The sequence below is a fragment of the Myotis nattereri genome (genome assembly GCF_964212035.1).
Source record: "Myotis nattereri genome assembly, chromosome: 19".
In the NCBI taxonomy this organism is placed as follows: domain Eukaryota; kingdom Metazoa; phylum Chordata; class Mammalia; order Chiroptera; family Vespertilionidae; genus Myotis; species Myotis nattereri.
Genome location: NC_138095.1, coordinates 4,610,880 through 4,681,124, shown reverse-complemented (window position 1 = coordinate 4,681,124; position 70,245 = coordinate 4,610,880). Strand labels below are relative to the sequence as shown.

Genomic DNA, 70,245 nt, shown 5'->3' with positions numbered 1-70,245 from the left:
CCGCCGTGGTTACATGGTTCTAACTGCATAAGCCCAGCTGTGGACAGGACTTTTGGCCAGGCTCTCCCTCAGTTGCTTTTGCGTTTCTGCTCTGCTATCACGGCTTTAGTAAGTAGGAGTCACAAAGGCAAAGAGGAACATAACACTGGAAAGTTCCCACTGTTTTTCTTTTATGCTGTCATTAATTGCACATCCTCTCTCGCCTCTCCCTCAAACAACAGCCTTACTGAGCACACTCTATCCCAAGCCCGTGAAGCATTTTACGGGAGCTCAGTAAGCTTTAACTTCACAGGAGATGCTGGGGTGTAAACAAAAGTCAGTCTTCAGTGAACACAGCTTTTCCTGAGACGGTCAAAGGAAGGCTGATAAGAAATTCAAGACCCCGAGGTCAGGTGACCTGCTGTCCCAGACTGCCCCCTTATGCGGGACTTTCAGTGCTCTGACCTGGGTGAGCTGTCACCCTGCTGCTGGGACTGGCAGAGGCCGCCCCCAGAGATTAGTTAGTTCCAGACATAGTATCCTTGCCGAGATTCAAGTTGGTGCTCTAAAACCCAGACTTTTTCCATTTCATTTCCCTCCACGAAACAGATTTCTACTTCATGAGGAAAAATTAAACTCATCCAAGAAAGGAGAGTTTTTTCCCTCTCAATTTATTAGGAAAGGAGGACGCAGGATTGGCAGACTTGGATTGCCACCTATCTCTTGCTCTGTACTTACTAGTGAGGTGAACTTGGGCAAGTTGCTTTATCTACCTTCAGACTTATAAGTGGGGAGACCAGGAGCCCCTCATTGGGCTGCTATGAAGCCCAGCAGGGCAATGATGCGTGTGAAGCTCACAGCGGAGCCTGGCACACAGCAGACAGATGTCAGCCACTGTCATTAGAATATGGAGGAGGGTGGGAAGGAAAGCCGTCATACCTGCCAAACCTTAGAGCCCTATTTACTCCTTTAACTAGACTCACAGGAATCTTCCCCAGAGCCACATTTCCCTTTTGTGTACCTGTTTGTTTATTAGAGTGCAAACGTTTTATTATTATTATTTTTAAATATATATATACATACATATATACACACACACACACTAGAGGCCCAGTGCACAAAATTCATGCACTGTGTGTGTGTGTGTGTGTGTGTGTGTGTGTGTGTGTGTCCCTCAGCCCGGCCTGTGCCCTCTCGCAGACCGGGACCCCTCGGGGGATGTAGCAGTGCACCAAGTGGCAGGCGGCCAGGGAAGAGCCCGAATTGGAGCTGGGTGCTGTGCCACCCTGCTGCGCCTGCTGCCACTGGCCGCTCCATAGTGCTGCCACGGAGTCGGGAGAGGCTCCTGCCATGGCAGCCGTGCTTGCCAGCTGTGAGCCCGGCATCTGGCTAAGTGGTGCTCCCCCGTGAGAGTGCACTGACCACCAGGGGGCAGCTCCTGTGTTAAGCATCTGCCCCCTGGTGGTCAGTGCATGTCATAGCAACCTGTCATTCCCCCATTTGGTCAATTTGCATGTTAGCCTTTTATTACATAGGGTTTTATTGATTTTAGAGAGGAAGGGAGAGGGAGAGATAGAAACATCAATGATGAGAGAGAGTCGTTGATTGGCTGCTTCCTGCACACCTCACACTGGGGATTGAGCCGGAACCAGGGCATGTGCCCTTGACTGAATCAAACCCAGGACCCTTCAGTCCACAGGCTGACAAACCAGCTAGGGCTCAAGTACAAAAGTCTTGATGTAATAAAGCCTTTCTAGAGAAAGTGAATATGCTTCCTTCTCCATTCCTTTGGGAAAATCATATTGATTAAACATTTACTACACAACAAACACTGTAGGACGCATTCTACAACGCATTGATTCACCCAGTTTTTACAGCCATCCCTATCTATGATCCGACGCACTATTATTTCTTTTGGAAGACGAAGATCCTGAGCTTATGTAACTTGCCCAAATGTCACCTGGGTGACCCGTCAGGACGTCCAGTTCCGAGCTCACGCTCCCTCTTTAATGCGGCGGAAACCGGACTCTGGGAGGGAGGACGGACAAGGCGCAAGAAACTTCCAGAAGCCCCCAAGCTAGGTCCGCTCTGAATAAGCATTCACCAGGTGGGGGAAAGGGGAGCATCCCAAACGGAGAGAACAAATGCAAAAGCATCTGAAGGTCAAACCTGCAAATCCCTTCACCTTTAAAAAAACAAACGCCTGAAGGTGGGGGTGGGCATTGAACTGTGGACTTGGGACGCCCCCGAGGCCCCTGGCTCCGCCCAAAATGCACTCGCGCCGCCCCCCCCACTCCCCCCCCCGCCATTCTTCCCTCCCGCCCCCTTAGGTTCCCCGCCCCCCACTTTCCAGCCCCCGCTCGCCTTCCCCGGTGAAAGCAATGAGGGGGTTACCAGCGGGAAGCTGGCGGGACGGGGGGAGGAGGGCGAACGCGCAGCGGGTGAGAGACCCAGGAGGCCAGACTCCTTCGCACACTCCACCGCCCCTCCGTCCCGCTGGGGCTCACCTGCCTGGGACGCCACCTAGAGGGCACACAGCCAACCACTGCGCCTGCGCGGGCGCGGGTCCGACACCGAGAGGGGCGGCCGGAAGCGGGGCCTGGTCACCAATAGAAAAGAGGAACGAGAGCCACGTGCCCATAAAATGTCCAATCACATTGAAGTCCCTCCAGCCCCGGGGTGTGGCTGGCGGGTGGACAGGGTTGGGCGCGGAGGATCACGTGGGTGGACAGGTAACTACGGCTGGCCGCGGTTTCATCTGGACCGCAGCAAACCATTGCACCACACCGTCTGCTCATCCACCAGTGATGAGCCGGTGAGGTGTGCGAAGCGCTGTGACTCCCACCCGACGCTATGCTGCAATCCCGACTTTAGGTTACTCTCAGTGCAGTACATTCATTTATTCGTTTAAATCATCCCAGCCACGGTTCTAGTGTTCCCCAGATTCCGTTTCCAGTAATGAGCACTTGTTCTCTCTCTCTCTCTCTCTCCTCTCTCTCTCTCTCTCTCCTCTCTCTCCTCTCTCTCTCTCTCTCTCTCTCTCTCTCTCTCTCTCTCCTGTCCTTGAGATAATGAAAAAATGAAGGTTTCTACGTCAGAGGATATTTTTAGAGCCCAGCTTGAGTGCTCAGGTGACTCTGTTCTCTCTGGTGTTTGTTTTATAAAAAAAAAAAATGTGGGACTAAGTAAGTCTCCTGATAATCTTACCTTTCTTCCATCCTAAGGGGGGGGGCGGCTTGCAGTTTTCCCCATTGAATGGATGAATGAAATGAGGGAGAGATTGGGCCAAAAGACAAACCCACACATACTCCTCCTTCAAACGACAAATACACACACCTCTTTGCTGCCGGCCACACGCCCAGCAGTGGCTGCTGCTCTGTGGTTAGAATTGCTCCGCGGTGGCTTCCCATAGTCTTCATCGCCCTTTCTCATTTTCGCTTTTCGAATTCGGTTCCCTTCTTTCCCCTCCCCCCTCTACCTGGTGAATTCGATGCCAATGTGGTCATAAACCCTAGTGGAGGAAGTTGGCTGAGGGGTTGAGAGCTCAGGCATTGCCACCAGGCAGGTCTGGTCAAATCCTGACTATGCCAGTTGTGTGATCACAGGGGAGTGACTTCTCTGAGTTTATAGCTTCTCATCCATAAAATGGGGGCAATAATATCGCCCTCACAGAGCCGGTTTGGGTATTTAATGAGATGGGATGTGGAAAGCCTTTTGCACAGAGTGATATGCAGTAAATGACCTAGAAGTAGAAGGTGTTATTGTTTATTATGTTTTTTTAAGTATATTTTTTTATTTCAGAGAGGAAAGGATAGGGAGCGAGAGACAGTAACATCAATGATGAGAGGGAATCATCGACCGGCTGCCTCCCGCAGGCCCGCTACTGGGGCTCGAGCCTGCAACCCGGGCATGTGCCCTTGACCAGTCTTTGTCAGGCTTAGAAAGGAAAGAAGTTGCAGGACAAATGGTTTTACATGGTTGGAAATGGAGGCAGAGAAATGAGAGGAGGAGAGACTGGGCTGGGACTGAAACAAGAGCTCCCTGCTCCAGGCGGGTCGAGGTGGTGAAGCCTGTGTGTTCTCCTGGACTCATTGGGTTCACGCCCCATCTTTGCTACTTACTCTGCAGAGCTCTGGGCTAGGGGCCTGTCCTCCTGAGAGCAGCTGAGGGAAGGAGCCTTGACTAACAGTGCCAACGCCTCCCAGGGCGTCCCAGGGAAGGTGAGACACACGTGGGGCTTGGGACGCCCCTCCATCACCCTCCCCTGCATCAACCCAGAGTAACCATCAGGGGTGTCGTCATGACTCAGGTGTCATGGTGCTCACTTCCTGGAAATATCCGAGGGATTCAACTTCCAGGGCTGGAAGAATGACCTCACGGAGGACTAGGCAGAGGCCCAGCCGTGCTCAGCAGATAGAGAAAAAAACAATCTCCAAACGCGAGGCCTTTCAACAAAGTGCTTTACTGGAGGGCGGGCGCCGTGGAAGGCGACAGCCACAGGGACAAGGCGGTACGGAGGCGGGCGGCACTCAGTCCTGGCAGAACTTCTTGGTGTTCAGGTTCTTGTGCTCCTTGTTGTACGGGGCCTTGGAAAAGCAGATGGCAGCATTGCGGTCGCACTCGCAGATGAAGGCCTGGCAGGGCTTGTTTTTGCCTGGAAAAGAGGACGAGGAGAGGCCTGAGCCCAGGTGGACCCTGCTGTCCACCACCCAGGGGCAGGAAAAAATAACCGGAATAATTCAGCGGTCACTGCACTGGTGCACATTTAGGGCTGACAGATTAAGCAATGAAAATGCCAGAGTTTCAGATAAACAATGAATGCAAGGTTTGGGACGTAGACTGAAAAATTGTTGTCTATGTCAGAGCCAAATTTAACTGGGCAACCGGCGTTTATCTGGTGATCCTAGGTGTGAGCGCTGCCTTTGGGAAAGTCTTGTCTATGTTGCCCCCATATAGCTACAGACCCCTGACAACATAGGCAAGCCGTTATAAACCATATGGACAACACTGAAGCATACACTTAACGCAGCAAAGTATTTTAAATTTCAACTTAGTGAAGTTTAGAAAGCCAGTTTCTCTACTTTAAAGCTCATATTTAAAAAATAATAGAATATTATACAGACATTTAAAATAATTATGTCTATATGTGGAAATATTTCCAATATATCTTATTTTATTTTAAATATATTTCAGAGAGGAAGGGAGAGGGAAAGAGAGAGATAGAAACATCAATGATAAGAGAGAATCATTGACCGGTTGCCTCCTGCTCACCCCACACTCGGGATTGAGCCTACAACCCGGGCATGTGCCCTGACTAGGAATCGAACTGTAACCTCCTGGCTCAACCACTGAGCCATGCTGGCTGGGCCTAATATATTTTATTAAAGGAAAAAATAACTAGTAAAGCCTAAAAATTTGAATATATATATATATATATATATATATATATATAACTGGTTATCCATGGGTAGTAGGATTATAGGTGCCTTCCACTTTCCATGACATATATTTCTGAAATTATATTACTTTGGCCTTGTTTACTTTTATAACCAGAAGAAACAGCGCAGATAACATTCAAAATGCATTTGAACTTTACTATCCATAAATTAACTGTGTATCTCTGCTTACCTTACCTTCAATCATTTTATTAAAGTTTTGTTTCTTTCTGCTCCTTTCCTTTAAAAACCACAAATGAGTTGTGGGTAGGCTTAGACCCCTCACCCTTATCCCAAGTCCTTTGAAACACTTCCCACCAGTGGGTCACGCCCTCTCTCCAGGCCATTCTGCAGATGTCATTCAGTGAGGTCTCCCTCACCGCGTTCTTTTAAATCATACACATCCCCTCCGTCTCTCCACCATTCCTGTCTCCTCTCTCTGCTTTATCTCCTCTACAATACTTATCAACATCTAGTGTGTTTAAGTTTTTTCTTTACTTTCTATCTCTGCCATAGGAAGCGGAAGCCAGTTCAGTTGGTTATCGTGTTGTGCCCCAAATGCCACGGTTGTGGGTGTGGTCCCACAATTCAGAGAGGTGAGCTGGAGGCATGACGCTTCACCCCTAACGGTGGTGGGGTTCTGGAGAACGTTTTCCGTGGCACTTTTGGGCTGGGATTATGGTTATTTTGCTGTTGTTTGTACAGTAGCAACAGCACCTTTCATCTGTCTGCCCTTCAGATCTGCCCTCATGCAGGGACACATTTCATCCCGAGGTCATAGTTCGATTTCTTTCCTCAAAACCAGAGACTTTGAGGAAAGAAAGCAGCGGGGAGCGAATGTTAGCTGCCGCGGACAAGCTGTGCGATTTCTGGACAAGTGGCTGTGTTTGAGCTTCTGCTTCCTGACCTGGAAAACGGGGCTAATAAAACCTACCACACACACACACACACACACACACGCACACCCACACGCACACACACTCACACACACACTCACACACACACTCACACACACACTCACACACACACACTCACACACACACACACACACACACTCACACACACACACTCACACACACACACTCACACACACACTCACACACTCACACACACACACACACACACCCACACGCACACACACACACTCACACACACACTCACACACACACACACTCACACACACACACTCACACACACACACTCACACACTCACACACACACACTCACACACACACGCACACACGCACTCACACACACACTCACACACTCACACACACACACTCACACACACACGCACACACACACACTCACACACACACTCACACACTCACACACACACACACTCACACACACACACACTCACACACACACTCACACACTCACACACACACACACGCGCCTCACCTAGTCCCTGGCGGGTAATGAGAACCAAATAAATGCTAGTTCTGGGCTCTTTTATGAAATAATAAAACAGTATAGCATGGCAGTTGAGAGCAGAGGCTTGTGAGTCACTCAGACCTGAGTTCAACAGCCAAACACCACTCTTTACGAGCCTTAGTTTCCTCATCTGTAAAATGGGGGTCACAATGGTACAGTTCCTGGCACCGAGTCATTGACCAGTAAATGGCAGCTATGCCACGATTACGGTCCCTGCTGCCCGCGGAGGGCCCAAAGCCAACGAGGGGCGAACGTACTGCTGCAGACGATCTCCGAGCCCGAGCACTTGTACGAGTAGCTTTTGGTGTAGGGGTTGTCCAGGAGGAATTTGCAGGAGTCCAGCTTCTTGGCTTGGTCGTAGCAGCGGTCGTGTGTCTGGCAGCACCTGGGGGTGCAGGAGGGGGAAGGGCTGAGGCAGGAGCAGGTGCGGGGCAGCCGGTCCGCCCGCGTCTGCTCTCTCAGGAGCAGGTGGGGTGTTTTAGCCGACAGGCGCCGGGGGATTTTGGTTTTGTGGCTTGAAGAAGTTTCAGGCCTTTCTCATGTGTATTGAAGGCGATTTAAAAGGTGTTTGCAGGAATACGGTCGGATCATATATTCTGAAAATGCCCATCGAGTCGTGGCTGTGACGGCGTGTGTGGCAATGTCCCGCCACTAGAGGGCAGCCGCACCCACTGCCTCACGTCCCCGCATCCGCGTCCCACCCCCAACACCGGGCGCTGCATGTAGAGCCCCCTGACCATCTGCTGACATGACAGCAGGTGAGCATGTGTTTCTTTAGCAAGTCTGCAACCCCCTGCCTGTGCTTCCTCGTGGGGGTCCCTGGGTCGTGCCCCCCGCGCCCTCACCGGCCCCCCAGCCCCGGGCCGATCAACCACTCACTTGTCCAGCTCATCCACGGGGGTGCCGGATCCGCCCAGGCCGCAGTAGCAGCCGTAGTTGTTGTAATCTCTCAAGGGGTCGCTCTCAGGCATCGTGCACTTGATCATGTTGCGGAACTGCCACACGGCCCGCGGGCTGACGCCGCCCTCGGCGGCACACACTGCAAGACACGGCCGGGTTCAAGCTCGTCCCGTGGGCCCCCCAGCTCCTGGGGCTCAGGGCCCGCCCGCCTGCGCTCTCAGGCCCCCGCTGCCCCCTCTGACCGCCGGCAGCTGCCTCCTCGGACACAGCTGGACACAGAAACCTGGCAAAGTGACTATGGGCTTTTTAATGAAAACTTTTAAGAAACATACATATTTGTAAATTGAGATCAAATTCACATAACAGGCCCTGGCCGGGTAGCCCAGTTGGTTAGAGTGCCGTCCCAGAGCCAAGGTTGTGGGTTTGATCTCCCGTCAGGGCACATCCAAGAATCAACCAAGGATGCATAAATAAGTGGAACAACATATCGATGTCTCTCTCTCTCTCTCTCTTTCCCTCAAATCAAATCAGTTTAAGTTAAACAATATTTATATAACATAAAATTCACTATTTTAGCCATTTTAAGTGTACAATTCACAGTTGTGCAAATATCACACTAATGACAGGCATTTTTATCACACCCCCCCCCCCAAAGAACTCCCTGTACCAATCAGCAAAAGCTCCCCCTCCCTGCTGGCACCCCCATTCTGCTTTCTGCCCTACGGATTTGCCTGCTCTGAACCCTTCGTATAAACGGAATCATACCACATGTGACCTCTGTGACGGGCTTCTTCCACTCAGCATCACGTTTCTGAGGTCCATTTATGTTACAACATGTATATTAGCACTTCTATCCTTTTCATAGCTGACTGATATTCCACTGCACAGACAGGCCAGTTTTATATATTCATCATTTAGTGGACATTTGGGCTGTTCCCGCTTTTGCACTATTCTCAGTAGTGCTGCCGTTAACATCTGTGTACTAGTTTTTGTGAACATATGTTTTCAATGAGGATGGTTTTAAACCATCTCCATTATTTATTCTGCAAATGTTTATTGAGCACCTAGCCTCGAGATACATCAGGGGACAAGTTAAAGGTCTATAACCTCACTGAGCTTAGATCCTAGTGGGGGAGAAAGCCAATAAGCAATAAACGTAATAAAAAAGGAGATCAGGCCCCAGCCGGTGTGGCGCAGTGGACAGAGCGTTGGCCTGTAGACCGAAGGGTTCTGGGGTTGATTCCCGCCAAAGGCACATGCCTGGGTTGAGGCTCGATCCTCCAGCAGGGGGCTTGCAGGAGGCAGCCTATCAGATCAATGATTCTCTCTCATCATTGATGTTTCTATCTCTCTCTCCCTTCCTCTATGAAATCAATAAAAAAATATATTTTTTTAAAAAAAGCAGATCAGATAATGTGCTAGAGGGTGAAAAAATTTGAACAGGGTAAGAAGAATCTAAAATAGGGGGTTAAGTGGGGGATTGTGGGGCTGAGGTGGGGCGGGAGCGCAAAGAATAGTGAGGAGGCCTTTGTAGCCTCCCATCCTCAGCAGTTCAGCTTCTCCTTCTGCCTCCAGGCCCACACACCCGCTGCTCCCGCTGCCTGGCACACTTGTCATCTCACTTTAAAAAGGCTGGAAGGCCCTGACTGGTGTGGCTCAGTGGATAGAGCGTCGGCCTGAGGACTGAAGGGTCCCAGGTTTGATTCTGGTCAAGGGCATGTACCTTGGTTGCGGGCACATCCCCAGTAGGGAGTGTGCAGGAGGCAGCTGAATCAATGTTTCTCTCTCATGGATGTTTCTAACACTCTATTCCTCTCCTTCTCCCTTCCTCTCTGTAAAAAATCAATAAAATATATGTATTAAAAAAAAAAAAAAAGGCTGGAAGATCTTGGTTTAAAAGCCACCTCCTCAAAAGGCCCGTCCTGGCCACCCGAGCTAAGTGGCTCCCCTGCTATCACTTCTCTTCATGCTCTTTGTTCATAGTACCTCCCACAATCTGTACTCCATCTATTTAATGCCTCCCTCTCCGAGGACTATACCCTCGAGGACAGGCCTCAGGGCTTTTACTCCCCAGGACCTCACATTGGGCCTGACACACAGTAGACACTCAATAAATATATGATGAGTTAAATGAATGGAATCATCAATACATGAATTAAAGTTCTTGGCTCATAGTAGGTGCTCAGTAAATATCGACTGAAGAAGTTAAAAAAGTCTACCTCTGGCTGAGTGTCTGTCTAAACCAAGCGCAAAGCTTGGCCCCCTAGGGAAGCAGGATCCCTTCACCCCATTTGCAGAGCCTGACCCTCTGAGATTTGGTGCCCTAAAGAGAAGACGCAGGAAATGATTTTGGGGTCCTGTTTCAATCAGCCACTACTGCTGTCTCTTTGCCCCCTGCCTTGCCCTCTCTTTCCTTGGTCTGTGACACTGGGCCCACTCATGTGCTTAGATCCCAGGGCAGAGGAGGGTCACCCTCCCCTACAGCAGCCTCCATGCGGCAGCCCAGCCGGCAGAGGCTGTGTCCTGGAGCAGGAGCCTGGAGCCTGCTCAGACCGGAGGAGCCTGGCTGGGATGACCCACCTCCAGACCCACCTCCTGCTTCCCTGTTCTCTCTTGCTCTGATCCCACCAGCTCTGTCTTGGCAGAGGCCAGTCCGCATGCAGCTCCTGCGTGTGTGTTCCTCTGACAGGGAGCGTGGCTCATTCATCTCACTCTTCAGTCTCAACCCAGAGCCTGATCCCTTGGGGCTCTGATACCATCAATGTTGAATGAACGAATGAAAGAAGGATGAATGAGCTGGGAATGTGTCGGATTCCATTTATTCATTCAATAACGGTGCAAATAGAACTATCTCTGCTCTCATAGAGCCCATGCAGATGGGTAAAAACACACACACACACACACACACCCAACAAGATACAAATTGCAAGCAAAGATAGGTGCTGGGAAGATGGGACCTTGTACCAAGGCAACATGGTAGGAAGGAAGAAGAGGGGTCTTTGTTCGCCTGGATGCACAGGGTGGGCCTTTTTGAGGGGGGTTATCTGAGTTCACACCTGAAGGTTGAAGGGTGCCAGCTTGAGGGGGGATTTGAGGGAATCCCAATATGGGAGATCTTAAGCCCCTCAGGGAGCTCTGAATAAAGACTCCAAGTCTGGCCCAGCCGGTGTGGCTCAGTGGTTGAGTATCGACTTAAGAACCAGAAGGTCACAGTTCGATTCCCAATCAGGGCACATGCGCAGGTTGTGGGCTCAATCCCCATTGAGGGCTGTGCAAGAGGCAGCCGATCAATGATTCTCTCTCATCACTGTTGTTTCTCTCTCTTTCTCTTCCTCTCTGAAATCAATAAAAATATTTTTAATTAATAAAATAAAATAAAAATAATAAAAGATTCCAGGTCTGGCCAGCCCTGTGACCTGTGACCCCCGTTCCAAAAGAGTGAGATCGTAGCCCTAGAAGTGGGTGGAGCTGGAAAGACGTGCCTACCTGTGAGCAGAGCAGCCAGCACAAGGAGTTTCATCCTGTCGGGAAACTGATGAGCGAGAAAGGACTGACTCCATCGGAGGCCTCCCTTCTTATAGTCACCCCGCGGCCCCAAGATAAGGCTGTAGTGTTTGCTTTGCTCCCTGCTGACTTCGGGCTGTCCTTGAGTCTGTCTGCTTTGGGCGACCGCATGCACGTAAGCCCTGCCAGTAAGAGGTGTACGTATTCGTCACCAGCACTTTTTAAGGAAAGGGGTTATTTCTGGAATCACATGTCTTGGAATCTTGACCCTCTTACCCACCCCCTGGCACTGAGCCCAGCTTCATCGCTGGGGGTGGTGGTGGTGGTGGTGGCAAAGCCAGCAACGCCATCAACCTGGAGAAGGGGGACAGGGAGGAAATGACTGTTGCCTCCATGACTTCTCGTGTGCCTGGGTCTGAGTTGTGGGTCCTGTTGAAGGGTGCCGTCAGTCATGCACTTGGCAGGCGAGGAAGCCGACTCAGAGAGGTAAAGTCACTTGCTCCAGGCCACACAGCCAGCAAATGGCAGGGTAGGGACTCAAACTTAGGTATGTCTGATTCTAAGGCACACGTCTTATTTTCTTTTCCCCACTATACCGATACCAGCTCCCTCCCCATTCTCCACTGTGGGTTTGTAAGAAAACCCCCAAAAGACTTACGGAATAAAAAAGTTTTCAGAACTATTGTATCAAATGTCTACACAACCCAGCTGGCGTGGCTCAGTGCTTGAGCATTGACCTATGAATCAAGAGGACAGGGTTTGATTCCAGGTTGGGCCACATGCCTGGGTTACAGGCTCAACCCCCAGTGTGGAGTGTGCAAGAGGCAGCCGATCAATGATTCTCTCTCATCATTGATGTTTCTCTCTCTCTCCCTTCCTCTCTGAAATCAATAAAAAAAATATTTAAAAATGTCTAACATAACATTTTGGGGGTGAATTTCACATAGCATAAGTTAACCATTTTATTTTATTTATTTATTTTTAAATATATTTTATTGATTTCTTACAGAGAGGAAGGGAGAGGGATAGAGAGTTAGAAACATCGATGAGAGAGAAACATCGATCAGCTGCCTCCTGCACACTCCCTACTGGGTATGTGCCCGCAACCAAGGTACATGCCCTTGACCGGAATCGAACCTGGGACCCTCGAGTCCGCAGGCCAACGCTCTATCCATTGAGCCAAACTGGTCAGGGCAACCATTTTATTTTTAAAGTGAATGATTCAGTGGCATTCAGTACATGCACACAGAGGATGGGACCACCATCACCTCGACCTAGTTCCCGGGCATTTTCACCCTCCCCAGCAGAGCTCTGTTCCCATAAGCACTCCCTCTCCCTCCGCCCGAGGCAGCCACATCTGCTTGCTGTCTCTCTAGCTACCTTTTCTGGATATTTTTTCACACCATATACGTATCATATTGTGTAATTGTGTTTTCCCATTGAGTTCCCATGTGATCTCTGGCACAAACCCTGTGTTTTAATTTTATTTACATTTCATGAGCATTTTTATCTCAGTACAGTACATTTGTTATGATTAATGAACCAATATTGATGTTATTACTATTCAATGTGGTATTTATAAACTCAAACTCACAGCTCACTTGCAGTTCCTTAGTTTTTACCAAATGTTCTTTTTCTTTTCTTTTTAATATATTTTATTGATTTTTTACGTAGAGGAAGGGGGGGTTAGAAACATCGATCAGCTGCCTCCTCCACTCCCCCCACTGGGGATGTGCCCGCAACCAAGGCACATGCCCTTGACCGGAATCGAACCCGGGACCCTCGAGTCCGCAGGCCGACGCTCTATCCACCGAGCCACACTGGTTAGGGCCCAAATGTTCTCTTTCTGTTCCAGAATCCACTCCCAGAGGGCACATCATCGGCAGGTGTCCTGTCTCCTTGGCCCCGCTTGGCTGGGGGCAGTTTCTCAGGCCCCCTTGTCCTTGCTGGCCTTGACAGTCCGCGGACTCGTGATTCCGCTGGGGGCTGGGGGCTGGGGGCTGGGGGCTGGGGGCTGGAGGCTGGGGGCTGGGGGCTGGGGGCTGGTGGTTGGAGGCTGGGGGCTGGGGGCTGGGGGCTGGGGGTTGGAGGCTGGGGGCTGGGGGTTGGAGGCTGGGGGCTGGGGGCTGGGGGCTGGGAGCTGGGGGCTGGGGGTTGGAGGCTGGGGGCTGGGGGCTGGGGGTTGGAGGCTGGGGGCTGGGGGCTGGGGGCTGGGGGCTGGGGGCTGGAGGCTGGGGGCTGGGGGCTGGGGGCTGGGGGCTGGGGGCTGGAGGCTGGGGGCTGGGGGCTGGGAGCTGGGGGCTGGGGGCTGGGGGCTGGGGGCTGGGGGCTGGGGGTTGGAGGCTGGGGGCTGGGGGTTGGAGGCTGGGGGCTGGGGGCTGGGGGCTGGGGGCTGGGAGCTGGGGGCTGGGGGTTGGAGGCTGGGGGCTGGAGGCTGGGGGCTGGGGGCTGGGGGCTGGGGGCTGGGGGCTGGAGGCTGGGGGCTGGGGGCTGGGGGCTGGGGGCTGGGGGCTGGAGGCTGGGGGCTGGGGGCTGGGGGCTGGGGGCTGGGAGCTGGGGGCTGGGGGTTGGAGGCTGGGGGTTGGAGGCTGGGGGCTGGGGGCTGGGGGCTGGGGGCTGGGGGCTGGAGGCTGGGGGCTGGGGGCTGGGGGCTGGGAGCTGGGGGCTGGGGGCTGAGGGCTGGGGGTTGGAGGCTGGGGGCTGGGGGCTGGGGGCTGGGGGTTGGAGGCTGGGGGCTGGGGGCTGGGGGCTGGGGGCTGGGGGCTGGGGGTTGGAGGCTGGGTGCTGGGGGCTGGGGGCTGGGGGCTGGGGGCTGGGGGCTGGGGGTTGGGGCCTGGGGGCTGGTGGTTGGCGGGGGTTGAGGGGGCAAGATCACGGCGGACAAGTGCCCTTTTCATCACCTCCATCCTCTGTCGCATCCCCTCTGATCCCGGACGCACCTTGGCCACTTCCCGGAGGAGGACACGGAGCCTCGGCCGCGGCCAGGGGAGAGCCGGAAACGGCCCTGCCCGCCGGGACCCAGCCCGCCCTTCCCGGCCAGCGCCCTCCACCTGCGCGGTCCGTGGGCCTCGCCTGCCCCGGCCCTGCTCACCCCGGGATGCGTGCGCCCTCCCTCGCACAGGCGGCAGGAACATCCCCCTGTGTGATCTCAAGTCCCAGGAAAGGCCCTTCAGCGGAGCGGGCACCGCACAGCGCTGAGCAGGCGGACGGGACGCCGAGGCCGGAGCGGGGAGTGCTCGATTTGCTTAGGCCTGATTCTGCCCCTTGGCCTCGGGTTTTCCCTGCCGCCTGCCCTTATCGGTTTCTACATCTGTCCCATATGGTAGCCACCAGCCAGCCACAGGGGGCTATTCCAATTCATTACAAATACTATTAAACATCAGCTTCTCAGTTACACGAGCCGCATTTCGGGTATTCGGCAGCTACATGCATGTGGCTGGTGGCTGTCACAGTGGGCGGCGCAGACAGAATATTGTCATCACAGGTTCGAGGGGACAGCTGGGCAGGATGTCACAGAGGTGGGGGGGGGGGGCTGTGAGAGGGAGAGTAGGGTCAGCTGATGAATGGCTGTCTCTGCAGCCTCCAGAATGAGTGAGGGCTGCCCAAGGAAAGGGCAGGCGTGGCCCGCAGAATGCTGAGTCCCCCATGTGGGTTCTTTGGGGTCAGAATGGCAGAGGGCGAGGGACTGCTCGGGTGGGGGTGTCTGAGAAAGGGGGCTTAGCTGGTGCTACCAAACCCTCTAGGCCAGTGGTTCTCAACCTTCCTAATGCCGCGACCCCTTAATACAGTTCCTCATGTTGTGGTGACCCCCAATTTCATTGTTACAAATTGAACATAATTAAAGCATAGTGATTAATCACAAAGACAATATGTAATTATATATGTGTTTTCCGATGGTCTTAGGCGGCCCCTGTGAAAGGGTCGTTTGACCCCCAAAGGGGTCGCGACCCACAGGTTGAGAACCTCTGCTCTAGGCTAATAGGATTAACTACCATTTAACCGAGCGCTAACTCTAGTCCAGGTCCCAGGCTAAGAACCTGGCACAGACCTCTGAGGTGGGTCCAATTACAAACTCCATTTTACAGAGAAAACAATGATAGGCTCAGAGAGGTTAAGGAGCTGCTCCCATGTCACACAGCAGGACCAAGCGGTGAGTTGGGCCTGGTGCTCACACCGCAATATCATCTCATGACAGGGACCTGTAGTCGTGGGTGGGAGTGTGGAAAGCCCCTGGAGGCCAGAGGAGGGTTAGTCCTGCCACTCCCCTCCTCCTCGCCCCCTCCCCCAGCCAGCTGGAGGCTTTCCACAAAGGCAGTCTGCGCAAATTCCCACGTGCAATCGAACATTCTGTTCCTGGAAAGAGACCTGCTAACTTGACAATGCAAACCTCTGCAGGGGACACGGAGGTGGAGAGCGTGGTTCAGGCCCCTGCACTCTGTGCCCTGACCTTCTGCTGCCCAGGTTCATGCACAGGTGTGTACCGCCCGGCTGCTCCCAGCTGGGAAATCACACGCTCCAGTGGAAAAAACAGCTAAGGATAGCTTCTCGGCTCCTTCAGGTGACGCACACCCACACCCAGCAAGGTCACACCGGCCCGGCCCCTGGAAGACACGGCCCTGCTTCCAGGAAATGCCTAAAAGCAGCTACCGTTTGGTGAGTGCGTCTGTGTGCCTGGCACTGTGCTACGGGCTCTCTGTACACTGTTTTTCAGCCCTAACCTTCTGGCACAGCCATTACCGTTTCATCATCTTCCCCTAGTTACAGATGATAAAACAGGTCCAAAGAGCTTAAGTAACTTGCTTAAAGTTGCACCTTCCGAGGAGTGGAGATTGGAATTGAACCTGTGTGTGCCTGCCTCTTTGTCCAGGGCTCTCTTTAATAATAATGACAATAATAATAATAGTAATAATAATGGCAACAAGAGCAGCAGCAAATCCTCTGAGTACGGAGAGCTTCACACAGGTTGCCTGCTGTCACTGCTATCACAGAGGAGCAAACGGAGGCAGTAACCAAAGCACCTACACCTTTTCCACACCCAAAGTCACCATCCTCAGCACCTGGATTTTATGAGTCCCCTAACTTTCCTAGCGGCATCCATTCGCTACCTCTCTTGTCCATCCCCAGAAAGATATGCTGGATATTAACCTCTCCTCGGACAGATGATTTGCAAATATTTTCTCCCATTCCTCAGACTGCCTTTCACTTTGTTGTGTCCTTGGATGCACAAAAGTTTTCATGCTTGAAGTAGTCCCAATATGTCTATTTTGCTGTCTGTTCTTTAAAAAAATAAATAAATAAACAAACATATATATATATATACACACACACACATATATGTATTATTGATTTCAGAGAGGAAGGGATAGGGAGCAAGAGATAGAAACATCAATGATGAGAGAGAATCATTGATCAGCTGCCTCCTGCACACCCCCTACTGGGGATGTGCCCGCAACCCAGGTACATGCCCTTGACCGGAATCGAACCTGGGACCCTTCAGTCCGCAGGCCGACGCTCTATCCACTGAGCCAAACCGGTTAGGGCGATTGCCTGTGCTTTTTTATGTTGGTTCCAAGAAATTATTGCCAACTCCAGCGCCATGAAGCTTTCCCTATGTTTTCTCCAGGAGTTTTGTAGTTTCAGATCTTAAATCTAGGTCTTAAATTCAAGTTGAGCTAATTTTTGTAGATGGTGTCAGATAAGGGTCCAGCTTCATTCTTTTGCATGTAGATATCAGGTTTTCCTAATACCATTTGTTGGAGACTTTCCTTTCCACATTGGCGCCCTTGGCACCCTTGGCAAAGATCATTTGCCCATATTAGTGAGGGTTTATTTCTGGGTTCTCTCTTCTATCCCCTTGGCTCGTCTGTCTCTGTTGTCTCTGTGCCAGTACCTCCTTGTTTTGATTACCATAGCTTTTGTAACATATTTTTATTTTTTATTGATTTCAGAGAGGAAGGGAGAGGGAAAGAGTTAGAAACATCAATGATGAGGGAGACTCATTGACCGGCTGCCTCCTGCACACCCCAAATTGGGGATCGAGCCCGGAACCCGGGCATGTGCACTTGACCAGAGTTGAACCTGGGACCTTTCAGTCCGCAGGCTCTAACCACTGAGCAAAACCGGCTCGGGCTGTAACATATTTTGAAATCAGAAAGTGTGAACCACCAACTTTTTCAAAATTGATTGGACTGTTTGGGGTCTCTTGAGATTCTGTATGAATTTTAGGATAAATTTTTATATTTCTGCTAGAAATGCCATTGGGTTTTGATAGGTATTGCGATGAACCTGCAGGTCGCTTGGGTAGTATGGACATCTTAACAGTATTAAGTCTTCCAATCCATGAACATAGGATGTCTTTCCACTTATTTGTGTCTTAATTTCTTCCAGCATTATTTTGTAGTTTTCACTGTACAAGCCTTTCACCTCCTTGCTTAAGTTCATTGTTTTTAAATTTACTTTTCTGATTGTTCATTGTTAATGTGTAGAAACACAATTGATATTTGTATCCAACAACTTTGATGAATTCTTTTATTAGTTGTGTTTGTGTGTATAATCTTTGGAGTTTTGTTTTTGTTTTTACATATAAGATCATGTTATCTGCAAACAGATAATTTTACTTCTTCCTCTCCAATATGGATGGTGTCATTCCTTTTTCTTGCCTACTTGCTCTGGGTAGGACTTCCAATACTATCTTGAATAGAAGTGGCCAGGCCCAGCTGGTGTAGCTCAGTGGTTGAGCTTTGACCTATGAACCAGGTCATGGTTCGATTCCTAGTCAGGGCACATGGTTGTGGGCTTGATCCCCAGTGTGGAGTGTGCAGGATGCAACGGATCAATGATTCTCTCTCATCATTGATGTTTCTATCTCTCTCTCTCAAGATCAATATATATATATTGACTTCAGATTCATATATATATATATATGGCCAGACTAGGCATCCCTACTTTGCCTCTGATCTGAGAGAAAAAGCCTTCAAGGAGAAATTTGTAAAAAATATAATTACAATGTCATGGTCACACCTAACAAAAATAAGACCATTTTTAGAGGTTTTTGTCTCAAAATATCTTTTTGATAGTTTTTCCAAATCATATCCAAATAAGCGACGTTTTTTTTTTAAAAAAATCCTCACCTGAGGATATGTTATATATATATATATATATATATATATATATATATATAGAGAGAGAGAGAGAGAGAGAGAGAGAGAGAGAGAGAGAATGAGTTCAGAGAGGAAAGGAGAGGAAGAGATAGAAACATCAATGAGGAGAGAGAATCAATAATCAATCGGCTGCCTCCTGCATACCCCACACTGGGAATCGAGCCATGACCTCCTGGTTCATAGGTTGACCCTCAACCACTGCACCACTCTGGCCGGGCCTGAAGGTATGTTTTTACTGCTTTTTAGAGAGAGCTGAAGGGAGAGGAACATCCATGTGAGAGAAACATTGGTAGGTTGGTTGCTTCCCGGGATCACCAGCAGCCTGGATGTGGGACCCGGCTGGGAATCGAACTTGGAACCTTTCGGTGTCTGGGACGATGCCCCAGCCAGTTGAGCCACCCGGCCAGGGCACGTTTCCGTTTCCGTAGGAGTGAACCACATACTGCTCCGGGAGGAAAACAAGAGAACGTGAAAACGGTGTCATCGGCAAACCAGACCTGACGGCGCACAGACACACACAACACTCCCAAGCCCAGCACCGTTTCCAAATAATTTATTAGGAATTTAAAACTGGAAATAAATCCTGGAAAAAGAAGTTACAGATGTGGAGAGAAGAGACACCGGAGGGTGGTAACTTGCTGGCTTCAAAACACCATGTAACATCTTTTAAAAAAATTCCCCAAACAAATCAGAAACGGAGTTCCAAGGCCCTGGGCCCATGGATGGGCCGAGCGGGGTGGGGGTGGGCGTCACAGGAAGCGAGGGGGGGAGAGCGAAGTCTCTCATGACTCAGCTCGAATGTGTAGAAAATTAAAAATAAAAAACAATAAATTGCAGCTTCTCTTTTATTAGGAAACATTTAAAAAAAAAACAAACACCAGGAACAGCCGCGCATCTCAGTAACAAAGATTATTGCTTTGTGTTTTCGGGGCCAATAGGTTAAGCACCTCACACAGACATGAGCTCTCCAAGGGGCCTAAGGTGGGGACTGAGGAGGAGGGGCGCAGGTCCCAGCCTCGGGCCTGGGGGACGGACAGAGGGGCGAGGGGGCCTGGGCTCGGCCACCCCAGCCTGCTCCCCAAGTCAGGCCCTGGGCCTCTTTCCTCTGGAGGGGGCTCGGGGTGAGGGGCTGACAAGGGGCTCTGGCCTCGGGCCATCCTGGTGAGACACTTCAGTGAGAATGTGGGGTTCCTGAGAGGCCCGCGGCTTTCCCCTGGGTCCGCCCCTTCCCAGAGCCCCTGATGCCCGCTCGGGGGCTCAGAGCAGAAACCATGAGGCCGACCGAGCAGGGCCAGGGGAGGCCTTTGGAGAGCTAACTTCTTTCCAGCAGTGACTCCGGGCGAGCCCTTCCCTTCCCGCGCCCCCACACTGGGTTTTCGGGGTGAGCAGGCCCAAGGCCTTGACCCCTAGGGCCTGAGAGAACGGGCCTGCCTCGGCCAGAGGAGGCCTGCAAGCTTACAGTAACGGTGTCTGAGGAGGGGACAGAGACAGGAGGGGCCTCTGCTGGGTGGGCAGGCGCTGCCCTCGCCCCAGGGGTCTGGGCTGGGGGCTGCACCCACAGTATTTACATATGATACAGGACAGGGGTCCAGGGGCTCGGCCTGGCCTAGTCCTCTCCGGCCGGGGAGGTGGCCAGCGGCCCACCACACAGGCATTTTGTTCTCAGCTGGTGGGGGCGCCTGGCCCTTGGCCCCCTGCGGCCTGGGGCTTCACATTCACAAACCTAGAAATAGTTTAAAAAACAGTTTCTTTAAAAAAAAAAGGGGGGGGGCAGAGCAAAGGAGGGAGCATGAGAATAGAAACCCGGGGGCGGCCCCAGGCCCTCGCCCTCCAGCTGCGCAGACAGAAGCCTCTGCTGGGTCCTGGGGCGCCGCCGAGGGGGGGGGCGACCGGCTAATCCAAAATAAATAAAAGCGGGCAGGCGGGGGGGCCAGGGCGGAGGAGGGGGTTAGTAGGGGAGCCAGGCTGTCCGGGGGCAGCAGGGCAGGGGCCAGGGGCCGGGCGGGAGTGGGGGGCAGGCAGTAGCGTCCGAGTCGCGGGGAGGGGGCGGCGGCTGCGGCTGAGGTGTCCCGCGCCCTCGCTGGCTCACTCCTGGTCCTCAGTCAGCTGCAGGGGGGGCGCTGAAACACAGGGAGGCTGTGGGTGCCCCGGGGGCGTCCTGCCCCCGTGACCCTTTACCCCGCTCTTCGGGGGCCCCAGAACACAGGCTCCCCTCCCCCCCAGGCCTCCTTCCCATTTCCCTCCTAGGTGAGCTCTGTTCGCATGCTTGGCACTTGGGGGTCCTAGTTTTGACAGCTCCTTCCCTAGATTGTAAACGGCTGGATTTATTCCAATGTCACCTTCTCAGAGATGCCTTCCCTGAGCCCCTAAAGTGGCCCCTCACACAATCTAGAACGATCTCACTTGCTTTAAAAAACGATGAACTTGCTTTAGGGATTCAAGCCCCTTTTTTTAAACCCTCACCCGAGGGTATGTTTATTGACTTGAGAGAGAGAGGAACAAGGATGCGAGAGAAACATGGACCAGCTGCGGCCGGATCCGCCTGACTGGGATTGAACCCGAAACCTGGGTGTGTGCCCTGACGGGGAATCAACCCGCAGCCTCCTGTACAGGACGACACCCCAACCAGCCGAGCCACCGGCCAGGGCTCGCTGGCTTTTGTCTGTTACAGGGCCCCCGTTCCTGGAATCCTGCTCAATAGCTGTTTGAGTGAATGAATAAAACCCGAAAGGTCACTGGCTCACGTGCCCTCCCCCGCCGCCCCCGCCGCCCCTGCCATACACTGCATGTTGGCGTGTGCAGCGTGCCGCCAGCAGTCCCTGCTTCAGCTGCCGAGTAAGGCCCCGTGGTATGCGCATACCCACAGTTAGCCACTCTCCTCTGGCTGGGCAATTCAGTTATTTGCAGTTTTAAAAATAAATGCCTAGAAGTGGAATCGGTGGGTCAAGGGAATGAGTGTTTAAAGTGTGGGTAGAGCCCTAGCTGGTTTGGCTCAGTAGATAGAGTGTCAGCTTGTAGACTGAAGGGTCCCAGGTTCAATTCCAGTCAAGGGCACATGCCCGGGTGGTGGGCTTGATCCCCAGAAGGGGGCGTGCAGGAGGCAGCCGAGATCAATGATTCTCATTATTGATATTTCTCTCTCTCTCTCTCTCTCTCTCTCTCTCTCTCTCTCTCTCTCTCTCCCTCTCCCTTCCTCTCTGAAATCAATAAAAAATATATTTTAAAATAATAATAAAGTCTGGGTGGGCACTGCCAGGCTGCCTTTTGGAAACCCTGAGCCTATCTGCACCGCTTCCCTTACACCCTCATCAGTGCTGGGCATTAGCAATCTTTAAAAGATCTTTGCCTGCTACTGTTTTCAGTTATATTTTTATGTAGCAGGCTGAGCAGCTTTTCATGTTCCTTGACCATTGCTGGTATGATGGTCTGACCCCCACTGGACGAAGGGCTCCATGTCCCAGGCTGGGCTCCCGGGACCAGCCTCCCCAGGTCATCCCCGCCCAAGGGCCCTGCACCTCCTCACCTCTGGCCACCTGTCTCCTGCTTCAGTGGTACCCATTGGTGAAAGCTGTGGCAATCAAGGGGCCCTGGGAAGACAAGAGTTGACTCCTAGGTTCGGGGGGAGCAGAGAAAGCCCAGGCCTTTGCTCCCGCAGGACACGGAGGTGCCCTCAGCCCCTTCCCGGCCCTGCCCGCGTTCCTCCCCCTGCAGGCCCACTGAAAGGTCCCCCAGGCGGGCCGGGGCTGCGTGTAGCCATAGAAGCAGTGCCCTTGTTAAAATGAGCCCACCCTCCCCGTGCAGGAATCAGCCTCCGTTGGGGCAGAGATGGTGAGTCTTATTGGCACAATATCCCCAGTGCCCGGCACACAGCGGGCATCGCTTAACGCCCACTGAATGAATGAGGGCTCCTGTCCTCCCGCTTGGCGACACTCTCATTCATTGCCCCTCGCCTCCCTCTGCCCCGCAGACAGGCAAGGCCTTTCCTTCCTCCAACTTTGGGGGTCCTCTGGGACCAGCCACTCACCCCAAGACTGTGGCCGAAGCCGGTGCTGGGGGCGGGGCTGGCAGCACCGATGTAACTGCTGACCCCCGAGTCCTGGTTGGCGGCCCCATAGAGCTCAGCCATGGGGCCGGGGCTGGTGGTGCCCAGGAAGCCCCCTGTGCGGCTGGGGGTGGAACCTGGAGGGGGAGCCATCGTCCAGGGGTGAGAGCCTGGCAACCCAGAAAGAAGACAGTGATAGCCCTGGAGCCTTCACACCGGTCGCACCCACCCTGACCGTGACCCCTCCCGCTGCCTCATCCCGTCAGGGCCTGGGGGTCCACCTCCTGGGGGTCCCCCAGGTCCACCCACCCACCAGCCCTGGCGCAGGCCCCATCATCTTCGGACCACTCTGCGGCCTCCTCACTGATCGCTAGGCCTTCCCGAGCCCTTCAAGCCTTTCCCTGTGCAGCTGGTGCGTTTTCTGAAGTCACGTCCCTCCACTGCTTAACCGCTCAGAGTCTTCCCAGGACCTGGCCCCGCCTCCCTCCTTCTCCCACACCCATTCCTGCACTCCACACACAAAGCCTTTGCACACGCTGTTCCCTGCCGGGAACTCTGTTCCTCCTCTTTGCTTTCACATTGAAAGTGAAGTCCTTCCCCCCAGATGCCTTCCTGAGGCCTGGGAGCTCCTCTGTAGCCGCCTCCCCCAGAGGAGCCATATCCCCCTTAGAATCACCGCCTTCTTAATGCCTGACGCCCCCCAGCCTTCAGGCCCTGAGGACAGAGAGCGGCCGGCCTTCCTCCTGCTGGCTCGCCAGGTGCTCAGCTAACCCGTCATGAATAAACAGTAACCCCTCTAAAAGGGGTGGTGGTGGCTGCCTCCCCGCCTCTAGACTTCTCTGCCCCCTGCACCCCTCCCTTGCTTCCTGCACCCCAGAAGGCCTTACCTGTTCCTCGAACCACAGCTGCCGCCGCCGCCGCCGCCGCCATTGGTCCGTAAGCGGTGAGAGGAATGGCTGAAAGGAAAGGGGCGGGCACTTCAGAGTGGCAGGTGAGGGGGCAGACCTCACCCACCGCAGGGGGCAGTGCAGCCCCAGGGTCAAGGCAGAAAGGGCTCCCTGAGGCCGCACCGGTGCCCTGACCGGCGGAATGGATGGGCACAGGTGGGAGGGAGGATGGCGGCCCAGCCCTCGGCTCAGCCTCTGCTCCCCCTGGACTCCAGGGACACACGGGAGCCACCCCACACTCATGGGGGCGGGGGGGCACCTCAGCCTGAGCTGCTCCGAGCGTTGTCCACAGCTGCCCCTGCTCCAGAGTGTCCTCGGCCCAAAAGGAGTCCCCCAGCCCAAAGGAAATGGGAGGTTTGTCCCTCTTCCCAACCCAGCCAGCTGGAGCCAGTGACTGACTGACACGGCCTTTGCCTCAAGGTGCGGGTGACCGAGGTGCCGGCCCAGACCTCCCTGCGTGACCGGCTGAGCTGAGTGCCGTGGAGGCCACACGTCCGCTCTGCTCCTTCTGCTGCCGGGCCTGCTCCCTCTCCCCTCTCCTGAGAGCATGTCCTCCATAAACTGCATCCAATGTCCTGCCTCAGGGCCCCCCTGGCCACAGCCAGCCAGAAGCAAGCTCCGCCTCCCCCAAATCCTCTCAGCCCCTCCTCGGATCCCCTCCTCAGACACAGGGATCTTGCGATTCCCTTTGCTTGCTTTCTACCTCCACCTGCACCTCCACAGTGCCTAGCACCCTGCCTGGTACACAGCAGGTGTTTAATAAATGTCCACTGAAGGACGAGAAGGGACCACAGCTTAAAGAACAGGTTGGCTGGAGCCTGGAGTTCCCTGGGACTGGGGTGAGCGCCCCCTGCTGGTTGGCTTTGTCACTGCAGCCCCAGAGAGGCTGCAACTCTGCCCAGAGCCAGGGTCTGCAGAGTTGGCATTTGCCCTCAGGAACATCAGTCTCCCATCCTAAGATGAGCCCATTGGGGCTGTTTGAGTCACCCTAACCCTGAACTAGAACTGGGCCTGGGGCTAGGGATCCCTGAGAAGGTCCCTGAAAATGCAGGCGTGGCCAATGGGCTGGGAATTGGAGTCTGGGACAGAGCCGCTCCCACATGTAGAGGAGGCTTGCTGAAGAGCTTCACATACTAGCAGTCGGCTTCTTCTCACTCAGCTGTCACCTCCTCCGAGAAGCCTTCCCTGACCACTCTCACTACCGCCGCACCACATCTCCGTTCTGTCCTCCTGGGATGTCTCACCCGCTGAAAGTATCTTATTTACTTGTTTGCTTGCTTATTGCTTCTCCCGCCACAGCTCCAGGGGGGAGGACCTTCTCTAACTCACTCACTGCTGTATCTGCACAGCCTGGAACAGCATCTGACATGATGAATGTCTATTGAATGCATAACTGAAACGCCCGCGTCTCCTGAAGGCAAGAGAAAAGTTCAGGCCCCAGACTTCTAGGATGGACCCCTCCGCTGCCAAGACGCCCGAGGGGGGCGTTTCTCCCCTCCGTTCTTGGGGGGCAGGGGCTGGGCTCTGAGGTCTGTTCTCAGGCAACTTCAGGCATTCCCACAAGGCAACGCGTGTGGCCAATCCACGCACATGCTTCTCACCACTGAGCTCACTTGTCTACTAAGCATTTGTCTCCCCTCTAGACTGCAAGTTCTGTGACTGCAGGCCCGGCAGTGTCCCACACAGTGGGTCCTCAACACAGCGTTCCTCAATGACTAGGAAAGATCCCTTTCTGTCTCCCCCATTGCTGGTCAAACCCTGACTCTACTCAGGGAAGAGCCTCTATCACCCCCACCTTCAGGGTTCTCTACTCCCTCCCCTTTCTACACCCCATGCTTCCCTTTTCCCTTCTCCACTTGGGGTGACCCCAGAGCACCCCTTGGAAGGAAGGTCTCATCGAAAGCAGCATCCATCCTCCACGCATGGCAGGTTGGGGGAGCCCGGGGTGCGGGGGGGAGAAGCAGGTTGAGCAGAGAAACCCCTTGCAGCCCATCTCATCTGTAAGCGCCTTCCCTTCCCCTCGGCCTGGCCCCCAGCTTGGAGCTAAGCTGATGGGTCCATATGAAAGCTACAGTCGGAGAAATGGCTAGTGGCCACTTGCCCAGAGTCCCCAATGGGCACCCAGAGGCCTGGGTTTGCCCTGAATAGGTCTCATTTGGCCCGCAGTGGTTCAAAAATTTAGAATTTGTTGCCAACATTTGAAAATACAGTGGAACCTTGTTTCTCAAACATCTCGCTTCCTAACCTGACAACCCTTTCGGGCTGATACCTGTATGATCAGCCACGCATCTCTCAAGTGACAAGCAAAGGAGAGAATGTTCGAACGAGTCAGTTTACCACTGTTAACATCCCAGGACGTTGTGCTGTAAATATTTTCGTGGGTTTTTTTTGCTTTTGTTGCTGCTTATAATTGTGAAATTTTCATTTTTTACTATATACTTCCTCTCCTTTTTGTTACATTTTCATTTCCATTTCATGTTCTTTTTGTTTTTAAAGTGTTCGTTTATAGATTAGACATTCTAGCAGACATGCACTGTATAGAAAAAAGGTTAAAACAGGGCAGCATTTGGGGTCTGGAACGGATTCATTCAATGACACGACTGCTGAAAACGATTTGGTTTTTCAACAGCCTTCGGAGCAAATGACGTTCGAGAAACGAGGTTCCATGTAACTGGAGAATTCGTTCGAAAGCAAAGGCCGGGTTTCTGGCTTCTCCTGGAAAATGAGACCCAAAGGGACTGGGTGTGCACCCCCTCCCCGCAGGGGCCAGCCGAGGCGTGGCGTGCAGGCGTGCCGCCCGTTTGCCCAAGTCCCCACCTGGCCCACTCTGCTCTGAGTCTGAGACCCTGGCTTCTTCACCACTGGGTCTCGGAGCCTGCTTGGTGGGTGACATGGGAAGCGCTGGACAAATATTTGCCAAATGGATGAATGAGTAACTTTGCTCAAGGGCCGTGTAGCCACACAGACTGGCCAGTGCCCAGGCAGGGTCTGCTGCAGCCCCACAGCGGGAGGGCTGGCGGGCAGGAGAACAGGGTCCCCCATCCCTCCCCCCCACGTGGCCTGTGAGGCATACGAAATCCGAGCAACTGACCTGTGAGCTCGGGGAGGACTGGGGCGCTCGGGAGAGGGGTCCGCTCTACACGGAATTCTAAAATGAAACGTAAAACAGCTTAGGAAGATGCAGGGGAGGCCCCTCGGGCATGGGCCGGGGGGACAAATGCACCCACAGGGACACTGGGTCGGGGGACAGGCCATGCACAGGACCCAAGAGCTGGGGATGGGGAGAGCACGGTCCCAGCAGGCCAGGGTGGGGGAGGGGACACAGACACAGAGCGGAGAGACAGACAGACAAACGCAGAAAGAGTGAGGAGAGTTGCCACCTATACCCTGGGCACGGGCGAAGCTGGACTACCATTCCTGGTGTTTCTTTTTTTAATATATATTTTTTATTGACTTCAGAGAGGAAGGGAGAGGGAGAGACACAGAAACATCAATGATGAGAGAGAATCACTGATTGGCTGCCTCCTGCACACCCCCTACTGGGGATGGAGCCAGCAACCCGGGCATGTGCCCTGACCAGGAATCAAACCATAACCTCCTGGTTCATGAGTCAAGGCTCAACCACTGAGCCACGCTGGGCAGGTCGATGTTTCTTAAAAGGCTCGAGATTGCACCTCAACATCCCCCAGAATCCTCCTCGACTCCTAGTTTTGCGGGGGAAGGAGGAGCTGGGGAAGCAGCGTTGGTAAAGCCATGACCTAGAGCAGGTCAGGCTCAGGTGGGCTGCCCGCTCCAGAACTTTCTAGTCGAGTCACCTTAGCAAGCCACCTCTCCCCTCTGAGCCTGCTTCCTCACCTACACACGGGGAGTGTCAGCCCGCCCCCGCGAGGGTGCTGTCAGGGTCAGACAGCGGAATGTGCACACAGGCCGCCCGAGGGGCCAGGGAGGCAGTGCTTGGGGACCCTCTAAAAATAAGGCCAAGAAAGCAAGAGCCTTGCAAACATGTGAGATTTCAGAGAAAACAGCACCGAATAGTCATCGTGGGAGAAGTCAAATCTGGGCTGAGCTCCCTGCCACCGTGTGAAGGCAGAGAGCTGCTTTCACTGTGAGTCACAAATGAGGGTGGCGGTCACCACGCTTTTCAGCTGCTTTTCAGCATCCGGGTCTCACATGGTCCCGCTGGCCTTGGAGGGCTCAGGGGAGCACGTGGCACTATCCGTGTGTCCACAGACACAGCCCTGTGCCCTCTGCACGAGCCCAGTGCCCTCTCTGGAGGAAGTGGCAGCCCTGCGTGGGGGGGGGGGGCGGGGGGGGGAGAGACAGGAGGCCGTCCTGGGAGGGAACTTGCCATGCAGGGCCACGCTGGCGCTCCCACCCCCAGCTTCTCGGGATGGGGGAGGAAGGGGTAGGTGGGGAGAGGTGCTCCTTCCTCAGACATGCCCTTCCTTCCAAACATCCAGCAGGCAGCCCCCCAGCCCCAGCCATGCACCCCCAAACACCGCCCTGAGGAGTCAGACTGCCTGGGAACCGGGGACATGCTGGCAGCAGAGACACCGAACAGGACTCACCGGGGAACTGGTAGGTGTAGCCGGGAGCGAGGCCGGTGTAACTCCTGCTGGCGTAGGTCGTGGCTTGGAAACCGGGGTAACCTGATGGGGCAAGGGGTCGCGTGTCAGATGCCTCACGCTGGTCAGCGGGAACACTGAGCCACTCATTTCCCTCCCAGCTCATCTCCCAGGTAACAGCCAGTCACATGTCCCGGACACCTTCCGCAGGCCAAGCCCTGGCCAAGCCCACTGCACGATCTTTCTCCTTAAACCTCATAAGAACCCTCAGCAATCGTTACCATTGGGAACTCTATTGTATAGATTGAAAATGGAGGCTCAAAAGAGCTGACCCTTCCTGGCGAAGAATAATCCAAACCCTTGCCAGGCCCTTCACGCTCTGGCTCCTGCCTTCCTCCCATCCTCATCATACTCTGTCCCCGGCCACTCTGCTCCAGCCACACTGACCTCCCTACTGTTTCTCAAGTTCCCCAAGCTCTTTTCCACCTCAGGGCCTTTGCACATGCTGTTCCCCCTGCCTGGAACACTCATGCGCCACCCCCTGCCCCCACCAGGTTTTCATATGACTGGGTCCTTTTCATTGTGCAAACCTTAGCTCAATGTCACCTCCTCAGAGAGTTACAATATTTACCGTATCACCCTGGCTTCTCCCTTTTAGAGCCCTGGAGACCATTATCTGAATCTATTTCAGAATTTAAGCGCTGACTTTCTGTTTCCCCCATCGTCTCCGTCTGAATCTCCAGCACCAGCACAGTGCTTGCGTCTAACAAGTACTCGGAGCTGTGAGCCAAAAGTCATATCGGAATAATAACGGTGTAAATGGGATTCAGGCTCACATCTGACACGCTCCAAGCCACCCAGCCGCCATTCTCACGAGCTGTCAGAGGACTCCCTTTTCTGCTTTCAATCTTTAAATAGGGTGGAGACAAATCGCCTTGAAAAGAAAACTTTCGGGAGAAACCAAGATGGCGGCATAGGTAAACACCGGAGTTTGCTGCCTCGAACAACCACTTCAAAAATACAACTAAAAGACGGAACGGACTTCATCCAGAACCACAGGAAGGCTGGCTGAGTGGAAATTCCACAACTAGAAGGAAAGAGAAAAGCATACCGAGACTCAGAGGAGGCGCAGTGCGGAAGTAAAATACAAAGGTGCGGAGGTGCATGTGGAGAGGGCTGGCGGCTGAGGGCATGGTTGTCGTTTTCAATCAGGAGGGAGTCTCAGGCTCTGAACTCCAGTTCCAGGCGAGTCTCTGGGGACCCAGACTCATACGGGAGAAGCAGGACTGTCTGGCATTGGTCAGAACTCGAGGGCAGCTTTCTCTTGGAGGGGCTTGCAGCGATTGCCCAGACACTGAGAGGTGGAGCCTCCGAGAGCAGCCATAACTGCTAGCCCCACCCTGTTGATCCCGTGGGACCCATCCCGCCCAAGCCCTGCAGGGAGGCTTTTGCTGGATAGCCTCAGGCAAAGGCTAGATTAGCACCTCCCTAGAGATCCAGGAGCCAGGAAACCCAGAGGTCAGAGTGGGACCATCCAGTTTGCAGCTCCATGGAACCATAAAGGACACACTCAGGGGGCAGACTCAGTGAGCACCAAAGCCCCATTGAAGCAAGTCTTGCCCCGGAGGGGTGTCTCCAGCACAGAAGTTCTCCCACTGCAGACACAGCTGATTCTCACAGCCAATTGGCCTGGAGGTCAATCCCTCCCAGTGATACCTACAACAATCAAGGCTTAACTACAACAAGACTGTGCACAAAGCCCACAAGGGGGTGCACCAAGAGTGTCTCCCTCAGGTAATTGGGGAGGCTGAACCACTGGGTCCTAGAGGACACTCAGCACAGAAAACCACTTTATCAACACAGGGAAGCATAAAAAATGCAGAGACAAAGAAAAAGGACACAAATGACAGAAATGGAGGAAAGCAAACTACTGGATATAGAGTACAAAACCACACTTTTAAGGTTTTTCAAGAATTTTCTAGAAACTGCCGATAAACTTAATGAGACCTACAAGATATCTAATGAGACCCTTGAGGTTGTGATAAAGGACCAACTAGAAATTAAGCATGCACTGACTGAAATAAAGAATATTATACAGAATCCCAACAGCAGACTAAAGGATCGCAAGAATAAGTCAACGATTTGAAATACGAAGAAGCAAAAAACACCCAACCGGAAAAGCAAAATGAAAAAAGAATCCAAAAATATGAAGATAGTGTAATGAGCCTCTGGGACAGCTTCAAGCGTACCAACATCCGAATTATAGGGGTGCCAGAAGAAGAGAGAGAGCAAGATATTGAAAACCTGTTTGAAGAAATAATGACAGAAAACTTCCCCCACCTGGTGAAAGAAAGAGACTTCCAAGTCCAGGAAGCGCAGAGAACCCCAAACAAAAGGAATCCAAAGAGGACCACACCACGACACATCATAATTAAAATGCCAAGAGCAAAAGACAAAGAGAGAATCTTAAAAGCAGCAAGAGAAAGAAAGTCAGGTAGGTAACTACAAAGGAGCACCCATACGACTGTCAGCTGATTTCTCAACAGAAACTTTGCAGGCCAGAAGGAAGTGGCAAGAAATATTCAAACTGCCGAAACCGGTTTGGCTCAGTGGATAGAGCTTCGGCTTGCAGACTGAAAGGTCCCAGGTTCCATTCCGGTCAAGGGCATGTACCTGGGTTGCAGGCACATCCCCGGTGGGAGATGTGCAGGAGGCAGCTGATTGATGTTTCTCTCTCATCGATGTTTCTGACTCTATCTCTCTCTAAAAAATCAATAAAATATATTTAAAAAAAAAAGAAATATTCAAAGTGATGAATGCCAAGAACCTACAACCAAGATTACTTTATCCAGAAAAGCTATTATTTAGAATTGAAGGTCAGATAAAGAGCTTCACAGATAAGGAAAAGCTAAAGGAGTTCATCACCACCAAACCAATATTATATGAAATGCTGAAAGGTATCGTTTAAGAAGAGGAAGAAGAAGAACAAAGTAAAGATACAAATTATGAACAACCAATACACATCTATCAACAAGTGAATCTGAAAATCAAGTGAATAATCTGATGAACAGAATGAACTGGTGATTATAATAGAATCAGGGGCATAGAAAGGGAGTGGACTGACTATTCTTGGGGGGGAAAGGGGTGTGGGAGATGCGGGAAGAGACTGGACAAAAATCGTGCACCTATGGATGAGGACAGTGAGTGGGGAGGGAGGGAGGAGGGTGGGGTGGGAACTGGGTGGAGGGGAGTTATGGGGGGAAAAAGAGGAACAAATGTAATAATCTGAACAATAAAGATTTAATTAATCCAAAAAAGAAAGAAAGAAAAGAAAACTTTCTCCGTGTTCCAGATCAAAGGAGGCTAAAGAGACAAGACAACTCAATGCAAGGCGGACTCTAGCCCTGGGCTTGTTCGTGGAGGCAAAAATACGCTCTAGAGAACATTGCTGGGCCAACCAGTAATGTCAGAAACAGATAGGTTAGATTAAAATACCATATTAATATAAATGTGTAACGCTGGCAATTATTATGTAGTCTCATGAAAGAATATCCCTAATCTTAGGAAATACACAGTGAAGTATTTAAGGGTAAAAGGCCATAATGCATGCAATTTACTCAAATAATTCAGGGAAAAATCACAAGTGTATTATGTGTGTGTGTAGACATATGTATGAAGAGAGAGAGAAGGGGGGAGAGAGAGAGTTGGAGGGGGGGGAGAGAGAGAGAGAGAGAGAGAGAGAGAGAGAGAGAATGACAAAGTAAGTGGGTATAATGTTAATAACAGATGAATCTGGTAAAGGGTATATGGATGTTCTGTGTGCTACTTCATGTTTTCAACTCTTCTGAAAGTTTGCAACTACTCCCATATAAAAAGTAAAGAGCCCTAACCGGTTTGGCTCAGTGGATAGAGCATCAGCCTTCGGACTCAAGGGTCCCAGGTTTGGTTCTGGTCAAGGGCATGTACCTTGGTTGGGGGCACATCCCCAGTAGGGAGTGTGCAGGAGGCAGCTGATCGATGTTTCTCTCTCATCGATGTTTCTAACTCTCTATCCCTCTCCCTTCCTCTCTGTAAAAAATCAATAAAATATATTTAAAAAAAAAAGTAAAGAGAAAAAACTTCGAGAAGACCCCGCGCCAATTGGAGGGTGCCGCCCTCACCCACCTCATCTGTGACCCCAAACCTGGCCCTCTAGCCACATTATATCCCCCTCCTCGGAATTCCCAGCGCACTCCTCCCCGTCCCCAGCATAAAGACCTCGTTCTGTGTGTGCACATCCTGTCTCCCCAGGGAACCTGTGAACTTCCTGGGGGCCCAGCTCAGATTTTCCACCCTCAATCGCGGGCCCCAGGTGTTGCTGATCCTGCTCAAATTCTGAGACTCACGGCAGCCCTCACCTCCTCCAGGAGGCCTCCCTGATTCCCAGGTGGGTTTCGGCTTCTCTTTGGGCTCCCGCTGCTTCCAGTCCCTCTGTGGTGACATTGCCAATTCACTCCTGTCTCCCACTTGATGGGAAACCCCATGAGGGCAGGTGCTGCCTCGCAGAAGCTGCTCAATCAATATTAGCTGAATGAACAAGCAGCAGCCTTTTTCCCTTCCCAAAGGCCTTTGGTTTTTGTAAGCGCTGTTCCCTCTGCCTGGAACACTTTGCCCTTCCCTTTCCCCCAGCTCCTACTTACTCGGCAGACTCAGCTGAAATGTATCTTCTTTTCCGGCTTCTTCAAGTCTTCGTTAAGTGCCCTATGACCCATGCTCCCTTGGCACCCTACACTTCTCCATCCTGAAGCCATGTATTTATGTTATTACTGGTTTGTTTTCCATGCCAAACCATAAAGGTCCAAGGATAGGCACTGTCGTGCTTCTTGGCACAGTGCCTGGCGTTTATAGTTGCTCAATACCTATTTACTGGATGGATGAATGGATGGATGGACAAGACCAAGTGAAGAGCAGCTGGACCATTCTTTTGGCCACCACCAGAGGGCAGTGCCCCACAACAAACTACCCACCTTTGCAGGCCGGCCAGACCTGAGGGCCTCCGTCCCCACTCCCACCCAATGACTCAAGCGAGGAGGGCAGACCAGGGCAGACCGCAGAGGCGATACCACACTCAGCAGCCCTGGGAGCCCTGGCACATACCCAGCATGCCGATGCCCAGCATGAAGGCATCCATTCCATAGGGCATGACTCGAGACCTCCCCCGGGCCGAGCCGGTCGGCGACATCACCTCTTTTGGCTGAGCTTTCTTACATTCCACCTGCAATGAGACGTGGCGGTCAGTTCCTCCTACAGTCCTAGGGTCACCCACCCTGGGTTCCCGGGCGGCCTCTTTATGGTTAATGTCAGTTACCGTGTACAGAGCGCTCACTCTGGGCCGGGCACTGTGTAAGCAGCTTGCAGGCAATAGTTCATGAATGCTTACTTACACCAACCCAATCGTGAAGGTACTATTTTCACTCCCATTTTACAGATGAGGAAATTGAGGCTCAGAGAGCGAAAATCATCTGCCCGACGACTAGACTAGCAAGTAGTGGAGTGAGGATTTCAATCCCTGCTTTTTTATTTTTTGCTCCCCCCGGCTCCACCCCCAACCCAGGCTTTTTAACCACCACAGGACACTGCCTTGCTATCCAGATTTTCAGGGTGTGGGGGACTGATTCAACCCCACTGACGGAGCCCCTCTGCCTGCCTCCAGAGCCTCTGAGTGCCCCTGGCTGGCTTAGCCAGGAGCCAAAGCCTCTCTCTGCACCCCCACCCCGCCCAACCCCAGCTCACCATTTTGTTGTTGATTTCATGGAAATGAATTTCACACACTTTCTCCACGATGTCTTCACTCTCAAAAGTGACAAATCCGAACCCTAGAGGGCAAACACAGGGTCAGAACCGGCTCATGGTCAAAACCCGGCCCCAAGTCATACCAACACCACCTCCTCTCTTGCAGGGGAGTGTCTGAGCGTTAACAAGAGGCCGTGTCCTCAGCCCAGGAGCCTCTCAACACCTGCCGAGACAGGGCTCCTGGTTCCAAATCACAGATGTGAACGCCAAGGCTCAGGGAAGGGAAGTGCTTTGCTCAAGTTCGCACAGCAAGGGAAAGCGGCAGAGCGCTGACGAAATTTCACTCCACGGCCCTTTTTCCTCCCCAGATGCTTTCCAAAGAGGAACGGAGGAGCACGCACAGACCCTCATGTCAACTCACACAGAAGTGTGCACACCCAACATATGTTTGTGCAGCCACACGCACAGGTAGACACACACGCGTACTCCCAAACACATAAAGACCCCTGATGCAACAGACATACACAAACGTTCAGACACTGACGCCTTCCCATGCAGGTGTCCACAGACAGCGCACAGACCCCACTCCCACAACAGGGTGAAGGCCCAAAGTCCTGAAGCAACTGGAGACACAGCCCTGCCTCCTCCCCGTGTGCCCCGGGACTGGAATGGGAGTCTCAGGAGGCAAGGCCTTTGGGAGAAAAACAACAGGGCTGTGCAAACACTGTGGCCCAGATGCTCCCAGGTTCAGGGGCAAGGGGGCTGGGGGCTGGGCTCTGCCGGAGGGGGTGGGGGGCGAAGGGCTTTGAGTCAGCAAGTCAGCCTGACCCTGGGGCAGCCTGGCCTGCGCTCTGGTTACCAGGGACAAGGTAAGCCCCAGTACAGACACTGGCTGGGCAGACAGCAGGCCGAGTGGGGGGGAGGGCTCAGCTGGGGGAGAGGCTGCTCCTCTCGGGTGTCTGCAATTCTGCAAGTTTCTAGCACAGGAAGCGGCGGGACAAAAGCCTTCTGTAAGGCCAGGCCCCAGAGAGGATGCAGATCCTCAGGGATAGGATGTCAGGAGGAGAGATGAAAGGGCAGCTGTGACCTGCAGCCCCTGGCTGACCACAGGCCCCCAGCCTGGCCTGGAAAGGGGGAGGGGCCACACTCACCTCGGTGCCGGTTGGTGGTTTTGTCAAACATCAGCATAGCATCATCCACCTGAAACAGAGCCATTTTGTTGTTGGAGGACCCACCCGATACCAGGGGGCCCACCACAACTCAGGAGCAGGGCCTCCCACACCTGTTCCGGTCCCCTTTTCCCCCAGACCAGGCTTTATCTTAAACCTGCTCCCCACGCTGGGGACAACTTTCTACCCACAACCCCTTTCAACCACCAGATTCCCAATGGACCAGCCAGCAAATATTAAGCGCCAAGTATGTGCCTGGCACTTTGTCCCATAATCCTCTCCACATTCCCTGCACGGTGAGATCCTCATTTTGAACATAAGGAAATGGGATCAGAGAGGTGAAGTCACCTGCCCAAGGTCACACAGCAAATCTCAGATCAAGTCTGAGAGGAAGAGGCACTGCGTGGGCACTAGAGGAGGAAATACAAGCTCAGGACCTGAGATGGGGAAGCAAGAGCCTCTTCCCTTTTTGCAAAAGGCCAGGAGGACAGCAGCCTCTACAGCCAGTCTCAACTCCCCTCTCCTGGTACAGCGTTTTTCCTCTAATTGAGGTTTCCTTTTGCTAGAGGCTGTAATTAAACCAAGTAGAGTTCAGTGCCTGGGCTGCTTGCCTCCCACTGACTGGGGGAGGGGAAGGGGCTGAGGAAAAGGGAGGGTCTACAGTACACTATCCTCCCTCCCTTGGACCCCAGGCTTTTCTCTTCTGGCTACTCCCTCAAGGCATCCCTTTGGACACTTGGTCAGCCAGAGGTCTTAGCTTCCCTCCTATAGTCCCACCTCCTTCCCTTTGCCTACAGCTGGTGCACCCTCCTGGCCCCTTAATTCTTCCGCCCATGTCAGCTAACTCATGGGGTTACGCTAAGGTCTGATTCATCCTTGGTGGAAATCAAGGGTTGCCTCTGATAACCCTCCATTGCATTCCAGCCGCTGACACCCCCCCCCCCCCAACACACACACACAAATGGTCACACACCCAAGGGCTGAAGGAAAACTTCCTGAAGCGTAGGGCATAGCTCCTCCCCCAGGGGCACAGCTCCTTCCCCAGGGGCACAGCTTCTCCCCCAGGGGCACAGCTCCTCCCCCAGGGGCACAGCTCCTTCCCCAGGGGCACAGCTTCTCCCCCACGCTCCTTCCTTCGCTTTCTTTCCAGGCCTGCCATGTGCCTCCTTGAAGGAAAGGGCAATCCCTGAACAGGGTGGCCCTCCAGCGCTCACAGGCTCCGAGTGGAACAGGGCCTCTGACTGCCCCCCTGAGGGAGCCAGGACCCCACTGAGCCCGGAGGGAGCTGGGTCCTGGAGACTCTGAGAAGGAAATGACATCCTCCTGCCCTGGTGCCCTCCTGGGGAGTGTCACCCTCACGCTCATCCTTCAGGACCCTCTCTGAGTCCCCATCCCAAATCTGCTCAACTCTGCAAACGAGACAGACACTGCAGGCTCAGCACGTCCTCCCCACCCCCTCAACCGTGGAAGAGAGACCCAGCAAGGAGGGCTGTATAAAAGCACAGGCTTTGAATTCAGATCCGAGGTCCTGCACTTGCTGGTGGGTAATCCTGGGCAAGTGTCTCTGTGTCTCCGTGACTCAGGTTACTCATCTGTGAAACGGGTGTAAGAGTGTCTTAGGGAGGAGTTAAATGAGACAGTGCATGTAACACTCAGTTCATAGTTCCTGGGATACAGTAAGTGCTTAATAAATAATGACTATTTATTATCACCTTATCATGGAGGGGCTTGCCCACAGTCACGCGGGAGAGGGCAAAGCTGGAGAGAGCAGCCCCGCACCACTGCCTCTGAAGGTTTCACACGAACAGTGCCTGTGTCGGCGATTACCATAACCAAGGGACTGAGCATCTTGACTTGGGCTCAAAAATTATTTTTTGAATGAATGAATGAATGAACGAACGAAGAACCAGCCCTCTAATACTATCACTTTGAGCTCCTGCCTGATTCACAAACTGATTTCAGCCCAAATCCACAGCCCTTTCTGCCTTCCTCTACCCAATCTTCCAACCCCCCATCCCTGACCCCCAGACCCTTCCACCTGAGTTCTGGCTGGACAGACCCTAGTGGGGCACTGGGGTCGAGGCCAGGGCAGGGAGCCAGGGAAGTGGCTGGGGGACCAGAGGACCCCCACCAGTGTCCCCTCCTGGGGCCAGCTCAGGGGAGAGAGGCTCCCAGCGCGGTGTCCTTAATAGGCTTTGGTCTCCATGGGAACCCGAGGGCAGGGGGGCTGGGGCAGGGGGAGGGGAGGCGGCCGGGCCTGCTGACCAGTGGGAGCCGCCAAGTTCGGCAGCCCCTAAGCCTGAGTGGCAGCCATGGCGGCTGACCATTGTTCCCCCCTCGGCGGCGGCCCCTCGATCCGGGCGGGGCCCCCCCGCCGCCGGGCCCTTGGCATTCCCGGCTGTCCCCCTCGCTCCCTGGCAGCCTATTCTCCGGCTCCCCCTGGCCTCCCCGGGCCGGTTTCACATGCCAACGCCGATTTAGGCCCGAACAAAAGACGCGGCCGCTGACGGCTTCTCCTGGGGCCCGGTTGCCATGGCGACGCCGGCCCCGGGGGCAGGCGGCCTCCAATCACAGCTGCTGGATCAGATTAGTGCGAGCTCTAATGCTCGGCGCTCAGACACAAAGACACCCCGCCGGAGCGAGCGGGCCTGCTGCTTCCCAGGAGCGTCCCTCCCTCTGGGGCCCAGGCCGCCGACCGGCCCTCCGTCCGGGACCCAGGTCCCCACGGAGGCGCCTGAGCCTGGGCCTCTGGCCCCCACGCCGCCAGCATCCGCCGGCCCGGGACCCCCCACCTTCTGGCCTCTCCCCTAGAGACAGGGCGCTGGAAACTCACCTCGTCGCCAACTCACATCCTCTTTCCCAAGCCACCTCTTTGCCCTTTGCCTAAAAGGGACCTGCAGATGCCTTGATAGGAGAGCAGAGACGCAGCCTGCAGCCTGCCTCACGCAGGAGCCGATCAGGGGCCCAGTGCTACGCACACAGTCCTGCTTCATCCTCAGATTAAAACTTGGTCCCCTCCTGGCCATCTTGGAACCTTGGCTCTGACGCTGCTCACCTTTCTGGGGACAGCCTATGGTCTGCTGTTGCTACATCTCATACTTCACAAACAGCCCGGCAATTAAAGCTGGACGCCTCTCCGAGCAGAGAGCCAAACCTCTGGGCCTGATCTCCAGCACCCCCTTCACACACACACACACACACACACACACACCAATAAATAGGTAGAGAAGATCAGCCCCCCCTCCCCAGCTCCTGCCCCAAACTCCCACCTGTGCCAGCGGAGTGTTGGTGCAATTGGGAGTCCTATTTATTGCCCCCTTATCATCCTCACCAGGAAGGAGTGGGGGAAGGTGCAGCCGCCCATGGCCTGGACAGGTGCAAGCTCCCAGGAGGCCAAGGGGGTGACCGGATTGAACTGGCTACAGGAGAGCGGCCTCCCTCGGGAGAGTGGAGATAAGGAAGAGAAAAACACAGGGGAAGGGCAACAGCAGAGCGAGCTACTGTGTGGCTTCTGTCCCTGGGGACGTGTCCAGCGTGTGAGGCCCACAGGCAGGCCAGGAGCCTGAACAGTGGGGTGGCCTCGCCTCACCCTCAGAAGGACCCACCCCTCTTTCACCTTTTGCAGCAACTGGAGTGACCTGGCTGGACTCTGCTCGCTACTGACCAACTCCAGGCGTTTCACGCCCCCAGCAAGCCCCCAGATTGGACCCACCTTCCCGAACTGCTCAAAATACTGCTTCACATCCTCCACCGTGGTGTTCACTGACAGCCCCCCTACAAAGATCTTCTTCGTCCGAGTCACCATCTGTTAGGGGGAGAGAATGAGAAAGGGGGCATCTGAGTCCTGTGGCCTACTGCCACCAGCAGGGGCTCGAGCCCTCCTGCCAGGGCGCCAGCTGACAAGCTCTCTGTGGCCCCAGCTACTCGGAAGGCCCCCCCTGGGCTCCCCCTCGGACCCCCGCCTCTAGGCCTGTCACAGGCAGCTGTGCACCCCACACCCTGGCTGGCTCCAATGTGCCTCCCTCCTGCCTCCCTCCCTGGGGTCTTATGGGGAAAATGCCTTCCCTAAAGACCACCACAGAGAAGGGGGTGGGTTAGTGACCCAGACCTACATACAGCCTAACTTAAAGACCCCGCCAGCTCCCCCTGGGAGAGGCCAAGGCCCATCACAGGGTCCCCCTAAACTCCATGCCGACATTTTCCTCATCAATCTCCTCCCAATCCAACCTCTGGCAGCCCTGTGGCCCCAGTCCTGTTTTAGGAAGAACACATGGTCCTAATTACCCCAGGAGCGCATGGCTAATCCACAGCAATTCCCAGCCCCATCCTAACACTAAAGCACCTTCTGTCACCAAACTGCTTAATGGAATTAACCCAGTTCCGACCATGTGCTCCCCGGCGTGGCTGCCTTCGAATACCTGCTCCATAATTGCTTTCAGGCCCTTCCAGAGATGCCCCTTTCCTGCCTCTTACAAGTTGCCCCTCTCCCTTCACTGTGGCAGGAGCTGGGCACCATGGCTCAGAACCCTCGAGCATCTCAGTGCCCACCACCCCTCTTGCAAAGGAGAAAGGAAGATCTCCTGGAGCGGGACCCAGTCCTAGGACACTTGATAAGTCAGAGACACAAGGCCCCTGTTCTGTAACCAGCCTTCCTGTCTGTCTCCTATATTCAACTGCTTGAAAATTAAGATCCAGCTAGTTGCCCTGGGGCCTGGAATAGAATCTTAGGCCTCTGCCCTGGACCAAAAGTTTTGAGTGCTATATAGCTCAACTGCTCAGAAATCCATTTTCCGCACACCCAGAAAAACTTGCCACAGCACCAGGGAAAGAGAGCACTTTTAGGAGGGCAGCCACGGTCACCCAAGTTGAAAGACAGCAGGTGATGGACTCCACGGTCCCTTCCCCCTCCTCAAGCCCAACACATCAAGAGGTAGCAGGGTGACAGGGGTCAGAAGCAGCTCCCTGGCCCTACTCTTCTAGCTCAGCCTCAGGGGGTAGGTCTGTCCTGGATTTGACCCCCAGGGCACTGGGAACAGAGGCTGTGATCTCCGAGGTGAGAATTCCACTCAGGGTCCAAACCAAACTGGCTTCAAATACAGGACAATGAGTCCCCTTAGACTCAGTGGTTCTCCACCTTCCTGATGCCGCGACCCTGTCATACAGTTCCTCATGTTGTGGTGACCCCCAACCATAAAATTATTTTTGTTGCTACTTCATAACTGTAATTTTGCTACTGTTATGAATGGTAATGTAAATATCTGATATGCAGGATGTATTTTCAGGGGTCGCGACCCACAGGTTGAGAACCGCTGCTTAGAGGTTCCCCTTATTCCAACACATGCAGCCCCTTTCCCAGTCCACCCCAGAGCACAGATGGAGAGATGATACATGGTGTCTTCAATCTACAGAGCAAGGCTATCGAGAACCCTCCCTCCCCCCATCCCAGTCCATACAGAGGTTCCAGAAGCATCTTTCACAGAAAGGAATGCTGGCAACATCTCTGCGCTCCGTAATAGAGCTCCTCCCAGACAGACACACACCTACCTTAGGCTGTGCTCTCCGGGGAAAGGCCACCTTGGGATCAATCTGAAAGAGAAGGGGCCTTGGTTATCACACATTGATGGGTGACCACACAACTTGCAGCCCTGAAGGCCTTTCTCATCCCAGGACAGAGGTGACAGAAACCAGCCTCTAGCAGGAAAGTGCAGTGATTAAGCATTTAGGCCCTAGAGCCAGGCTACTGGGTTCAAATCCCACTTAAGTTGCCTCCCAGCTGTAAAGACCTTAGGCAAATTATTTAAAGTCTCTGAGCCTCAGGGTCAAGCTCACCTGCAAAATGGACAAAGAGTGGCATCCACCTCCTAAGGCCATCTGCAGGCTATGTGAGATAACGCTTGCAAAGCACTTGGCAGGGTGTCTAGCTTACAGCAAGAGCGCCCCAAAGCAAGCAAAGTCTTACTCCTTTAAGCACCAGGTATTTCGAGGACCTTCCCAGCTGAACTGACTTCACACAGACGGACACCTGTCTAGGCAAGGCCTGCAATTCAGACTTTGAAGGCTTGGGAATGGAAAGCCTTAGCTTCAAGATAAGAGTCCATAAACCACCAGGAATGCACTCAGTTCTGTGTCCCTGATGTTACCGACACCTAACAGCTCTCCCCGAGGCTGCACACAGCTTCCTGAGAACGCGCCAGGCTCCGGTGAGGCAGAGCCCAGGCTTTGGTGACGTGCGCGGCCGGAGGACTTGGACTCAGAAGTTCTGGGCCCCTGGCCGAGCCTGTGCTCTCGGGAACTTGCCTGGCCCCTCTGAGCCTCAGTTCCCTCATCTGCAAAGTGGGGACAATCACATCCACTTTTCGCAGGGGCAGCTGGGGGAAATCAAATGAGATAACGAGGGTGAACGCGGTCCTTTGTGAACTGCCCTTCATTGCACAAGCAAAGGCGCTATTACCCGGGGCCACCTTTGCCCTGGGCTGTGAACAACCAGCCAGAAGGGAACAGCAACATGCATGTGGTTATGCCAGGGTGCTCTACCTGTACTTAAAAGGCAGGGCATGAGGCACTGTGATCAATGCAGGACCTATGAGGCCCGGTCATTCCAGAGTTTCTTGGCACCCACATGGGTGGGCACCATTCAGAAGTTCGCCAGCCAATCGCAGGCAAGAGCTATCTTTTCCCAAAGTTCCTTCTGTTCAAAACTCAGCCTTGTTCTAGGCCACCGGCTCTCTGCCTGAATGGCACAAACCAAGGGCCAGCTTCCTCGAGGCTCCCCCACTGGGATTCGCCCGCAGACAAGGAACCTTCCAAATCCATGCGAGGGCAGTGCCTCCTCTCTCCCAGAGTCCCACTGGGCTCCAGGGAAAATCACCGCTGACCATTTCCCCGTCTGAAGGTGTGATTTTGTACATGTTTTCCTCCTCCCGTTTCTCCTGGAAGCGGCCTCCCCAGCCACGGGAGCACCCCTCAGTCAGTCCCCCGCGCAGACCCCGCCCCATGGGGAGATGAGATGGTACCCAAGCTCCGTCCAGCAGACCCACACACACCCTACCCGGATACGCCCCACCTCCACTGACTCACAGCTGGCAACATAAATAAAACCCAACAAGTAAATAAAAGGTGAAAGTCAGAACCCAAAATAGACTCCCCACAATAAACCTCCCTCCCACCACCCCTAACTCGGGCCAGAGAATGCCAAACACAAGACCTTCGCCCCTGAGTTCTAAATCTCAGAGGGAGGCCATCTCGCCCTCCTTCCTCCCCTCTCTTCTGGCCCTTATCCACCTTCCATTTCCCCAGCCCTAGCCCCAGCATCTCAGGACACACAGGTGCAGAAGCCACCGTGCATTCTGAGGACAGGGGATGGTAGGAGAACAGGCAGCTTGATGGCAGATAATCACCAAAAACAATAGGCCACTGTCTCTCCATTCCCAGCTTGGGTCACTCAGGCTGAGCCAAGAAGATCCTTTCAGAGCTGCAAAGTTGAGGCCTGGCCTCATCTGCTCCTCACTGGAGCAGGAGTGGGAGCCCTGGCGGAGATAACAGGAGCGGGGACAGGCGGTAACTTAACAAATTCTTGGGCACAACCAGCTATTGTTGCAGGTAAACAGGAGCCAGTGCCGGCCCCAAGCAGGGAGGCCCAGGGCTGGCGGAGAGTGGGGGAGTGTGGAGAGAGAGCACGCTGTCCCGGCCCTGGGCAGATGGTCTCCCCAGTCACAGGTCACCCCATCGCAGAGTAACCCCTATCACTTTCTCCGTTTCCCTCTCCCCTTGAGCCGGGGCCTGGGCCAGCGCCCCCTGCAGGGCCCAAGACCCCGGGGAGCAGTGGGACAACAGCAAAAGTGTTCCAGCAGTTTGAATCCCAAACAGGCCGCTAAGAGCCAGCCTCAGAGGGCTCTTTCCAGGCAGGCTGGCTCCCCCTCAGGAACCCTTCCTGGGTACAGCAGGTCACAGAGCAAGGAGTTCACTGCCCAAAAGTCAGGGGAGGCGGGAGGGGGGTGTTCAGGGATGCGCTGCCATTGGTCTGGAATGAGGGGGTGTCAGCGCCAAATACTAGTTGCAGTTCACAGAAGCCACAGGGTGGGTCCCTGCAGCCCTCGCCCCACCCCAGCCTCCTCCCGGAGGCCTGAAGATGAGCACTTATGGGGGGCCGGAGGTGCGGGGGGAAGGGGGGGTAGCTGAGCCTTCCCTCACCTACACTGGAGGGGTTGGGATGGAGCAGCTCAGGGCAGGCCTGGGTGGTTTCTCTTCTCTCTGCCTTCAACTCTAGTGACAAAGTTTCCGAGCCTGGCAGCCCTTCTACTCGGAAAGCTCCCCCCTTCCGTCCGGACCCCGTCCGACTGCCCCCGGGCAGAGCCCCGACCTCTCCTCCGCGGCCTCCCGCGCCCCAGGACCCCGGAGCCGCGAGGCCACTCACTGTTTTGGAGTCGAGCTCGTGCCGCGACTGCGCCAGCACCTTATCCACCCCCGCCTGGTCCACGAAGGTGACGAAGCCGAAGCCCCTGCGCGGGGAGGAGAGGCAGATGGTGACCCCGCGGAGAGCGGGCGGGGGCGCGCGCAGGCGGGCGGCGAGGGGCTCACCTGGATCGCTTGGTCAGGGGGTCCCGCATCACCAGGCACTCCTTCACCTCCCCGAACTGGCCGAAGTACTCGCGCAGCCCTTCTGCAACACACGCCCGCCTCGCACCGGCCCGCCCGGCCTCCCCTCCCCCGGCCTCTGCCCCCGGTGACCCGCGCGGCCCCGCCGCCCCCGCGCCCGGCGGCCGGAGCGCTCGTACCCACCCCCCGCCCTCCCCGGACTCCCGTGCCGGCTCCGGGCGCCCGCGGGGGCCCCAGGAAGCCGGGGGCCGCGCGGGGCCGGAGGGGGGACGACTCCGGCCGGTTCCCGCCGCGCCGGGAGCCGCCTCACAAAAGTTTGAGCCGCAGGTGCGAGCGGAGTTGGCGCTGCCGCCGGCGGGTCCCGGGGGCCCAGCCCACCCCCCGGCGCCCCCCGAGCCCCTCGCCTCCTCCCCTCCACCCGCCGGGCCGTGCGCGCTCGCCGATCGCCCCGCGCTCTCGGGGTCCCGGGCGGGGCGCGGAGGGAGCGCCGGGCGCCGGGGTCAGCGGGCGCGGGCCGAGCTGGGGGTCCGCTCGGCGCCGGGTCCGGGTGCCCTGCGGCCGGCGGCTCCGGCGCGCTCACCCTGCGTCGTCTGCCAGCTGAGTCCCCCGATGAACATCTTGCTGCGGGAGCAGGAGAGACACAAAGGGCCCGCGTGAGCGCCGGGAGCCGGGGCGCGGGGGGCGCGGGCCCGGGCGCCGGGGAGGCCCGGCCCGACCCGGATCGGCCATGTTGGCGGGGCCGGGGCGGGCGCGGGCCGGGCAGGCCGGGCGGGCCGGGCCGGGCCGTACCAGGGGTCGTGCGGCGAGTCCGGGGAGGCGAGGCCGGGCTGGGGCGCGTCAGTCTCCATCGGGAGCCGCGGGCGGCGCGGGCAGCGGAGCGGCGGCGGCGGCGGCAGCGATCGGCGCGGGGCAGATGAGGTGCGCGGCGAAGGGGGCCGGACGGACAGGCCATGCTGCCCCCTCCCCCGACCCCGCTCGGGCGGGCGGGCGGGGACGGCCGAGGGGAGGGCCGCCGGGGGCCGACCTGCCGGCTCCTCCCCCCGCCGCCCGGCGCGCATAAAGCCCCGCGCTCGCCCGCGCGTCCCGGCGCCCGCGGAGGCGGCGGCGCCCGGACCCCGCTCCGCCGGGTGCCCGGGTCCCCGAGGGCGAGAGAGACCCCGAATCCCGAGGCGGGCCGGGCCCGGGGCGCGGCCGCACCCCCCCACCCCCCCTGCGCGGGGCCGGGCCGCGGGAACGCCCTCCCGGAGCGAAGCGCTTCCCGGTGCCTCCAGGTAGCTCGGTTCCGGACCGGGTTCCTCCCTCCCAGGCCCGCCGCCGGCACTAGGAGGTCCCCGATCTCCCCGGTCGGGGGGACAGCCCAGACCCCCCAGTCCCGCCGCGGCTCCAGCGGGTGAGGATCCCCCAGCCCCCCCGTCGGAGCGAGAGCCGCCTCCGAGCCCCCAGTGGCCTCTGAACCGAATTTAGGGGTCGCCCTCGGCGGCCCGCAGCCCTCTCCGTGTCCCATACCCCCACGTCTAACTTGGGGAGCCCCCCGGGGCCTCGCGTCCGAGTGGGGCGCGCCATCAGCACCCCAGTGGAAACCGTATGGGTTTCCCCAGTCCCCTCGCAGCGCTTGCTTCCGAATGAGACCCCTCAGCTCCCCCAGACCCCTCCGTCCACAGAGCCCCGCAGCCCGGCCCGGGTCCCCATTTGCCACCACCGCACCCCCAGGTGAGCACCCCTCACCCCCGGCTCCTGCCAGTCCCACTTAGACTTTTGTCTGGATTCGGTAAAGCGGTCCCGCCGCTCGCCGCCCCTCCCCGCACAGTCTTGGGGGGCGGGGGGTCAGTGCCTCCTAGGGACCCCCCTTCCCAGTCCAGGAGCCCGAGGCCCCGCCGCGCACCTCCCCTCTGGGGACCCCCTCGAAGCCCCTCCCTCGGGTGGAAGCCCTCACCGCCTGCCCTGCGTCTGGAGTTACTCGGTCCGGCTCAGGGGAGATGCTGCCCAGAAGGCAGACACCGTCACTCCCCGTGCCCCCCCCACCCCACCTGTGGGTCCCTGAGGGGCCCTGGTCAGTCAGGCCCCTGGGGGCCCCTGGGGGCCTTCGCCCCGCGCAGCTCCCTCCGTCCAGCTGGGAACCCTGAGGGCCAGGCTGGACGCCCTGGAGCCGCGGCGCCCTCCCACCCAGATTCCCGCCGTCATTTCCCACCAGAACGGGTCAGGCCAGGGGGCCCCCGCCCCCCCAAATGCCCACCTGCTGGGGTCTCAGTGCACACAGCCCCTCCCTCCCTCCCACTCCCCTCCGCGCCCGCCCCGGCTCTGCCTGAGCCCTGCCCGGGGCACCCGGCGACAGCCTCTCTTCTCCCGGGACACCCACTCTCCAGGCAGCCGGCCGCCTTTTACTACCGCGTGCAGCAGCCCTGGGCACCCCAACCCCGACCTCGGGAGGGGTGCCCTCCCCCTCCTCCTCGTCCACTTCCCCTCCCCCAACCACCACACTTAGAAGAACGTGAGAGACTCGAGCTAATGGTTTCCTCCACCTTCTGGGGACACTCAGCAGGTATATCCTGCCGCCGTGTGTGTGTGTGTGTGTGTGTGTGTGTGTGTGTGTGTGTGTGTGTGTGAAGGGAGAAACCAGCTTGTTTTTTCCTGTTATCCTCCTACTGGCCCCACAGTTTCTCAGACGCCCCTGAACTCAGGTTGAGGGGCGCCCCACACACCACTTCTGCCATCTCAGTACAAACTGGAGCACCAGGGTGTCCTGGGGGAGAGGAAGGGCAGCAGGGAGCACCTCAGTGTTAGGGCGCTGACTGCTCCTGGGTCCACACCTCGAGCCCCTTGTGTGTCACGTGGGGCCAGCGGAGAGGTGAGGGGAGGGGAGGACCCCAGGACCCATGAGCAGTGAGTGTGTGCAGGTGCTGTGGGCAGGTGGCTTGAGGTGAGGGAATGGGTAAGGGTCAGAGCCAGCCACGCCACCTGAGAAGTAGATTGAGATAAGATCCAGCCCTAACTGGTTTGGCTCAGTGGGTAGAGCGTTGGCCTGCAGACTGAGGGGTCCCAGGTTCGATTCCGGTCAAGGGCATGTACCTTGGGTGCAGGCACATCCCCAGTAGGGGGTGTGCAGGAGGCAGCTGATTGATGTTTCTCTCTCATCGATGTTTCTAACTCTCTATCCCTCTCCCTTCCTCTCTGTAAAAAAAAAAAAAAAAAAAAAAAAAAATCAATAAAATATATATATTTTTAAAATAAAAGAGATAAGATCCATTTATTAGCTCCTCATTCGGGACCTCGGAGGAGGAAGCGTACACTTTCACAGCCTGGCTCCAAGCACAGTGATGTGTGTGTGTGTGTGTGTGGGGGGGGCTTATAGAGGTCGCCCCGTCTGCAGGTTCATCTCAGCCTCGCTGCTTCCGCCCAGTTATTCACACCAGGGGCAAGGCGTCCGCCTAGGGGTAGCCTCCCAGGACAATGCAGCTGTACATGCAGATCCTCCTCGTAAATGGAGGGTCTCAGCGTATTAAGGAAAAATGACCTTCAGAGCAACTGGCCCGACTCCAGGATTAGGAGGTCAGAGGCTGTGGCTCCAGCTCTTTCTCTCCAGTGCTACACACACTGAGCATCCCTCAGAGAATTAGAGAATAATTTGCTTTATAGTTTAAAAAATCCTTGCAAGAAAGACAGAGGGCACTGGCATAATGCCCACACACTAAGCGGCAACACAGCACATGCATCCTCTCCACGCTGTTTATTGAACACCTGCTACCCAGCAGACACTGTCTGAGGTGCTGTATTCCTAGCACCTACATTTGTGAGGTTTGCTTTCTAAAGACAGGACCAGATAGATAGATAGATAGATGATAGATAGATAGTTAAATATATTGATTGATTGATTGATTGATATGTCAGTTAGATGTTGTTTAGTGCTGTGGAGAAGGGAAGGGATAAGGAAGGTGGAAGGCTTTGGGCAAAGGGTGACATGAAATTTGAAATCAGGAAAGTTCTCATAGGAAGGGGTGATGTTTTAGCAAAGTCTTGAAGGAAATGAGGTGCGTGAATCTACTGTATTATCCAGAACTCTCACTTAAGCAGAATGCCTGCATCCCTTGAGGGCAATGCTCGTTGGTATTCACAATTTGGCTTTCACTGCTCTAAAACAAGGGTTCCCAAACCTTATTGGGCTTAAAATATCACCCAGTGACTTTCAGCAGATGCAGGGTGGATGGGGGCTCTGGGTTTCCTTGGACCACTCTTAAAGAAACATTGCTCTAAAATAAACCAAAGAGTCCTCTAGAATGACAACGATAACAGAATGAAAGATTAAATTATAGTCCCTGTGGTTTTCGTGTTGAGAGTATGTCACTGTGTTCTCATTCTTCGAAAATGCAATACTCAAGCAAAACCCTGGATTACCCAGAGCATTCATTTCTTGTCCAAGCAGGAGAAGGGAAAATTTATCATAAGCTGGTGAGGAGCCAAACATTTATAATCAGCCTGTTTTCACCCTTCCTCCTTTTTGCTGCCCTAATTTTTTAAATATTTTTTTCTTTCCCCAAATTTCTGGACTCGACCAGCAGGTGAACGGCTGGGGTAATGAGAGCACTTGACCAAGAGTCAAAGGATGCACAGGTGGGTCCTGGACCACCGCTGCCTCTGGTTGAGTCCAGGGACGCACCACTCAGACACCTGAGCGTCCGTTCGCTCTGAGTCCTGCAGGACTCGAGTGAGGTCACGTGCACGAACGCACCTTGGAACCTCTGAGGCACCCTGGAAAGGGAAAGCCGCTCTGACTGCACCCGCAGAGCCAGTTATTTTGGTCCAGTTCAAGTTCAAGACAGTGTGGTACTGGCATAAAGACACAATATAGATATTAGAATAGAATAGAAGTGAGAGTCCAAAAATAATCCAGCCTCTTCGACAAATGGCGCTGGGATAACTGTATTCCATATGCAAAAGAATTAACATGTGCCTCCACCTCAGCACATACAGGCACCATCTCAAAATGGGTCAAAGGTCTCAGTGTAAGAGCTAAAACTATTACAAAGAAAGGGAGATCAATGAGACATCATTAAAATTAAAAACTTCGGTGCTTCAAAGGCCACTATGAAGAAAGTAAAAAACAACCCACAGAACAGAAGAAACACTTTGCCAAGCATATATTTGATAAGGGACTTGTATCTAGAAGGTATAAAGAAGTTGTAAAACTCAATAATAAAAAAGATAAATGATCCGATTGAAAATGGGCAAAGGAGCTCAAAAGACAGTTTTCCGAAGAAGATACATAAATGGCCAAGAAGCACATGAAAAAATGCTCAGCATTATTAACCATAAAGAGTGCGAATCAAAACACAGTGACGTCCCAGTCTCCACCTACGAGGATGACTGTGTTATAATAAAAAAGACAGATAATTACAAATGCTGGTAAGGATGTGGGGAAACTGGAACCTTCCTACATGGCTGGTGGGATGTAAATGGTGCAGCACTATGGGAAGCAGCCTGGAACAGAGGGCCTTGAAAGGGTAAACAGAATTACCATAAGCCTAGCAGCTCCACTCCTACTCTCTACTCCAGAGAAATGGAAACATATGTCCACGCGAAAACTTGTACTTGAAGGTTCACAGCAGCATTATTCCTATCAGTCAAAACGTGGAAACACCCACATGTACATCAGTTCTATACAGCTGAGTATTATTTGCTCCTAAAAAGGAATGCATGACTGAGCTATGCTACAACACAGGTGAGTCTTGAAAACATTATGCTGAGGGAAAGGAGCCAGACACAGGAGGTCACACAGTGTACGATTCCGTTTACATGAGATGCTCACAGTAGGCAAATCCACAGAAACAGGAAGTACACTGGTGGGTGCCCAGGGCTGAGGGTTGGGGAGTCGGGGAGAGCTGGAGAGAACTGTGTACAGTTTTCTATTTGGAGTGATGAAAATATGCTAAAGTTAATTATGATGATGTTTGCAGAATTCTGTGAACATACTAAAAACTACTGAATTATACACTTTAAATGAATTAATTGTATGGTATGTAAATTGCATCTCAATCAAGTTGTTACCCAGAAAAATCATCTATTATAAACCTTTCTCTGATCCCAGTGCCTATGCAGCAAATGAATTTACTCTCTTTTCTCTCATAGCACCTTATTTTTTTAAAAAATATATATTTTATTGATTTTTTACAGAGAGGAAGGGAGAGAGATATAGAGAGTCAGAAACATTGATGAGAGAGAAACATCGATCAGCTGCCTCCGCACATCTCCTACTGGGGATGTGCCCGCAACCCAGGCACATGCCCTTGACCGGGATCGAACCTGGGACCCTTCAGTCCGCAGGCCAACGCTCCATCCACTGAGCCAAACCGGTTTCGGCTCATAGCACCTTATTTTTAACTTCTTCTTCTTCTTCTTCTTCTTCTTCTTCTTCTTCTTCTTCTTCTTCTTCTTCTTCTGCATCATCGTCATCATCTAGAAATTAAGTTCTTTCCACATTCTAGACATGGTGCTAAGCACTTTTCAGGAATTTTCCCATTTCATTCTCCCAGCAATTCTTCAAGGTAGAAACCATTGTATTTTAATTTTACTGACCAGGAAAACAAGTCTTAGGAAAGATAAGTAATTTGTCTGAAGTGACATAGTAAATGGGGAAAGTAATAGCTAATATTTATTGAACAATTACTGTGTTCCAGGCCCTGGATTAAGCACTGCTTCCGGAAACTCATTCAATTCTTACAACTCTATGAGGTGGGTCCCTGTTTTCCAGATCTGGAAATAGACCTGTTGAGTGATAAACTTGCTAATACAGATCAGAATGGTAGGTAGTGGGGGAGCTGAGGTTTGAACTTAAGTCTGAGCCAGAACCTCTACCATGGACCACTACCTTACTTTCTCTTCCTATTCGATGCATAACAATCCATTTGTTATTATAGATGGTCTGGACTGACATGCTGGAATGAGACCTCTTTAAGGGCCAGGTGCCTGAGCTCAGCCTCTTCGCCATCTCCATCACCATCCCTATCCTCGGGACCAGGCCTTAACCGCGGTGCTGCCCGGTTGCTTAGCAGGTACTTTGCCTGGAACCAGTCCCTGTGCTGGGTAGGACTGGAGGATGCGACGGTGAATGAGACAGACCGCTCTCCTATTCTCACAGAACTTACAGTCTAGTGACAAATACAAGAATTTTATATACATCTTTTCCACCAAGTCATCTTAATCACCTCAGTAATCCAATGTAGAAGGTTTTATTAAGACACTTGTGTACAGATGAAGAAACTAGACTTAGACACCTGAAATGACACGTCCAGTGTGTGTAGCAAGTCTCAGAAGCCTGTTCCACCTGATTCCGACATTATCAGAATAGTCTCCGTTCTCCCCCACCTGCCTTTACCCCCTCCACCAGTCCTGGCAGGGAGGGAATTAAATAAACTATTCTGCTTGCCCAGCTGAGGACACCCACAGTCTGGTCAGACCTGCTGACTCCCCGACTTTCTCACTGTCACTTCCAGTGACAGCCAGAGCCGGTGTGACGCGTTGCTGAAAAGGACTTTATGGTTTCGGCGTCTGAATCGCCCGCCTGCTGTAATTATTTGATTTAGTCTGCTCAATTAATGACCCCGCCATTCTCGGGCCGAGGACAAAGATGCTAAGAGCATGCCTCCTTTATTTTTTTTAAATGTTTATTTTGGGAAACTGAAACTGCAGACCTGGAGAGCAGAAACCACAGGTCTGTCAGGAGTGACTGTGGGGGAGGGGCTGCCAGGCTGTTGGCAGGGGCTTCTGGCTGCACTCAGGCAGGGCATGAGCTGAGGGGCTGGCGAGAGGGGGACCCCATCTCTGAGCCCTGTCCGAGAAGCAAAAACACCCTCTTCCCAGAGGCCAGGCTTTCAGGGGTCCCAGGGAAATCATTTTTTTTGGAATCAGTGAATGTAACAGAAAAAACATTAGACAGGGAGTCGGGAGCCTGGGGCCCCACCTCGGACCTGGACGCATGCTCTTCCCCCCCCTGAGCCCTAGCTTACCCATCAGCAGGATGGAAGGCGGCCAGCCCATTTCAGAGCTGGGAAATTGGTTTCAGTTTTCCTATCGATTAGTAGTGACTAGGACTGGGCAAGGATAGAAAGCTGTGATTGATTAGCAATGTCTGCCATGGATACAGGTAATCAGGGAATCATGCAAGGAGCCCCATAATATCTGCCCTCCCTGGACCATCCCTGCATCTTTCCCAGTTGTGGTCTCCTAGAAACTTCAGAACAGGAAGGGCAAGGATCGATATGCAGCCATCTCCAGGGCTCAGCAGCCAAGGGAGGAGCCACCAAAGGGATAGTTTTACTAATAGTGATAATACATGATTCAGTACATGCAGAAAAGGTCTGGCAGGACTAAACCATAAAGCATTAACATTAAACCACTAACACGGGTGTATATGGTGTGTTAGTGTGGGTGTAGATTTTTTCTGTGAGGATGAATTCATCTTAGCATTAAAAATAACATAGTAAAAATAATTTGAACAAGACGACTTAAAGACTTTTTCAAGAACAGTCATAGCAGCATTATTCATAATAGAAATTGGAAATAATCCAAATGTTCACCGGGGGAAATGAATAAACTATGATATATACTGGAATACTATGCAAAAATAAAAAGGAACATATGACTGATACACGAATGAATTAAAAACACACACACACACACACACACACACACATTATATTGAGCAAAAGAGGCCAGACACCAAAAAATACATATTGTATTATTCCAGTTATATGAAGTTCTGTATTGGCAAAATCAATCTATGGGGACAGAAGTCAGAATAGTGTTCATCTTTGGGAAAAAGGGAGCAGGCATTGACTGGAAGGTAAGAGAGAATTTTCTGGAGGATAAAAATGTTCTATACCACCCGGCTGGCATGGCTCAGTGGTTGAGTGTCAACCTATGAACCAGGAGGTCACGGTTTGATTCCCGGTCAGGGCACATGCCTGGGTTACAGGCTCAATCCCCAGTGTGGGGCGTGCAGGAGGCAGCTGATCAATGATTCCCTCTCACCATTGGTGTTTCTATCTCTCTCTCCCTCTTCCTTCCTCTCTGAAATTAATTATATATATATATATATATATATATATATATATATATATATAATGTGCTATACCAGAGCTGCCCAATAGAAGATGCAATCCACAGCTGCAAGTCACATATGTAATTTAAAATTTTCTAGTACCCACATAAAAAAAAAAAAAAAGGAAACAGGTAAAATGTATGTTAGCAATATATTCAAAACATTAGACTTCAACATGTAATCATTATTAAATTATTAATGATATATTTTACATTCATCAATATCCAATGTATATTTTTGTGCTTATGGTACTTCTTAGGTTGGCCTGGCCACATTTTAAGTGTGCAACTAGCCACACATGGTGAGTGGTCACTGTAATAGACAAAGTCTGAATCTTACTTAATCTGAGTTGTTGTTATATATAAAAACTCGCCGAAACTGGTTTGGCTCAGTGGATAGAGCGTCGGCCTGCGGACTGAAGGGTCCCGGGTTCGATTCCGGTCAAGGGCATGTGCCTGGGTTGCCGGCATATCCCTGGTGGGGGATGTGCAGGAGGCAGCTGATCAATGTTTCTCTCTCATCGATGTTTCTAACTCTCTATCTCTCTCCCTTCCTCTCTGTAAAAAATCAATAAAATATATTAAAAAAATAAATAAAATAAAAACTCATCAAGCTGTACACTTAAAATGTGTGCATTTTACTTTATGTAAATTGTAGCTTAATAAAAAAGAATAGTCCTTTACTAAAAAAGCAAAATAAAATTTAAAAGGGGGATAGAATGAGAGAGTGGGCCTAAACAGGCAAAAAAAAAAAAAAAAAAGAAAAGAAAGACAAGAAGAAGCTCTATTCAGAAATCTATTGACCGTCTTAGCAGGGAATCTGCACTCAGGACCCCCAAGACTAGGCCAGAAAACCACAAAAGGTCAACTTTGGTGGAGGCTGATCGAGCTTAGTTTCCAGTTTTCAGCATTCTACCCCAATGTTCTAGGGTGTCTGTCACATGTGACATGTCGCTGCTAATAGTAAAAGCAGATATTGACAACTTCACGGAATCCTTGCCGCCTGCTCGGTTGGAACTGAGGACGTTCCTGCAGGCTCTCATTGACCCTCTCCCAGCCCCGAGGCTGCTTCTTTTATGATCCTCCCACTCTGCAGACCTGGAATCTGAGGTGCAGTAACCCCACTGGGGAGGGGTAAAGAAGGGGTTGCAGCAAAGGTCTCCTTGGCTTCGGCCTGATATTTGAACACAGGCAATTCTAACCACTGCCTCTACTAAAGCTTGAAATGCTTTACTTGCTTTAAAAGTAAACAAATGAAGAGAAAGAAAGAAGGAGGAGGAGAAGGAGGAGGAGAAAAGAGGAGGAAGAGATGGAGGGGAAAGAGGAGGAGGAGGAGGAGGAGGAGGAGGAGGAGGAGGAGGAGGAGGAGGAGGAGAAATAAACAAGTGAAAAAGAGTGGATTCAAGGTTATGTCTATAAATAACACCACTTGCTCCCTGGCCTTCTGACATGCTCTCCTGAGGAGAGAGGAGAGAGGAGAGCTGGGGTCATATAGAGCTTCGGGCTACCTTATCTGAATGCCCAGGAAGCTCGCGTCACGTGGGGATGTCATTCCATCAGGAGTGCCCCAATTTCGCAAAGATTGAGAACAGCTGCCACGGAGAGCCTCTGATGTCCCCTTCTTGCTTTCCAGATGGAGAAACTTAAGAAATCCAGGGAGAGAGGTGTCTTGCCCAAGGCCACGCAGCTCGTACTTGGCGACTCCATCTTTCCTCTTCACTTTCCACGGAATGAATCAAATACGCCTTCTCTACTGTGTCAGGTACTTGGGCGGCGTCTAAACCTGAATAAGACTTGCTGCCAGTTCTTGAGGTGTCTGCGCTCCAGTAACGGGACAAAATATATCGCCAAGTATGTGGACCTTTAGAGACCTTTGGAGGCTCAAGGGAGTGAGAGAGGACAGCAGGTTGGAGAGGAAAGGGGAGAGTGGCATTTCAGCTGGATTGGAAAGCAGAAATGGAGGCGTGGGAGAGCCAGTGGGCACCTGTTTCAGCTGAATCGTGTATTTCCCATCTGCCCAGCTACGGCCCCATCTCTACTGCCTGGCATGGTGCTGGGTCTACATTAAGGCTCAACCATTGTTGGGTTGACTGATGAAGGATGGAACCCATTCATCAAAAATGGAAAGAGAAAGGTGCATTAATTCATTCAACAAATATTTACTAAATGTCTATTATGTTCCATGCATAGCACTAAATGCTTGGCCTGGGAACTTGAGTCAAATATATTAATTGTCACCAGGTCCACCTCTCTCTACCTGACATAATAGAACAATCATAGTAGGAGTAGGAGCTATAATGACCAGTTATTGCATGTTTACAATATGCCGGGTGCTTTGCTAAGCAATTTGCATTAATTGACTCATTTAGTCTTCTCTCCCAAACTGAGGTGGCTTACATTTATTATCTTCACTTGAAGGAAGAGGAAGGTCAGATGGAGAGGACAGGTAACATCCTAAGGTCACACAGCAAAGAACTAGAAAGGTGGGATTTGAACACAGGCAAGTGCTAAACCATCTGGAATCCAATCACTTATTTCCATATTTTTGTGCAGGTGCCTCCTCTTCAGCAAGACGTGTGTAACAGCAAACCTGAGCATCCGGCAGCTGCTGTGCCCTCTGCCCCGGATAATAACCAGGCAATGACTTCCCTGGGCGGACAGCACAAAACCCGAACCCTTACAGCGGCCGACATAGCCCTGCATGACCTGGCCCCTGCTTCTCCAGCCTCATCTCCCCACACCCGACACCCCCTCTTCCCTCTGATCAACTGGCCCTTCGAGACTGGAGAGCACCAGGCTCCTTTCAACCAGGGGCTTCCTTTAGTCTGGAAAGACCATCCTGTAGCTAGGCACCCTTAGCCTAGCCTGCAGCACCCTTTGCTTATGCGAGGGCACCTTCATCTTAGTCTGGGCACCTCCCCCAGCCTGATCATGCTTCCCTGACTGCACATCCCGCTGTCCCTTCTGCGCCTGGTCACTTCCTTATCATTCAGTTTTCAGCATAAATGTCACTTCCCCTTGAGACCTTCCCTGATTACTTCTCTGATTCTTCTTTTTTTAAATATATTTTTATTCATTTCAGAGAGGAAGGGAGAGGGAGAGAGAGATAGAAACATCAATGATGAGAGAGAATCATTGATCAGCTGCCTCCTGCACGCCCCACACTGGGGATCAAGCCTGCAACCCGGGCATGTGCCCTGACCAGAATGAAACCCAGCATCCTTCAGTCCGCAGGCCGATGCTCTACCCACTGAGCCAAGCCGGCGAGGGAACTTCTCTGGCTCTTCATTCCTCTGCCTTTTCCTCGTTTCTTTCTCAGCTGTAGCACTTGCCACCATGTGTATTTGTGTGTGTGTGTGTGTGTGTGTGTGTGTGTGTGTTAAGATTCTTGAAAATAAGACTGTTTTCTTCTTGTTCCCTGTTGTATGGCTGGCACATAGTAGGCACTTTATAAATCTTGGTGGATTGAACAATCAGGTAAATAATGTGATAGACACATTAGGCCTCAAGGAATAGTAATAATCACTGTGGTTTATTGAATTTTTATTGCAGAGCAAGCACTTCTGTGCCATTTCATTTACTCATTAGAGAACTGGATGATGCAGGTATAATGATCATTATCTCCATTTCACAGATGAGGACTGTGAGGTGCAGAGAAGTGTTACCATTTGGCCAAGGTCATATGGCCGATTAGAGTAAGATTAGGGCCTCAACCCAGGCCTCCCTGTGCTCTCCAGGAGGTCTCACCCATCAGGCCATGCACTGCCTCTCCGAGCAGGCCCAGCTCCTTCTCCCCGCGCCCCCCTCCTGTCCCTTCCCTTCCTCCAGTGAGGGGTCCTGTGAATCCTTAGCGAACAGAGTGAATCAGAGTTCTGTCGGGACCTGGCTCCTCCATACAGTGATTGAGATCCTTGTCATTGTGGACTGAGAGATTTCCAGGTGCCAGGCATGCACTCCTCACAGCGCCCTCTCCGCCCCCCATGCAGTAAGGGCTACAATCTGAGGCTCAGAAAGGCAGAGCCCCTGGCCTGAGGGGACTCAGCTGGGAATTAGGTAGAGCCAGGGCCCAAACCCGTCCTCGGACCTCAGACTCTGTGACTCAGAGGAGGGAGTTAGATCCCATCTGGAGAGCCACCCCACGCCACACGGCCGCGGCCGCCTGCCCCTCCGAAGGACTGCTGGCCGCGCTTTGCCGTCAGGGCCAGCAGGTCCCCGGGGGTCCAGAGCCCTGGGACACTCAAGCTGATCCACTACTTTTTCTATTTCATCCTCTAAAAATTTTGCATGTGATGTTTTATAACAAAGATGTTATAACAGTGTAATTGTATATATATTATGCATCAGTAAATCTACATATATTGGAGATATGAGCTCAAAGATTGTTTCCTCTTACTGTATGATCACAAAAATTTGGAGCTCATTGATTAAGACAGTTTATCCATCATCACTTGATGGACATGTGGGTTGTTACCATCTTTTTTTTTTTTTTTAATATATTTTATTGATTTTTTACAGAGAGGAAGGGAGAGAGATAGAGAGTTAGAAACATCGATGAGAGAGAAACATCGACCAGCTGCCTCCTGCACATTTCCCACTGGGGATGTGCCTGCAACCAAGGTACATGCCCTTGACCGGAATCGAACCTGGGACCTTTCAGTCCGCAGGCCGACGCTCTATCCACTGAGCCAAACCGGTTTTGGCGTTACCATCTTTTTTAAAAAAAATATTTTTATTGAGTTCAGAGAGGAAGGAAGAGGGAGAGATAGAAACATCAATGATGAGAGAGAATCATTGGTCGGCTTCGGCCTGCAGGCCCCACACTGGGGATCAAGCCCACAACCCGGCCGCAACCCGGGCATGTGCCCTGACCGGGAATCGAACTGTGACCTCCTGGTTCATAGGTCGATGCTCAACCACTGAGCCACACCAGCTGGCCTGTTCCCACCTTTTAGCAACTGTGAATAGTACTGCTATGATCATTCATGTACAAGTTTTTGTTTGAATACCTGTATTCAATCATTTCAGGTATATACGAGACGCTGGGTCATATGGTAATTCCATGTTTAACTTTTTTAAAAATTTAAATTCTTTATTGTTTAAAGTATTAAATATGTCTCCCTTTTCCTCCACTGACCTCTCCCCGGCAGCTCCCACCCCTCAGCGCATGCCCTCACCCTCCTACTGTCTGTGTCCATTGGTTATGCTTATATGCATGCATACATGTCCTTTGGTTGATCTCTTACCCCCCCTGCCCTCACCCCCCGTCGTTTAACATTTTTGAGGAGCCACCAAAGTGTTTCTCACAGCACTGCACCATTTTATATACCCACCCGCAATGAACAGAAGATTCCAATTTTTCTACATTCTTTTTTTAAAAATATTTTATTGATTTTTTACAGAGAGGAAGGGAGAGAGATAGAGTCAGAAACATCGATGAGAGAGAAACATCGATCAGCTGCCTCCTGCACATCTCCTACTGGGGATGTGCCCGCAACCCAGGTACATGCCCTTGACCGGAACGGAACCTGGGACCTTTCAGTCCGCAGGCCGACGCTCCATCCACTGAGTCAAACGGGTTTCGGCCAATTTTTCTACATTCTTGCCAACACTTGTAATTCTCTTTAAAAATGTTTTTTTTCTATTATAGCCATCATGGTGGGTGTGAAGTAATATTTCATTGGATGAAACTGCAAAACATGAATGAACTTCAAAAACATGCTAAGTGAAAGAAGCCAGACACAAAAGGTCACACGTTTTATTATTCCATTTATATGAAATATTCGGAATAGGCAAATTCATAGAGACAGGAAGCAGGCTAGAGGTTGCTAGGAGCCAGGGGGCAAAGGGATGGGAAGTGACTGCTTAGAGTATGGGGTTTGTCTTTGGGGAGATGAACATGTTTTGGAACTAAATAGAAGTGATGGTTGCACAGCATTGGGAATGTACTAAATGCAACTGAATTGTACACTTTAAAATGGTCGTTAATTGCAATAAAACAAAATTAATTATTATAAAAGAAATAGATGAACATGGAAAGAAAATATTTTTTAAACAACACAGTATTGTACTAAGGGATCTCTTCCCCATGTCCACTCCCCAGAGGAAATAAGCAGGTGCTACATTTTATTACGTATTCCTCTTCAAATGTTTCCTGTACATAGAGAAGTGTGTAAGACATGTGTGTGTGTGTGTGCTGATAGTTCCTTTTTCTTTTACACAAATGGGACTATATCACACCCAGCATATTGCCTTTTGCTCTTGGCAATATATCAATGACCATTTCCTATCGTACATTCTTCTTAGTGGCTCCACTGTATGAAAGTCCCACACTTCCCCATCTCTCCATCCTCGAGTCCTGGGTTCCCACTCGCACTCTGCCACAGACGTGCCAGTGACTGGCCCCATTGTTTCCTCGCGTGGCATCGAGGAGCCTCTGCGCCCAGCAGGTGCCCGGCCCGGGCCTTTGGGAGGAGGACAGCCGGCGCTCTGCCCGCTCCGGGACCCGCGAGGGTGCGGGAACAGTGCTCCGGAGTCCGGCCTCCTGCTCTCCTGGCTGTGTGGCCTCGGGCAGGTTCCCTACCCTCTCTGAGCGCCGCTTCGCTCCGACGCCCGCGGACAGCGGCAGCCCGACAGGAGGAAGCGCCGAGACAGACAGGCCGGCCCAGGGCCCGCGGGCAGCACAGGGTCTCTCGGGAAGAGAAGGTGCCGCCCGGGTCCGGGGCCACCTGCTTCCGGGCGGGGCTCTGCCGTGGGCGCCAAGGCGGGAAGGTGCGGCCGAGCCGGGGCCCTGGGAACGGGCAGGAGGCGAGGCCGAGTGGAAACGATGAGAATGGGAACAAACGGCTCCTGAATAGAAGCTTTTATTCCTGTCGGAGCGGCTTTGTTCCCCAAGCACGTGACGCACAAAAGCCTCCACTTGGATTCGGGAACCCTAATTGGTTCTCAGGTGGGGGGGAGAGGGTGTCCGGAGCTCGGGAGCCCTTAAAGGGGCAACACTGCGGGGCTGGGCTCAGGTTCGGCTTAGTGTCAGGGGGAGGGGCAGGGGAGGGCTGGAGGGGGAGAGGGGGCCAGTGGGGGTGGGGCAGCTGCTCAGAAAGGAGGGGGAGGGGAGAGGAGGGGACATGGGAAGATGCGAAGAGAGGGAGAGGCAGGGTGAGACTCACAGGCCCTCAGCCCCTGGCCCAGTGCCTGGAAAATAGTAGGCATGGAGGGAAGGGAGGGAGAGAGGAGAAAGGGGGAGGGAGGGAGGGAGGGAGGGAGGAGGGAAGGAAGGAAGGAAGGAAGGAAGGAAGGAAGGAAGGAAGGAAGGAAGGAAGGAAGGGAAGGAGGGAGGGAAATCCTCATTTCTTACCAGATGCCAAAAAAGCCCTGCCTGGTTAGGGCCCTGCTGCCCTCCCGCCCCTCTCCCACCCTCTTCCTCAGGGCTCCAGCTGCCCTGGCGGCCTTTCCATCCTCAGAGATGCCAGTGGATCCTGCCCCAGGGCCTTTGCACTCGCTCTTCCTTTTACCTGGATGCTCTCCTGCCCCATCCCATCTTCTCAAGGATCAGGTCCTCAAGAGAAGACTTCCTGGACCCAGGACTCTAGTCCGTCACCTGCTTCGCTGTCTATCAGGCACTTCCCACTCACAGGAGTCACTTGGTGGTTGTCAGAGTCCCGCTCCAGGAGAGCAGAATAACAGAGGATCCTGTGCTCAGTGATACCCCGCGCTCAGCATCAGCTTGGCACAGGAGATGATCAAAAGGCCGAGGCTGGCGGCTGGCGGCTGGGAAAGGGATAGTGATCACAGTAACGCCTGTCACTTCCGAGCACCTGGCGCCATTGTTTTTAGGGTCAGGCGGGCTCATGCCTCCCTTTGAAACATTCTAGCTAATGGCCCCAGACAAGGTACTTTCACTGTCTTCTTCTTCAAAAAGTACTGAACCCACCGCAGGGGTGTTATAAGGGTTGAAGAGAGAATGGGCACTTGATAACCAGCAGGCGGGTCAGCAGTAATGCAGCAGGTGTTTCTAAGAGGGCAGGGAAGGGACTCCCGTTCTCTGAGCCCCAGCTGTGTGACAGACACTCCCATTTAGCAAATGCTTATAAGTGCAATAATGTTCGAAGCAGATTTCAATTGTCCCCATTTCACAGATGAGAAAACTGAGCCTCGGCCTGGAGAAGAGACTTGCCCGTGAGTCTCTGGACTTCAGGTGCTAGGAGGCCAGAGGGGCAAGGAGGGCTCAGGACCCCGAAGGTGGGAGTGGGCAGGAGGAGGACCCTTAGGGACCTGCGAAGGTGAGGCTGCCTCAGTGCTCTCCATTAGCACCGAGCCTCGGCCTTATTATACCTATAGCGACAGTCTTATTTCTTTTTTTTTCTTTTTTTAAAAAAATATATATATTTTAAATATTTTATTGATATTTTTTACAGAGAGGAAGGGAGAGGGATAGAGAGTTAGAAACATCGATGAGAGAGAAACATCGATCGGCTGCCTCCTGCACAATCCCCACTGGGGATGTGCCCGCAACCCAGGTACATGCCCTTGTCCGGAATGGAACCTGGGACCCTTGAGTCCGCAGGCCGACGCTCTGAGCCAAACCGGTTAAGGTGAGACAGTCTTATTCCTGAAGGCACAGGCTCTGTGCCTCGTGAGTTATTTGAACACCTACTCTGTGCCAAGCCCTGGGACACCGCGATGAGCAGGACATACCACAGTGCACTGAGGGCCGAGGCGGACAGTCCTTCTCCCCGTGGCCCGAGGCGGTGGTGTTCACACTCTGTCGGAGCTGAAGGTATTGCCAGGGCCCTGTCCTGCTCCCAGCCCCAGCCTGGGCCCTGGGTGCCGGGGCCCTTTAAGAAGATCCTGTCCCCCCTTCTCCCCCCATAATTAGCCTGCTAAAGAAAGAGCTGGCTGAAAATGGGATTGTGCAGACCCAGCTTTGGGCCCCGAGGATGCTGCATGGGGATTGTTATGCTAATCGCCTGAGATCAGCAGTTCCCTGCCCTTCAGATGGCAGGTAGCGATGCCGGGCTGGGCCCAGCGGCTGGGGCTGCGGGGCTGCAGGAGGCCAGGCTTTTCCTCCTGCTTCCTGCACCGCCCCCCGTTCCGCCCTCCCGCCCCCCCGCCCCCCCCCCCTGCGCCTACTCCATCAGACTCACCTGCTGTCCTCACCTGCCCCTTGGCTGGGAGGTTTGGCCTCTCCTAGAAATGCTCAGCCCCGCTCCTTCCACTCTCCAAAGAGAAGCCCGGTCCTGGTCCCGGGTCCGAGCCAGCCGCCTGCCTTCGGGCTGGGTGCTACTGGGGGACACGGGCAGAAAGGAGAAGGCACCAGCGCCTCCGATGGCCCGTTCTCATTGCCTGGCACAAGCCTCCTCCTCCCTGGGTCCCTCCTGGCCCCCAGCCCTGGAACCCACACCAGACGGTAGCTTTGCCACTTACCAGCGATGCACCATGAGCAAGTGACTTTGCCTCAGCTTCCTCGTCAGTAAGACAGGTTGGCACTAGCAGGGCCTCCCTCAGAGGACTGAAGTGGGGACGGGGTGCGAGCAGGCGTGGAAGGGGCCCAGCAGCTTGCTCCGAGCTCTCGCGTGGAGCGGCCACGACACACCGGCAGGTGCCGAACCTTCCATGCACCATGGTCCAGTTTGCCTTTCAGCCATCCTGTGGGGGAACTGGCATCATCACTCCCATTTCACAGATAAAGGGACTAACCCGCTTGCCCAGGATCCACCCGAGCTGGCCTGTTCTCTTCACTTCCACAGTTTGGCACTGACCGTGCAGAAGGTGAGCTCGGTCGATACCAGATGCTCACGTAAACACGTGCAATAGTTATGTATTTAATGTGCAGGGAAAACAGAACCAGCATTTCAAATCTGCACAAATGGTATTGCTTAGGTTAAGTAAGTTGAAATCCAAACAATGACTAGCACAAGTCTGACCCTCGCAGCTTTGTTCACAGGAGCCAAAAACTGAAATGGCTGAGACAGCCCTCACTGAGCGGATGGATGCTCAGACTGTGTACAGCCATAGGGAACGCTCCTCCGCTGGCCGGGAAAGGGAACGCGCTACTGATCCAAGCCACCACCTGGACGCAGCTCACAGACATAACATTGAGCGAAAGAAGCCAGGCTCCCAGGGCTGGGGTGGCTCAGTGGTTAAGCATCTACCTATGAACCGGGAGGTCACGGTTCGATTCCCAGTCAGGGCACAGGCCCGCGTTGCAGGCAGCCGATCAATGGTTCTCTCTCATCATTGATGTTTCTATCTCCCTCTCCCTCTCCCTCTCCCTTCCTCTCTGAAATCAATATATATATATATATATATATATATATATATATATATATAATTTTAAAGAAGTCAGGCTCAAGAGAGTACATAGGAGGAAGCCGTCCAGGGGAACCTTACGGGGTGATGGGACTATTCTAGACCTTGACCTGGCTGCAATCACGTGAATGTCACACAGATAAAAACGCAGCCAGGGTACACTTAATATGTGCTCAAGCAAATGTACGTAATGTATGCCTCAGTAAATCACTGTTTTAATTTAAGTTAAAAAAAAACAAATTCACTTCAAGAAAAAATAGCTTCTAAATAGCAGTTCAGGGGAGACGCAGATATGCCTAAAACGCAAAAGCAAAACATACCGCAGGGATTGAAGCCGGGAGGAGGGGCCGGTTAAGGGCGGGAGAGAAGTGTATCGCTGTCCCTCTCGCAGGTGCTGGTAAAACACGGGACCCCCAGTTGAAGGTGAATTTCGGGTAAAAGAAGACACGAACACTCTCTTAGTGTGAGTATGTCCCATGCAATATCTGGGACATACTTACACTCAAACAAGGGGCGGGGGGGCTTTCATTCGTTGTTTATCCGCAATTCCGCCTACATCGGGCGCCTGTATTTCTATTCGCTGACCCTGGCAGTCCGACCCGCTCTGCCCTCTCCGACGCCGCCCGTCTGGCAGCGCGGTGCCCACCGCAGGGCAGGCGGGAGCGCCCCGCGGCCGGTCCCCGGGTGCAGCCTGGCAACGCGGCCACAAAGGGCGGCCGGGAGGCGGAATCTTTCCACATGCCTGATCAATGGCCGAGCCGGCGCGCAAACAGGCCCGAGACAGGCACAAAGAGAGGCCCCCGCCGCCCCCGCCTGCCATTGAGCCCGGGCCTTTGTGGCTGGGACAACGGGGGCGCCCGAGGCGCCTCGCAGGGACTTGGCCCATTCTCCTTAGGGGGTGCAGGTCCCGGAGAGCCCCCTCCTGCTAGCCTGCCCCACTGTTCCCTCTCCTGGGGGCTGCAGGTCGCAGGTCTGGGGGTGCCCAGATCCCTTCCGGGGGGGGACCAGGGTGGGGTAGGACCAGGCCAGGGAGAGCCCTGATTCCAGAGAGATGTGGAGTCTAACCCTGGGGCCAGCCACCAGGTCCGGCCTCCCAGGAGCCCCCCGCCCCGAGTCTGCCCTGCAGGCCGTTTCTGTCCCCCTGGTTACAGGCAGGCCTTGCACAGTCTTTATTTTTTTATTGAGCAAATATTTATGGAGCATTTGCCTCAGCTGTTCCACTCTCTCCTGCCCCATGGCCATTAAACTGGCCAACTGCTCCTCAAGTATCAGCTCTGGGAAAGGGCCCCAGCGCCGTCTCCCACCCCAGGCTGGGCAGGAAGTCCCCTCTGTGTGTCCCCAGCTCCCTACTCCTCGGTCTTGACAGAAACAGCTAACAATTACTGAGCACTTGCTATGCACTGCCCATGCTGTGCTAAGCGCCGGGCAGCGGTCTTCTTTCATTCCCACCACAGCCCTCTGGGTTGGAGCTGTTACGCTTTCCATTTTCCAGGGCTGGAAACTGAAGCTTCCTAGGTGACGGGGCTCACCCAAGATCATGCCCCTAACAAGGGGCTGCGTGGGGATGTGAGTACCGGGACCATTGCCACCTCAAGTTCCAGGCTCTTTGCAGGACTCAGCGCTGTGTCCCTGCAGCTGCACAGCCGATGCCTCACTTAGCCATGTGCCGCGCTGTATTATTGTGTCTATTTGCCCATTTTTCTCTGTTTTTCCTACCAGACTGATTGCTCTGCGACCTCAGCGCCCAGCACAAAGAGGGGCCCCAGGTGTTTGTCTGCTCCGAACGACTGGGCTTGAGAACATTTTGCTCGGCGCTGGGGTTGGAAAGTGGGGGGAGGACCTGAAGATGAATCTGGTACCCTTTCTGCCCACTAATGTGCTAATCAGACACTCAAATAATATAAGGGTCGCAGGGCTCTGGAGTCTGGCTCACAGGTTCCCCACCTCTTTTTTTTTTTTTAAAGTCATTTTCTTTTATTCCCCACCTCTTTTTAAAAGTCGACTTCACTGAGATATAATTTCCATGCAATAAAATGCACCCATTTGAAGTGTTCAGTTCAATGAGCATTGACAAATGAACACACCCATGTAACCAGCATCACTGTCAGATATAAAACATTCCATCTCCCCAAAAAGTTCCCCCGCGCCCCTTTGCAATCAATGCCGGCCCTCCCCCTCGGTTCCCAGGCAACCACCCGTCTGCTTTCTGTCACTATAGGTTAGTTTGCATTTTCCTAGAGTTTCATATAAATGAAATCATACAATGTGCACTTTTCTGTGTCTGGCTTTTTCTGCTCAACATTCAAGTTTGGAGATTCATTCATGCTGCTGACCGATCCCTTTGTCTCAAATCCCTTCTCTACTCCTGACTTTGACCTTCACCCCCTTTATCTATAAAATGGGGGTGAGGGCTATGAGGCTTAGTGGGGAGAATGTGTACAGAGGACACAGGACCTGCACACAACAGGCACACCATACATGTTCTGCATTAGTATAGCTTTTCAGGTAGACTGCAGGCGCCATGATGTGCACACAGTAGGCATTCAATGAGTGCTCTTGATTAGCACGACCTCGCTACTGGACTGTAAGCCCCATGGGGACAGAGACCTTATTCGTTTTGCTCACCACACTCGGCTAATGGCAGTGGCTACCATTTATTCCAGGTGGTGAACCCGGAGGCTCAGAGAGGTACAGCAACTTGCCCAAGATTACACAGTTAGTGAGAGGCAGAGTTGGGATTGAACCCCCGCAGCCCAGTCCTTATTTTTATAAAATGACTATTGTGACAAAATATGTGGGTCGCTGCTCTTAACCACTGTACTGAACTCCCTCATGCGTCATTTTCTCCTTTCCAGCCCTCTCCCTGGACCTTCTCTTTTGTCACCCTCATCCTTCAGTGAGATCCCCATAGAGGCAGCTTAATGTAAAAATAATTATGCTACTGCTAATGTGCATTTAAAAGAATTATTTTAAAAATATCTTTTAAAAATATATTTTATTGATTTTTTACAGAGAGGAAGGGAGAGGGATAGTTAGACACATCGATGAGAGAGAAACATCGATCAGCTGCCTCCTGCACACCCCAAACTGGGGATGTGCCCGCAACCAAGGTATATGCCCTTGACCAGAACCGAACCTGGGACCCTTCAGTCCGCAGGCCCGATGCTCTATCCACTGAGCCAAACCGGTTAGGGCTAAAAATATTTTTATTGATTTCAGAGAGGAAGGGAGAGGGAGAGAGAGATGAGAGAATCATTGGTTGGCTGCCTGCTGCACACTCCACACTGGGGAGTGAGCCTGCTGCCCGGGCATGAGCCCTGACCAGGAATCAAGCCGTGACCTCCTGGTTCAACCTATGAACCAGGTTGATGCTGAACCACTGAGCCGCGCTGGCTGGGCCTAATATGTTGGTGTTTTTCTTGTTGTTGTTTTTTTTTTTTAAGTTTCGCATTGGGCAGCATTCTAAGCACTTCACAATATTGATCCACGTCATTCCCCAGTCACGCGGGAAGGTAGGTGCTGTGCTCCTGCCCATGACCAGGTGAGGAAGCTGGAGGCAGCTGAGGGCTATGGTTTTGGGATCGGGACGCCCTCCTTCCGGAGGCCAGGTTGCCACTCTCCATGGGCCTCAGGAGGCGTGCGCCCCACGCGGACCTGCTGCTTCTCTGGACACTTCTCTTCTCTGACCCCTGGCAGAGTCTTCCTGCTCTTTCTAAGTTGCTCCCCCAGCCCCTCCCCAGGCCCTGGCAGGCCCAGGCTACTCGGGTTCCAGAGGACCCGCGTTCCTTCTGCAAAGGGGCTGGGACCCGGCCCTCCCCTCCTGACTCTGCGCATAAATACCCCCTGTGTGCAGCGCCCAGGGCCCGGGAGCCAGGCTGCCGACCTGTAATTAGAAACTGTTCTCCCTGCCCCGGGCCTGCCGGGAGGAGGGAGCCCGAGTCTGACCCAGCCATTTTGTTTGTCATGAGTTATTCAGGAGAAGGGAAGGGAAGGTGAGAGGCTCCCCTGCTGACCAGCCAGCTCGGGCACTGCCCCAAGCGGCCCAACCCGCCCAGCTCTGGCCCCTTCACCTGCCCAGACCCAGACCCTCAGCACCCCCTCCACCAAGCGGCCCAACCCGCCCAGCTCTGGCCCCTTCACCCGCCCAGACCCAGACCCTCAGCACCCCCTCCACCAAGCGGCCCAACCCGCCCAGCTCTGGCCCCTTCACCTGCCCAGACCCAGACCCTCAGCACCCCCTGCCCCAAGCGGCCCAACCCGCCCAGCTCTGGCCCCTGCACCCGCCCAGACCCAGACCCTCAGCACCCCCTGCCCCAAGCGGCCCAACCCGCCCAGCTCTGGCCCCTTCACCTGCCCAGACCCAGACCCTCAGCACCCCCTCCACCAAGCGGCCCAACCCGCCCAGCTCTGGCCCCTGCACCCGCTCAGACCCAGACCCTCAGCACCCCCTCCACCAAGCGGCCCAACCCGCCCAGCTCTGGCCCCTGCACCCGCTCAGACCCAGACCCTCAGCAAGTGGGCCAGGCGCGTTCACAGCCCGGAGGGAGGTGGCTCTCCCGCTGAGGGTGGCGGGGGCGGGGGGGGGGTGGCGGGGACTTGCCCGAGGTCACAATGCGGGGAAGAGGACAACCGAGCTGGGCCTCGAACCCGGCAGCAAAGCTGGACAGAGGGCGCCGAGGGGGAGAGAGCCCGCAGGCCGGCCAGGAGAGGCGGAGCGGCCTTTTCTTCTCTCCTTGCTGCGCCCCTAAATGTCTGGGGTGAAAGGGGGATCATGTGGAGAACACTAACTTCTTGGAGCACCAATGGGTGACAAGCAGGCATTATTCTGCGTGCAACGCAATCCACACAACCCTCTGGGGAGGCTGTTACGCCCATTTTGTGGATGTGGGAACTGAGGCTCAAAGGGATGAAGGGGGGTTAGAGGCTCATACAGCTGGCTAGTAACAGAACAGAGCTTCAAACCTAACACCTCCCTCATGGCGCTCTCTTTGCCCACACTCCTGACGGGCAAGGAGGCTGAGGCACCCGGAATCCGGGCTCTTAAACCCACGATGATCCTTGGATTGGACTCCCCTTGTCAAACCTCCCAGGTCCACAGCACTGGGTCCAGGCACTGCCCAGGACAAGCCCTCTGAGAGTCACGCTGTCTGCCATCCCACCCGGGGAACCTCGGCCAGGGAGCCCTTTAGAAGACTCAGAGCTTCCTCCTTGGCCCAAAACTTGAAATTCTGAGACCAGCTCTAAATGTAGTTCCCAAGGAAGCCAGAGCACAGGAGTTGTGGTCTCAGCCCTTACTATCTGTGCACACTTGGGCCAGTGTCTTAAATACTCGAAGCATCAGTTGGCGCATTGACGAAGCTAGATGAGGAGTACATAAGATAATGCATATAAAGCATTTAGCGTATAATGCCTGGCCAGTAGTGAGTGCTCAATAAGAGTTAGCTATTATCATTGTTATTTATTATTGTTATTATTATTGTTATTCCTGATGACAGCCTCTCCTTAAGCTTGGTTAAGAGAGGCATGAACTACCAGATGGTGAACCTGTGTCTTTTTCTGGAAACAGAACCCCAGTTTCCCTGGGGAGCTTTCCCTCCATCCATGTCAGTACTCTACCTTGGATGGAACTTACTCCAGCCCTGTGATCTAGCCTGGCCACGGGATTGGTTGAAATATGGGCATGTGACCCAATCAGAGCCAATGAGAGCCAATCAGCGGGAACTCAGATTTTTTAGCTGGATAGAGGCAATCTCTTTTCCACTCTGAGAAGAAAGCAAGATTGGAGCTTCTAAGGGCATCTTGTCAGCCTGACAGGGAGTGTGTCTGCCTGAGAAGGAAGCCACAAAAGAAGCAGAGCCAAGACATGGCAGGACGCAGACGGAAATCTTCGAATGCCTGGATCCAGTTGTGTGCCACTAAGTAATGGTTATTTTTTTTCTTTTCTTTTTTTTATTGCTTAAAGTATTACAAAGAGCAGTACATATGTCTCCTTTTTCCCCCCCTTGACCTTCCTCTGACCTCCCTTACCCCCCCCCCCCCCGTGTCTTGTGTCCATTGGTTATGCTTATATGCATGCATACAAGTCCTTCGGTTAATCTCTTACCCCCAACCCCCAACCCTCCCCGGCCTTCCCACTGTAGTTTGACAGTCTGTTTCATGCTGCTCTGCCTCTGTATCTATTTTTGTTCATCAGTTTATAATGGTCTTTATTATCCATAAATGAGTGAGATCATGTGGTATTTTTCCTTCATTGACTGGCTTATTTCACTTAGCATAATGCTCTCCAGTTCCATCCATGCTGTTGCAAATGGTAAGAGTTCCTTCTTTTTTACAGCAGCGTAGTATTCCATCGTGTAGATGTACCACAGTTTTCTAATCCACTCATCTGCTGATGGGCACTTAGGCTGTTTCCAAACCTTAGCTATGGTAAATTGTGCTGCTATGAACATAGGGGTGCATATATCTTTTCTGACTGGTGTTTCTGGTTTCTTGGGATATATTCCTAGAAGTGGGCTCACTGGGCCAAATGGGAGTTCCATTTTTAACTTTTTGAGGAAACTCCATACTGTCTTCCACAGTGGCTGCACCAGTCTGCATTCCCACCAGCAGTGCACGAGTGTTCCTTTTTCTCCGCATCCTCTCCAGCACTTGTCGTTTGTTGATCTGTTGATGATAGCCATTCAGTCAGGTGTGAGGTGGTACCTCATTGTTGTTTTGATTTGCATCTCTCGGATGATTAGTGACTTGGAGCATGTTTTCATATGTCTCTCAGCTTTCTGAGTGTCCTCTTTTGAAAAGTGACTATTTAGGTCCTTTGCCCATTTTTTGATTGGATTGTTTATCTTCCTTTTGTTAAGCTGTATGAGTTCCCTATAAATAGTAATAATTATTATTAACTATTAACTTTTTTTGTTTGCACCTGTTTGAGTTGAGTTTTCTGTTGCTAATAGCCAGTAGTTCTGACAAAATATGCCAATGATATTCTCTCTGTCTCTCTTTCTGTGCATATATATCTTTGATTAAAATGACAGTGTACATTGAAGACTCACTTCTAATTATTACTTTTGCTTTACAAACTTAGGTCAAGAGCGAATGTCCAGTAAGATTCACAACACCTGGGTACAAATTATGGCCTTTAACGCACTAAACTTATACTGTCATGGAGTCGCAGACTTAGAGTCATGGCTTGGCTTTAACCATGGTTTTCCTTTCTGCTTTCAGAAAAACATTTAATTTCCACCCTGGGCGTAGTCTATCCCAGCTTCCTTGTGGTGCGCTGTTTCTGTCTGCCTTTTGTCTGTGTGCTGGTGGTGTCAGAGCTGGTAACTATCTGTTTACAGTTTCA

The 70,245-nt window shown here is 53.2% G+C and overlaps 2 protein-coding genes across 3 annotated transcripts; both read right to left on the bottom strand.

The window, feature by feature from the left end:
* Positions 1-4,422: 4,422 nt before the first annotated feature.
* On the bottom strand, positions 4,423-7,884 carry PLA2G1B (phospholipase A2 group IB). Its single transcript, XM_081114044.1, has 3 exons — positions 7,731-7,884; positions 7,109-7,236; positions 4,423-4,633 (listed from the first exon to the last, which is right to left on the bottom strand). Exons 1-3 carry the CDS (start codon positions 7,835-7,837, stop codon positions 4,509-4,511), a joined length of 360 nt encoding a protein of 119 aa, XP_080970170.1. The 5' UTR covers positions 7,838-7,884; the 3' UTR covers positions 4,423-4,508.
* An 11,069-nt stretch (positions 7,885-18,953) lies between these two features.
* On the bottom strand, positions 18,954-44,353 carry MSI1 (musashi RNA binding protein 1; the record flags this gene model as incomplete). Of its 2 annotated transcripts, XM_081113459.1 has the most annotated exons (15): positions 18,954-20,535; positions 21,939-22,002; positions 22,440-22,627; positions 23,345-23,413; positions 26,496-26,552; positions 27,973-28,053; positions 33,106-33,223; positions 33,742-33,824; positions 34,893-34,941; positions 38,623-38,715; positions 40,455-40,496; positions 43,324-43,408; positions 43,488-43,569; positions 44,086-44,126; positions 44,295-44,353. In XM_081113459.1, the coding sequence occupies 14 exons, from the start codon at positions 44,351-44,353 to the stop codon at positions 21,961-21,963; spliced, it is 1,089 nt and encodes a 362-aa protein (XP_080969585.1). In that variant the 3' UTR covers positions 18,954-20,535; positions 21,939-21,960. The 2 variants fall into 2 exon arrangements, with proteins under 2 accessions (XP_080969585.1, XP_080969586.1); XM_081113460.1 differs by lacking the exons at positions 43,488-43,569; positions 44,086-44,126; positions 44,295-44,353 and adding an exon at positions 42,308-42,436 and having other exon boundaries at positions 43,324-43,342.
* Positions 44,354-70,245: the final 25,892 nt, after the last annotated feature.

Bases quoted from the DNA above. Each gene is read 5' to 3' on its own strand.
- PLA2G1B (XM_081114044.1), bottom strand. From the start codon at position 7,837: ATGATCAAGTGCACGATGCCTGAGAGCGACCCCTTGAGAGATTACAAC. The intron at 7,237-7,730 runs GTGAGTGGTTGA...CTGCACCCCCAG, and splicing joins CCCGTGGATGAGCTGGACAA to GTGCTGCCAGACACACGACC. The intron at 4,634-7,108 runs GTACGTTCGCCC...CCTCTTTTCCAG, and splicing joins CTCGGAGATCGTCTGCAGCA to GCAAAAACAAGCCCTGCCAG.